Genomic DNA, 72,089 nt, shown 5'->3' on the forward strand with positions numbered 1-72,089 from the left:
TGAGTAGCTGAGATTACAGGCGTGAACCACCATGCCTGGCTAAGTTTTGTATTTTTAGTAGAGATGGGGTTTCATTATGTTGGCCAGGCTGGTCTTGAACTCCTGACTTCAAGTGATCTTCCTGCCTTGACCTCCCAAAGTGCTGGGATTACAGGTGTGAGCCACTGGACCCAGCCTATGAATTTATTTAAATGCACTATGGATCAAGTTTTAGCCTCTTTCTCTGCAAGAGTGTGATCAAGTTAGTGGTTGTGTGGTCTAGGATATTGGACTTGAGTACGGCTTGGACAAATCGGTTTGTTGAAAATCCATTTCCAAATTATTAAAATGAAGATGACATTTTTTCTGTTTTACCAAATGATGAATGCTTTACAGTTCATAGAAGTGTTTAAAAATATTTATATAATGCACAGTGGTATGGTAGATGGTCAAGAGATACTGTTAACATGAAAATGTAGTTTACGCTGCTGAGAAGTTTCATATTATTGAGGATCTTCATCCTAACAGAATTCTGAGGGAGATCTGAGGTGATTCTACCCACTTCCTAGCTGGGAAATCTGAGGTACTGAATGAGAAAGTGACTTACCGCCGAACCAGTAAGCAGCAAAATAAAATTAGAGCCTGGCTTCTTCTCATGACCCTCCAGGCACCATCCATTAGATGACACTGTCTTCAGCCATCCTAACATAGATTCACCCGTGAAATGATGGTACAGTACCTGTTTCTTGCACATGCCTGAGTCTAAAGTGAGAATTCAGTTATCCTTTGACTTTGAAGAAGTAGAGGTAACTTCCCCCTAACCACTCCATCAAGGATGTTTGTGAATTTTTTTTCAAAAACAAATTTTTCTGAGTCCTGGCTGAAGGACTGGAGGGGGAAAATACTTACTGAGCTTAACTATGTGCTGGTGACTGAGATAACTGGGTTATTTTACATGTATGATTCTGACTTTAATCCCAACAATAATTCTAGAAAGAAAATGTAATGAAAGAAACCAAGTTATATTACAATGAGAGAGATACAGAAGAATTTTCTGACTTAGATTGTCAAATATTGGAAGAAATATTGGACAAATAAAGCTCATGCAATTTCCTTCTCAACCATTTTAGATCTTTAAGGGGCAAATGAAACATGTTTATTGATTATTAGTGCCAAATACTGTATATATGTCTTTGAAACTTAGAGCAATTATCTAGTATAATTATAATTATTCTCATTTTATAGATGAGGCAACTGAGTCTCAGAGAGATTTAAAGAAAAAATGTTACTCTAATTCACACAGTGGTTGAGTGGTATGGGTACGAATTGCAGGCTGAATGGCCTGATTCTAATGTCCATTCTTTTTATGTTACACTACATTGATCTACTCTGTTACATTCACATGACATAATACAAACCCAGGCCTGTGCTGTCCAGTACAGTAGCCATTAGTCCTATGTGACTATTTAAATTAATTAAAATGAAATAAAGTTAAAAATTCAGTCCTTCAGTCACATAAGTCAGTATTTCAAATGTTTAATAGTCACAGGTGGCTAGGGGCTACTCTATACTGGAAAGAGCAGATATAAGACATTTTCATTAACGCAGAAAGTTCTTGACAGAACAAGATCCCCTGTAGATGAGAAGTGGTTCAGTGAAGTGGGTGAGGGCATAGGCTTTAGAGTTAACAGATTTGGGCTTGAAACCTACTTTTCCCACTGTTATTTGTATGATGTTGTGCTTGATTAATTGTACTTTTCTGATTTAGTCCTCAATTTTCTGGTTTGAAGCCTGAGGACAATAACAGATTTTCCCTTGAAGAGTTATTAGAGTCAGACAGAGAGCAGAATTCCAGAAAGTTGGTAAGGAGTTGGCAGAAGTTAGCTATTATCACAAACTATCTACAGTTTTTTAAAAAAGACTATGTTTTATAATCCTTTGGGTATATACCCAGTAATGGGATGGCTGGGTCATATGGTACTTCTAGTTCTGGATCCTTGAGGAATCGCCATACTGTTTTCCATAATGGTTGAACTAGTTTACAATCCCACCAACAGTGTAAAAGTGTTAACACCGCATGTTCTCACTCATAAGTGGGAACTGAACAATGAGATCACTTGGACTCGGGAAGGGGAACATCACACACCGGGGCCTATCATGGGGAGGGCGGAGGGGGAGGGATTGCATTGGGAGTTATACCTGATGTAAATGACGAGTTGATGGGTGCTGACGAGTTGATGGGTGCAGCACAGCAACATGGCACAAGTATACATATGTAACAAACCTGCACGTTATGCACATGTACCCTAGAACTTAAAGTATAATAAAAAAAAATTAAAAAAATAAAGACTATGTTTTGTTGGAAATAGGCACAAAAATGGTGCATACATATTTGATTTACTGTATTTATAAAATAAGCCAGGTTGATATGGGAATTTTCCTAAAGCATATTTAGTAAACATTTTGTCCAGGAATCATATCTGTGCAAAAATTTGCTACCCTACTCAGAGTAGAGATAATACTATATTTCATCCTTGAATTCCTGTGGCCTAACACAGTGTGTGTCTTGGTTAGTTTTGTGTTGCTGTAACAGAATACATTACAGTGTATTCTGGAGAAATTTATTAAGAACAGAAATTTATTTCTTACAGTTCTGGAGACTGGGATGTCCAAGATCAAGACACTGGCAGGTTTGGTGTCTGCTTCCAAGACAGTGCCTTGAATGCTGCATCCTCCAAAGGGAGGATCCAAAGTGTTCCTCACATGGCAGAAGAGCAGAAGGGGAACCCACTTCCAAAAGCCTCTTTATTGCAGCATTAATTCATTCATTAGGACTGAGCCCTCATGACCTAAACACCTCCCATTTCGTGCCACCTCCCAACACTGTTACATGGATGATTAAGTTTCCAACACATGAGTTTGGAGTCGACAAAAACATTCAAACCATAGCAGAGACTTACATTTAGTCCTATATATGTGGGCTGAAGTGAAGTGAGAGATGGCAAGAGATACAAAAAGGGATGGTCAGATGCATTTTGTTTTGTCTGGTCTATTATATTGTACATCCTCTCAAACCCCAGTTTCACATACATGAGCTAGGGTGACCAACCATCCTGGTTGCCCACCTCAGAACTTTCCCTATTTTAGAACTGAGAAACCTCTCAGGCCCAGGAAAACCAGAATACTTAGTTACCTGACTGGGTTCAGCTTTAATGAGAATCTGACTTTAAGGTCAAGTAAAAGGTTAATCTACTTCTATAGCCCAGTATTACTTAAACATGAGAGATATCTATTCCTTTTAACATCAAAGTAAACAAATGAAGTTCAGCCAAAATATGAATAAGTCTCTTGATATCAGAATATCTCCTATTTTATTGTGGGAAAGGGAAATGGGAAGATACTGAAAGGAGAGTGTTAGGTCAGGGAGAGCTGGAACTAGAAAAAGGTTTGGAGTGATGCAGGATTTTTCTCAGCCCCTTTGTCAGACTCATGATGGGGGTACCCTGTTTACATGGCCCACCACACTCAACCCTTTGTGAGAGAGAGCATGTGAGTAAGTGAGTGGGATCCAGGCAGCCGCTCTGGGCACCAGCAGGAGCAAGCTCAGTGCGGAGCCTGCAGTGGCACCCAGGTGGGAGTGCCTGCCACCCCAAAACCCCAGATGGCATGTTTACAGTGCTCTCATAGCTCTGCCATCTGCAGACAGCAGTGTGTTATCAGCTCAGTTGGCCCCTTGCCTCATTGCATGGGGTGGCTGCCCTTTGCTGGCAAGGGCAAAGGGCCAGTGTAGCAGCCTTTTTTGGGTACCTGCACTCATTGGGTTCTGAGCTCTTGTCCAGCGTCCAAGAAGAATGAGGTTGGCCTTGAAGGATGGTGAAGGTGGAGAATTTTATGAAGTGATGGAAATGGTTCTCAGCAGACAGGGGAGCTGGACAGGGATGGCACAAGCAGGTAGTCTTTCCCCCAAAGTCCGGCCGGCTCTGTTCACGAAGTCCAGCCAGCTATTCCCTGAAGTGAAACTACCTCAGTGAAGTCAAACTGCCTCTCTTCTCTATTGACTGAGTCTGGGGTCTTTATAGGCACAGGATGGGGGTGGGGCAGGCCGTAGGTAGTTTTGGAAAAGCCAGTGTTCGACTGGTAAAAAGACATTACTCAGAAAGAGCCAACTGGGAGAGAGTCGGCAAAGAGGAATAGAAGTTCTCACTTTGGGCTGCAGGTCTCAGGCCACTTTGGCATGAAGGTGGGTTTTCACCAGGAACCCGCCCCATCTCCGTCTGCCTAGAATTTCCCTGCCTCCTGCCTCTATCAGGAGTACCTAAGCAAAAATTTTGCTCACTGCTTAGTTTACATATTTTGTTATTCCACAGTATCATTTCTCTTAGAAATAACAGTCGATAGAGGATCCGGGATAGAGAAAGGCCACAATGAATGTTTATAATACTGTGAGGGGGTCTGCCCTGGAAACTAAAAGATAAGGTTCTAATCCTGGTTCTGTCATGAAGTATTTTTGACCTTTGATAAGTTGCCTAAATCTTCAGAAATTCAGTTTCCTCTTTGGACTCTGAAGGAAAGTGTGGGCTCAATTGATCCTGAAGTTCTTTCTAGATTGAATAGTTAGGACTTAATAGGAACATCGTCTCAGAAGCCCACCATGACTTTTTACCACCGACTAGGACAGGTAATGACGGTGCTATCATGGGGATGTGCTGCCACCTTGTGGTAGTTTGAGTTCTCTGCATGCACTAGTTTACTGGGAAAATTTCTAATTTATTTTCCTGCAATATGTTGTTATTTTCACCTAAAGGAACACAGTCACCTAACGTTTGGAATCCTTAAGATATCTTAGTTTACTTAGATTTTTTTCATCGCAATATTTTTTTAGTTTTAAATGTAGAAATATTAAACATCCTTGATAAAATTTATACCTAATTCTTTATTTTGATATTATAAAAGGTACTTTTAAAATTAAATTAAGTTTAATTTTACAATTGTTGTTAGTATGTAGTAACAAATTGATTTTTATATTTTAATTTTGTATCCCAAGGTTTTGTTAAATTTATCTTTCGGTTTTAGCAGCTTTTTGAGGGTGGTGAGGGGGCTAGATCCTTAGGATTTTCTATATGCAAAATTATGTAATTTTGAATAAGGAAATTTAAACTTCTTCTTGACCAATCTGTATGCCTTTATCTTCTTTTCACCATTGAATATGATGTCAAAAGGTTTTAGTAGACAGCACTGATAGAATGCTTACTGTTGTTACTGCAGTCTTATAAATGTATGAAATACATTAATCTATTTATTTATTGTTATTTATTTATTTTTGAGATGGAGTCTTGCTCTGTCGCCCAGACTGGAGTGCAGCGGCATGATCTCAGCTCACTGCAACCTCCGCTTCCTGGGTTCAAACAATTATCCGGTCTCAGCCTCCCGAGTAGCTAGAACTACAGGAGCACGTCACCACGCCTGGCTAATTTTGGTATTTTTAGTAGCGTCGGGGTTTCACTGTATTGGTGAGGCTGGTCTCGAACTCCTGACTTCAGGTAATCCACCCACCTTTGCCTCCCAAAGTGCTGGTATTACAGGTGTGAGCCACCGTGCCTGGCCACATTAATCTATTTAATCATCATAGTCCTCTGGGATATGGACTATCATTGTTCCTGCTTTAAAGATGAAGAAATTGAAGTTTAAAGAGGTTAAATATCTTACTTGAGGTCATCAATGACAGAGCTATCAAATTGAGGAGCTGATCTTAAACTTATTCATTATGTTATTCTATTGCTTTATGCTTCTTCCAAGAATTCTTGAAAGTTACATTTATTGTGGTAAAGTTTCTTAGGCTTTGTTTATCTGAGAATATCTTTGTGATATCCTTACATTTATATTACAAAATTTTAGGTTCTAAGTTCTTGACTCAATTCTTTCAGTGCAACCTTTAAGAAATCAAATGGCAACATCATTCTTACTTCTTTTAAGATCATCTGCTCTTTATTTCTGAAGGGTTTTCCAGATCTCTCTGTATCGTAGATATTTCTATTTTTTTCTGTAACGTGTCACAGTATTTTCTCCTTAAGTGTCATGTTTAGTCTTCTGTGTTCCCTTTTTGTTTGAAATTGTTCACATATATATATATTATGTATAATTCTCATAAATTTTCAATCAGCGTGGCTGTTCTTAAGCATGTTTCCATCCATGTTTGAGCTAGAGATAAAAATAATGAGATGGTGAGGGACTTCCTAAATTTAAAATAAAATAAAATTTAGGACTTCCTGAAATTTAAAATAAATTAAAAAATTTTAATTAATAATTTAAATTCATCTATTTACATTCATCTAAAGATCATGTGATTCTGGTTTTTTCCCAATTGCTTTGATAAAAAGAAAACAACATGAAAAAGTTGTTGGCAGGTTGAAAAGTCTAACAGAAAATATTTGCTTAAAACTGGTCTTCAGCTCTTGGTTTCCACTTTTGTGATGATTAGGAAGCACCTGGACTATGTCTACAAGGCACCATGCCAAATGGAGCAGAAACAAGTTTCTCAGAAATTCATTAAATTTACATCTTAATGAAAACTATTTTCTGCCTAGAAACGGTATGAATATAATAAATCCCAGTGGGGAGATTCTGGGTTTGTTGGATAGTACTGAAAATGAAGGAAGTTTTTGTGTTGTAGTTGCAATTGCTAAATGATGAAAGAGAAGTTCTAAGAGCACTAGTAATTGGGAGACTAGGAGACATGATTTTTCTATATGTAGAGTTCCAATTCAAACCCCCTAAATGATTTATAGACTAGTTGATATTGTCTATAAATCACTAACCAGTGACTTTTATTGGGTCTAACTCATCTTCTCCAACTTCTACAACTGAAGCAGCTCCTGGGCAATCTCAATGGACAAAATTGTTCAACCACCTCTCCTAGTATTACTTCTAAAGGATATATTTAACATGAATAGCAGACCTTAGGTTTAATTAATAAAATGATTTATTTTTCATAATTAAAAAAGAATAATTGATTTCTTTTTTTAATTTTTATTTTTATTTTAAGTTCCAGGGTACATGTGCAGGATATGCAGATTAGTTACATAGGTAAACATGTGCTATGGTGGTTTGCTGCAACTATCAACCCATCACCTAGATATTCAGGCCCGCATGCATTAGCTATTTCTCCTAATGCTCTCCCTCCCCCCACCCCATCCCCTGACAGGCCCCAGTATGTGTTGCTCCCCTCCCTGTTTCCATATGTTTTCATTGTTCAGCTCCCACTTATAAGTTAGAACATGTGGTATTTGGTTTTCTGTCCCAGCATTAGTTTGCTGAGGATAAGGGCTTCCAGCTCCATCCATGTCCCTGCAAAGGACATGATCTTATTCTTTTTTATGGCTGCATAATATTCCACAGTAAATATGTACCACATTTTCTTTATCCAGTCTATCATTGATGGGCATTTGGGTTGATTCCATGTCTTTGCTATTGTAAGTAGTGCTGCAATGAACACATGCATGCGTTTATCTTTGTAGTAGGATGATTTGTATTACTTTGGGTATGTACCCAGTAATGGGATTGCTGGTTCAAATGGCATTTTGGGTTCTAGATCTTTGAGAAATCTCCACACCATCTTCTCCAATGTTTGAACTAATTTACATTCCCACCAACAGTGTGAAAGCATTCTATTTCTCTGCAACCTTGCCAGCATCTGTTGTTTCTTGACATTTTATAATTGCCATTCTGACTGGAGTGAGATGGTGGCATCTCATTGTGGTTTTGATTTGCATTTCTCTAATGATCAGTGATGTTGAGTTTTTTGTCATGTTTATTGACCACATGAAAGTCTTCTTTTGAGAAGTGTCTGTTCATGTCCTTTGCCCACATTTCTTTCTTTCTTTTTTTTTTTTAATGTAAGTTTGTTTAAATTCCTTGTAGATTCTGGATATTGGACTTCCGTCAGATGGATAGATTACAAAAATTTTCTCCCACTCTATAGGTTGCCTCCTTGCTCTGATGATAGTTTCTTTTGCTGTACAGAAGCTCTTTAGTTTAATTAGATCCCATCTGTCAATTTTTGCTTTTGTTGTAATTGCTGTTGGCAATTTTGTCATGAAATCTTTGCCCATGCCTATGTCCTAAATGGTATTGCTTGGATTTTCTTCTAGGGTTTTTATACTTCTGGGTTTTACATTTAAGTCTTTAATCCATCTTGAATTAATTTTTGTATAAGGTGTAAGGAAGGGGTCCAGTTTCAATTTTCTGCATATGGTTAGCCAGTTTTCCCAGCACCATTTATTAAATAAGGAATCCTTTCCCCATTGTTTGCTTTTGTCAGGTTTGTTGAAGATCAGATGGTTGTGGACGTGTGTGCTTTTGTTTCTCTAGTTCTTTTAGTTGTGATGTTAGGGTGTCAATTGGAGATCTTTCTAGCTTTCCGATGTGGGCATTTGGTGTTATAAATTTCTCTTTTAACACTGCTTTTGTTGCGTCCCAGAGATTCTGGTACGTTATCTCTTTGTTCTCATTAGTTTCAAAGGACTTCTTGATTTATGCCTCAATTTCATTATTTATGTAAGAATCATCAATTTCTAAAATAGTTTCTGAAATTTGCTATAGTTCTTATTTTTAAAATGCAGATTAAATTGAGTTGAGACTCTTGATTTCATGTGTTACACACAGAGCATATAAATATTAGATGTAACTAGTGTTTCAGGATGTGGAAATGGATTTTTATTGTAATATTCTATTCTAAAGGCAGTCCTAGCATATGGTAGATATCAGTGGAGAGAAATTGGTGATACTGTAAGGTTTCTAAATGCTGAGGCAAAACTAAATAACTAATATAAATTCTGAGTAGTTATTCTCACCAAGGGAACCATTGAGGAGAGAGACTCAGGAATTGGGGAGAGTTTTTGAAGAACCTACAAAAACTCATTAATAAAATAGTCAATTTTCAAGCTTTTCCTAGCAAGAGACCCATGATGGTATACCATAATAACAGTATCTTTCAAATCCAAATTTCCCTATCCTCTTTCTTCCTTTCTCCACTTCAATTATGAAAGGCTAGAGAGATGGGAGAGAATTCCTATGCAAGGAATACTAAAGTAAATCTTGTACCCACTCTTCTATTGCAAAGCTCGCTGCATGTGATGTGTTATAAACTTTAAAATAGGTGTTTACCCACCATCTCTGTGGATTTTACATTATGATGTAGCATCGACCTTGGTATCTGGTCTGTATTATCTCTGTACTTGCAGCTTAAATATTTATTAAACTAGCTTCATATAGGAGTCCTATCTTTTAATCTACAGATCTATATTTATGTATAGAATACCATGAATGAATCTGCCTCAGAGGGATCAAGTCTATAACTTTCATCAGCTCTTTAAATAATTCATACTTTTAATTGCTATACTATCAAATAAGTAGTTTCTTGTGTAAAAACTGCTCCTATTCAAAATCTAAAATCTAAATTATATGTGTAAGCTTATTTTCCAGAGATATTTGCTGTTAATATTAAATATATCTGTATATATCTTATAATTATTTTTCTTAAAGCAAATGATACAGCATATTTAGATTTTAAATTTAATAGTCACCTATTAATTAGTTGATATATTAGTTACATTAATTTTATATTATTAATTTTCTATGTCTTTCAGTTTGGCTTTTTACTCTAGGCGTGGTTCAGATTACCTAATTTAAACATAATTTTTAAAGTACAATCAGAAACAACAAAGGTGACATTATAACTGATGCCCCAGAAATACAAAAGATCCTCAAAGACTATTAAGGACACCTCTATGCACGCAAACTAGAAAATATAGAGGAAATAGATAAATTCCTCAAATACAATCTCTCAAGATTGAATCAGGAAGAAACTGGAACCCTGAATGCACCAATATTGAGCTCCAAAATCGAATCAGTAATGAAAAACCTACCAACCAAAAAAAGCCCCAGACCAGATACAGTCATAGTCAAATTCTACCAGATGTACAAAGAAGAGCTGGTACCAATTCTACCAAAACCATTCCAAAAAAATCAAGGAGGAGAGACTCCTCTCTGACTCACTCTATGAAGCCAGCATCACCCTGATACCAAAATTGGGCAAAAACAGAGTGAAAAAGGAAACTTAGAGGTCAATATCCCTGATGAATATAGATGCAAAATTCCTCAACAAATTACAGAAAACTGAATTTAACAACATATTAAAAAGTTAATTCACCATGAACAAGTGGGCTTCATTGTTGGAATGCAAGTTTGGTTCAACATGTGCAAATCAATAAATGTGATTCACCACATAAACAGAATTAAAACTAAAAACCATATGATCATCACAGCTTTTGATGAAATCCAACATCCCTTCATGATGAGAACCCTCAAGATAACCCTCAAGAAACTAGTCATTAAAGGAACATAACTCAAAATAATAAGAGTCATCTATGACAAACCCACAGCCATCATCGTACTGAATGGGCAAAAACTGGAAGGATTCTCCTTGAGAACTGGAACAAGACAAGGATGTCCACTCTCATCACTCCTATTCATCATAGTACTGGAAGTGCTACCCAAAGCAGTCAGACAAAAAAAGAAATGCCAGGCATCCAAAAAGAAAAAGAAGTCAAACTATGTCTCTTCATAGATGATATAATCCTATACCTAGAAAAGCCCAGAGAATCTGCCAAAAGGCTCCTGGAACTGATAAACAACTTCAGTAAAGTTTCAGGATACAAAAACCAATGTGTAAAAATCAGTAGCTTTTCTATACACCAATAATATTCAAGCTGAGAGCCAAATCAAGAATGCAATCTTATTTTTAGTAGCCACACACAAAACTAAAATACCTGGGAATACATCTAACCAAGGAAGTGAAAGATCTCTGCAAAGAGAACTAAAAAATACTGCTTAAAGAAATCATAGATGACACAAACAAATAGAAAAACATTTCATGCTTATGAACAGAAAGAATCAATATTGGTAAAATAGCCATACTGCCCAAAGAAATCTACAGATTCAACACTATTCCCATCAGACTACTCATCTCATTTTTCACAGAACTAGAAAAAACCATTCTAAAATTCATATGGAACAAGAAAAGAGCCTGAATAGCCAAAGCAATCCCAAGAAAAAAGAACAAAGCTGGAAACATCACATTACTTGACTTCAAACTATGCTATAAGGCTACAGTAACCAAAACAGCATGGTATTATTACAAAAACTGACATGTAAACCAATGGAACAGAATACAGAATGCAGAAAAAAGGCTGCACACCTATAGCCGTGTGATCTTTGACAAAGTCAACAAAAACAAGCAATGGGGAAAAGACTCCTTATTCAATAAATGGTGCTGGGATAGCTAGCTAGCTGTATGTTGAGGAATGAAATTTTGCCCCTACCTTTCACCATAAGCAAAAATTAACTCAAGATGATTAAAGTTTTAAATGTAAGATCTCAAAGTATAAGAATCCTAGAAGAAAGCCTAGAAAACATCATTCTGGACGTCAGCATTGGGAAAGCATTTATGAATAAGTACACAAAAGCAATTGCAACAGAATAAAAAATGGACATGTGGGATATAATTAAACTAAAGACCTTCTGCACAACAAAAATGCCTATCAACAGAGTAAACAGACCACCTACAGAATGGGAGAAAATATTCACTAACTATGCATCAGACCAATATCTAATATCCAGAATCTATAAAGAACTTAAACAAATCAACAAGCAAAAGACAAATAACCCTATTAGAAAATGAGTAAAGGGAATGAACAGACATTTCTCAAAAGAAGAGATACATGAGGCCAACAAACATATGAAAAACTACTCCACATCACTAATCATCAGAGAAATGGAAATCACAACCACAATGAGATACTATCTCATGCCAGTCAGAATGGCAATTATTAAAAAGTCAGGAAACAATAGATGCTGGTGAGACTGTGGAGAAATAGGAACACTTTTACACTGTTGGTGGGAGTGTAAATTATTAGTTCAACCATTGTGGAAGACAGTGTGGTGATTCCTCAAGGATCTAGAACCAGAAATACCATTTGACCCCGCAATCACATTACTGGGTATATATCCAAAGGATTACAAATCATTCTACAATAAAGACACATGCACACATATGTTTGTTGCAGCACTATTTACAATAGCAAAGACTTGGAACTGACACAAATGCCCATCAATGATAAACTGGATAAAGAAATTGTGGCACATACACACCATGGAATACCATGCAGCCATAAAATAGTGTTTTAAAAAGACAAATCTAGAAACTAAAAATAACGAATGTTGAGAAGAACAAGAAAATTGGGTATGATTTAAAAAAAACACACATACATTAAGTGAAGTCGAGGTGGTGCTCAGTCTGGATTATTCCCGTAGCAGTGAAAATAAACAAAAATGGATGAACCTGAGGGTTCTTTTGAGGTACTAGTTAGTTATGTTGAGGTACTAGGCTAAAAATATTATCCTAGAAAATAGAAAATATCATATTATCACTTAAAGAAGTGTGATAACTAGTATAGACACCTATTAAAAGTCATCACATCAGCTATTGCTGTGTGTGTGTGTGTGTGTGTGTGTGTTGGATGAAATGGAGAAAACAGAGAGCTAGACCTCTGTGTTTGATGGTTAGAAAAGTAAGCATGTAAGAGTAACACATTGCCACTTTTTGTACTGGTTTATTTGTCTTACTTCTGATATTTCCTGTTTCAAAAAAAAGTAGTGTTTAATCTGTCTTTTAATATGTATGTTATACAATGTGATATTCTATTGTATTGAAAACAAAGATACAAAACAAAAGAAACATTAGGATCCTAATTCAATCTGAAGAGATAAAAATGTCCAGCTGACTTTCTTAATAACATAACACTAAAATGACCATACATTTCCTGGTTGGGAAATGATTTTCGTTTTCTTATACTACCTTTTTTATTCATAGTTGCAGTTTGCTTTCTTTTCTTTTTCTTCTGTTTGTTGTGTGTGTGTGTGTGTGTGTGTGTGTGTGTGTTAAGAACACTTAATACGAGATGTTATTTCAATCAAGTACTGAACAAATACTTTCTTGGTTTTACACTACACCACCTAAAGTTTTAAAAATTATTTTCTCGGGGCGGCGGAGCAAGATGGCCGAATAGGAACAGCTCCAGTCTCCAACTCCCAGCGCGAGCGACACAGAAGACCGGTAATTTCTGCATTTTCAACTGAGGTACTGGGTTCATCTCACTGGGGAGTGCCGGACGATCGGTGCTGGTCAGCTGCTGCAGCCCGACCAGCGAGAGCTGAAGCAGGGCGAGGCATTGCCTCACCTGGGAAGTGCAAGGGGGAAGGGAATCCCTTTTCCTAGCCAGGGGAACTGAGACACACAACACCTGGAAAATCGGGTAACTCCCACCCCAATACTGCGCTTTAAGCAAACAGGCACACCAGGAGATTATATCCCACACCTGGCCGGGAGGGTCCCACGCCCACGGAGCCTCCCTCATTGCTAGCACAGCAGTCTGTGATCTACCGGCAAGGCAGCAGCGAGGCTGGGGGAGGGGCGCCCGCCATTGCTGAGGCTTAAGTAGGTAAACAAAGCCGCTGGGAAGCTCGAACTGGGTGGAGCTCACAGCAGCTCAAAGAAACCTGCCTGTCTCTGTAGACTCCACCTCTGGGGACAGGGCACAGTAAACAATAACAAACACAGCAGAAGCCTCTGCAGACGCAAACGACTCTGTCTGACAGCTTTGAAGAGAGCAGTGGATCTCCCAACACGGAGGTTGAGATCTGAGAAGGGACAGACTCCCTGCTCAAGTGGGTCCCTGACCCCTGAGTAGCCTAACTGGGAGACATCCCCCACTAGGGGCAGTCTGACACCCCACACCTCACAGGGTGGAGTACACCCCTGAGAGGAAGCTTCCAAAGCAAGAATCAGACAGGTATACTCGCTGTTCAGCAATATTCTATCTTCTGCAGCCTCTGCTGCTGATACCCAGGCAAACAGGGTCTGGAGTGGACCTCAAGCAATCTCCAACAGACCTACAGCTGAGGGTCCTGACTGTTAGAAGGAAAACTATCAAACAGGAAGGACACCTACACCAAAACCCCATCAGTACATCACCATCATCAAAGACCAGAGGCAGATAAAACCACAAAGATGGGGGAAAAGCAGGGCAGAAAAGCTGGAAATTCAAAAAATAAGAGCGCATCTCCCCCAGCAAAGGAGCGCAGCTCATCGCCAGCAACGGATCAAAGCTGGACGGAGAATGACTTTGACGAGGTGAGAGAAGAAGGCTTCAGTCCATCAAATTTCTCAGAGCTAAAGGAGGAATTACGTACCCAGCGTAAAGAAACTAAAAATCTTGAAAAAAAAGTGGAAGAATTGATGGCTAGAGTAATTAATGCAGACAAGGTCATAAACGAAATGAAAGAGATGAAAACCATGACACGAGAAATACGTGACAAATGCACAAGCTTCAGTAACCGACTCGATCAACTGGAAGAAAGAGTATCAGCGATTGAGGATCAAATGAATGAAATGAAGCGAGAAGAGAAACCAAAAGAAAAAAGAAGAAAAAGAAATGAACAAAGCCTGCAAGAAGTATGGGATTATGTAAAAAGACCAAATCTACGTCTGATTGGGGTGCCTAAAAGTGAGGGGGAAAATGGAACCAAGTTGGAAAACACTCTTCAGGATATCATCCAGGAGAACTTCCCCAACCTAGTAGGGCAGGCCAACATTCAAATCCAGGAAATACAGAGAACGCCACAAAGATACTCCTCGAGAAGAGCAACTCCAAGACACATAATTGCCAGATTCACCAAAGTTGAAATGAAGGAAAAAATCTTAAGGGCAGCCAGAGAGAAAGGTCGGGTTACCCACAAAGGGAAGCCCATCAGACTAACAGCAGATCTCTCGGCAGAAACTCTACAAGCCAGAAGAGAATGGGGGCCAATATTCAACATTCTTAAAGAAAAGAATTTTAAACCCAGAATTTCATATCCAGCCAAACTAAGTTTCATAAGTGAAGGAGAAATAAAATCCTTTACAGATAAGCAAATACTTAGAGATTTTGTCACCACTAGGCCTGCCTTACAAGAGACCCTGAAGGAAGCACTCAACATGGAAAGGAACAACCGGTACCAGCCATTGCAAAAACATGCCAAAATGTAAAGACCATTGAGGCTAGGAAGAAACTGCATCAACTAACGAGCAAAATAACCAGTTAATATCATAATGGCAGGATCAAGTTCACACATAACAATCTTAACCTTAAATGTAAATGGACTAAATGCTCCAATTAAAAGACACAGACTGGCAAACTGGATAAAGAGTCAAGACCCATCAGTCTGCTGTATTCAGGAGACCCATCTCACACGCAGAGACATACATAGGCTCAAAATAAAGGGATGGAGGAAGATTTACCAAGCAAATGGAGAACAAAAAAAAGCGGGGGTTGCAATACTAGTCTCTGATAAAACAGACTTTAAACCATCAAAGATCAAAAGAGACAAAGAAGGCCATTACATAATGGTAAAGGGATCAATTCAACAGGAAGAGCTAACTATCCTAAATATATATGCACCCAATACAGGAGCACCCAGATTCATAAAGGAAGTCCTTAGAGACTTACAAAGAGACTTAGACTCCCATACAATAATAATGGGAGACTTCAACACTCCACTGTCAACATTAGACAGATCAACGAGACAGAAAGTTAACAAGGATATCCAGGAATTGAACTCATCTCTGCAGCAAGCAGACCTAATAGACATCTATAGAACCCTCCACCCCAAATCAACAGAATATACATTCTTCTCAGCACCACATCGTACTTACTCCAAAATTGACCACATAATTGGAAGTAAATCACTCCTCAGCAAATGTACAAGAACAGAAATTATAACAAACTGTCTCTCAGACCACAGTGCAATCAAACTAGAACTCAGGACTAAGAAACTCAATCAAAACCACTCAACTACATGGAAACTGAACAACCTGCTCCTGAATGACTACTGGGTACATAACGAAATGAAGGCAGAAATAAAGATGTTCTTTGAAACCAATGAGAACAAAGATACAACATACCAGAATCTCTGGGACACATTTAAAGCAGTGTGTAGAGGGAAATTTATAGCACTAAATGCCCACAAGAGAAAGCAGGAAAGATCTAAAATTGACACTCTAACATCGCAATTAAAAGAACTAGAGAAGCAAGAGCAAACACATTCAAAAGCTAGCAGAAGGCAAGAAATAACTAAGATCAGAGCAGAACTGAAGGAGATAGAGACACAAAAAACCCTCCAAAAAATCAATGAATCCAGGAGTTGGTTTTTTGAAAAGATCAACAAAATTGACAGACCACTAGCAAGACTAATAAAGAAGAAAAGAGAGAAGAATCAAATCGACGCAATTAAAAATGATAAAGGGGATATCACCACCGACCCCACAGAAATACAAACTACCATCAGAGAATACTATAAACACCTCTACGCAAATAAACTGGAAAATCTAGAAGAAATGGATAATTTCCTGGACACTTACACTCTTCCAAGACTAAACCAGGAAGAAGTTGAATCCCTGAATAGACCAATAGCAGGCTCTGAAATTGAGGCAATAATTAATAGCCTACCAACCAAAAAAAGTCCAGGACCAGATGAATTCACAGCTGAATTCTACCAGAGGTACAAGGAGGAGTTGGTACCATTCCTTCTGAAACTATTCCAATCAATAGAAAAAGAGGGAATCCTCCCTAACTCATTTTATGAGGCCAACATCATCCTGATACCAAAGCCTGGCAGAGACACAACTAAAAAAGAGAATTTTAGACCAATATCCCTGATGAACATCGATGCAAAAATCCTCAGTAAAATACTGGCAAACCAGATTCAGCAACACATCAAAAAGCTTATCCACCATGATCAAGTGGGCTTCATCCCTGGGATGCAAGGCTGGTTCAACATTCGCAAATCAATAAACATAATCCAGCATATAAACAGAACCAAAGACAAGAACCACATGATTATCTCAATAGATGCAGAAAAGGCTTTTGACAAAATTCAACAGCCCTTCATGCTAAAAACGCTCAATAAATTCAGTATTGATGGAATGTACCTCAAAATAATAAGAGCTATTTATGACAAACCCACAGCCAATATCATACTGAATGGGCAAAAACTGGAAAAATTCCCTTTGAAAACTGGCACAAGACAGGGATGCCCTCTCTCACCACTCCTATTCAACATAGTGTTGGAAGTTCTGGCTAGGGCAATCAGGCAAGAGAAAGAAATCAAGGGTATTCAGTTAGGAAAAGAAGAAGTCAAATTGTCCCTGTTTGCAGATGACATGATTGTATATTTAGAAAACCCCATTGTCTCAGCCCAAAATCTCCTTAAGCTGATAAGCAACTTCAGCAAAGTCTCAGGATACAAAATTAATGTGCAAAAATCACAAGCATTCTTATACACCAGTAACAGACAAACAGAGAGCCAAATCAGGAATGAACTTCCATTCACAATTGCTTCAAAGAGAATAAAATACCTAGGAATCCAACTTACAAGGGATGTAAAGGACCTCTTCAAGGAGAACTACAAACCACTGCTCAGTGAAATCAAAGAGGACACAAACAAATGGAAGAACATACCATGCTCATGGATAGGAAGAATCAATATCGTGAAAATGGCCATACTGCCCAAGGTAATTTATAGATTCAATGCCATCCCCATCAAGCTACCAATGAGTTTCTTCACAGAATTGGAAAAAACTGCTTTAAAGTTCATATGGAACCAAAAAAGAGCCCGCATCTCCAAGACAATCCTAAGTCAAAAGAACAAAGCTGGAGGCATCACGCTACCTGACTTCAAACTATACTACAAGGCTACAGTAACCAAAACAGCATGGTACTGGTACCAAAACAGAGATATAGACCAATGGAACAGAACAGAGTCCTCAGAAATAATACCACACATCTACAGCCATCTGATCTTTGATAAACGTGAGAGAAACAAGAAATGGGGAAAGGATTCCCTATTTAATAAATGGTGCTGGGAAAATTGGCTAGCCATAAGTAGAAAGCTGAAACTGGATCCTTTCCTTACTCCTTATACGAAAATTAATTCAAGATGGATTAGAGACTTAAATGTTAGACCTAATACCATAAAAATCCTAGAGGAAAACCTAGGTAGTACCATTCAGGACATAGGCATGGGCAAAGACTTCATGTCTAAAACACCAAAAGCAACGGCAGCAAAAGCCAAAATTGACAAATGGGATCTAATTAAACTAAAGAGCTTCTGCACAGCAAAAGAAACTACCATCAGAGTGAACAGGCAACCTACAGAATGGGAGAAAATGTTTGCAATCTACTCATCTGTCAAAGGGCTAATATCCAGAACCTACAAAGAACTCAAACAAATTTACAAGAAAAAAACAAACAACCCCATCAAAAAGTGGGCAAAGGATATGAACAGACATTTCTCAAAAGAAGACATTCATACAGCCAACAGACACATGAAAAAATGCTCATCATCACTGGCCATCAGAGAAATGCAAATCAAAACCACAATGAGATACCATCTCACACCAGTTAGAATGGCGATCATTAAAAAGTCAGGAAACAACAGGTGCTGGAGAGGATGTGGAGAAATAGGAACACTTTTACACTGTTGGTGGGATTGTAAACTAGTTCAACCATTATGGAAAACAGTATGGCGATTCCTCAAGGATCTAGAACTAGATGTACCATATGACCCAGCCATCCCATTACTGGGGATATACCCAAAAGATTATAAATTATGCTGCTATAAAGACACATGCACACGTATGTTTATTGCAGCACTATTCACAATAGCAAAAACTTGGAATCAACCCAAATGTCCATCAGTGACAGATTGGATTAAGAAAATGTGGCACATATACACCATGGAATACTATGCAGCCATAAAAAAGGATGAGTTTGTGTCCTTTGTAGGGACATGGATGCAGCTGGAAACCATCATTCTTAGCAAACTATCACAAGAACAGAAAACCAAACACCACATGTTCTCACTCATAGGTGGGAACTGAACAATGAGATCACTTGGACTCAGGAAGGGGAACATCACACACCGGGGCCTATCATGGGGAGGGGGGAGGGGGGAGGGATTGCATTGGGAGTTATACCTGATGTAAATGACGAGTTGATGGGTGCAGCACACCAACATGGCACAAGTATACGTATGTAACAAACCTGCACGTTATGCACATGTACCCTACAACTTAAAGTATAATAATAATAAATTAATTAAAAAAAAATGATTTTCTCAACAGCCATCATGTAAATAAGATGTCATAAACTGATGAAAATGTATTACTTTTGAGGAAGCAATGTTCTTTGTGTTCCCTCCTGTCTTTCATATTTGTAGCTATGCCACCAAGCCAGGACTGAGAGAAGGGTTGGCCTAAGTTGTCTGATATGCTAATAGGACTTCCAAATAGGCACCTAGTTTTAAACTATACATGCCAAATTCATATTAAAGGCAATATTTTACGTTGTAATGGTAAATGAATATACCAAGTGTTTAGAAATTGTGTTGATGCTATCAATAAGTTATTTTAGTATAGAAGTGAAAATAAAAGGGCAGGAAAGAAATTCAGGTTGATAAGTGAATGAATGAGTAACAACAGGGAGCCAGGAAACCCCTGTCTATTCTGGAAATGGGAGTAGTAAACTGAGGGTGATTATAAGCAGGAGAAGAAGCGGGGTGGGACTTAAAGCTGGGGATACATGTTGTGAAGTCAGATTGTAAAGAGCTTGCATTTGAAGCGGGTTTCTGGATCCTCGGTTTGTGAATTAGAATCATCATAGCTCACACATTTGAGCAGTTTCTGAGATGACAATTCAGTATATCCATAGACACAATGACGAAAGTTTATTTTATATATTAAGTTTGTAGTTATGTATACATTTCACAATGCTTGGAATATATCTAATAATTTGATACAATATCTTAGGTTTTACAGAATTATTAGGTTCCTGAAGAATCAGGAAAAGTGAATTGAAACCCTTTTCTGTTTAAGGAAATTGTCATTCAGAAGACTATCATGTAATGTATCTTTTTCTGATAAAATATTTTATAGTCTTTGTAAATAAAAGGCTAGACTTATAGTGGTCCAAAAAGTGTACACTTCTTAAGCTGATTAATTGATCTTCATTAACCTGGAAGCAGGCTTTATCAAATAACCTTGAATTATTTCTGTTTAAAAGTGATATCAAGGCCGGGCCAGTGGCTCACGGCCCATAATCCCAGCAGTTTGGGAGGTCGAGGCAGGTGGATCATGAGGTCAGGAGTTTGAGACCAGCCTGACCAACATGGCGAAACCCCATCTCTACTAAAAATCACAAAAATTAGCTGGGCATGGTGGTGTGCACCTGTAATCCCAGCTACTCAGGAGGCTGAGGCAGGAGAATTGCTTGAATTCCAGAGGTGGAGGTTGCAGTGAGCTGAGACTGTGCCATGGTACTCCAGCCTGGGCAACAGAGCAAGACTCTGCTTCAAAAAAAAAAAAAAGTTATATCAATAAAAACTTAAAAGCAATAAAATAAAACTTCCTTATGTCCAAAAACATGCAGCACTCACTAATAAGACATGAAGGGCACACAACTATATTACATTGGTTTTTATAACATGGAAATATAGTATGAAAGCAGCAACCTAAAAGGTAAAAGACGGTTAGATATAAAATATTGAAAAAGTGTAGTTAGAGAAAAGACAATATAAGAGAAGTCACAGAACAAGAATATGGAACACCAAAACTCAGTAGCAATTTACATAAGACCAAAATAAAACAAAAACAAGAATAAAACTAAAGGTTTCTTTTGGTGAAAGATCAGTGTGAAGCAATATTTGAAAAACAACGCTTTCTGTGTCATATGCCTTAAAGAGTTACATTGCAAGTAATTAGGCAGTCATATTTCAACTTGATAGACTATATACAGCTTGATGTCAAATTGTGACAATAGATTTTTTGAAAAGGATACTTAGAAATTATTCAATAGCAACTAAAAGATCCTAACAAATTAAGGATGCTGAATCCAGAAATGTAGACTAGGGGGCATTAATGTATTTGTCTTTTTCATGTCAGAAGATAAAATACAAATATTCAGTGGACCTTTAGAAAGCAGAGTAATGGGTTGAGACTCTGACATTCAGGTGGGTGGAATTCATAGAGAAGCAAACTTTCTCTTAATATAAAGAAAACACTTTATAATAAGGAGTCTTGTCCAAAATAACTTGGTGATTACCCCAAGAGTATTCAACAAGTACAGAAATCACACTTAGTGTTTGCTCCTCACATGTCCTCATGGGATGGCTCTAGAGTTTAACCTTGTTATGAAATTATAATTGACTTATTTTTCAGCCTTCTCTCAGAGGAACTTCTTCCTCCAAAATTCTGAAAAATGTTATGCTGCAATTCTCTGAAATAGTTTCATGAGACTGGAAAAAAACTAAGACGACTATGGATTCTAGCTGCTGCTATCTTCGTAGGCCATCAGGGAGCAGAGAGTTTTGTTCACTTTAAATTTCCATTTTGCTCCCATCTTCATTCTAAGGCCTGTGAAATATGACAGCAGGGAGGCAAGAGATTTTCATGTAGTTTGATTTCATAGATTCAATTAGCATTTATTCAGTTTTGGTAGGGAAATACCCATTATTCTCTGAGAAAACTACAGAGATTTCTAGTCCATCATCTTCATACTGTGTGCAGGAAGACAACTATAACAAGTTTTCAAACAAAATTATATTAAAGAAAGAACAAACTTTAATAACAGGTAATGGTAAATTAAGGAGCCAGGCAAAACTGCTAAGAACATGGTCATGCCATGCCTATGAGGATTGTTATTTTGCTGGGGATTAAACATTATTTGAGATGTTTAATTTTGATGTTGTCATTGATAGTTTTTATTTTTCAATATATCTTTATAGAAGGAAGTAAAAAGAATTTGGAACTTTATAGTTTCATGTGAAAAAGTTTACAAGACAAAAGAAACATAAATTCAGGTAAGAATAATTATAAAACAACATATCATATTTATTTTAATCATATAATAAGACAGCCGGAACATTTTCAATATACTTAAATATATTTTTTTCTTGAGTTTCAAAATGTGCTAAGCCATAAATTAAAAATTATCAACATGAGAATAAACTTCAATATTCCTATTTTATTGCTTGAAGAAAGATCATGACTAAACCAGACTGGGAACATGATAATTGATGTTTAAAATCTAGTCCTAGTGATATGTATTCTATAATTTTTCTTGTTTCACTTCTTAGAAAACCTCGCAATCATAAAAATTCTCTATTATCGCTATTCCAATTATTTCATACCAAAATTGGCTCTTTATTTAAAATTCTTTATTAATGGAGATAAATATTTTGATGGTCAATAGTCTATAAATTTGCATGCAAATTCTACAATTATGATCCTATAATTATTCTAAAGTCAGCTTGCTCTCAAAAGCCTGTCTATACTAAAGTTCCTGTGCTCCAAGAATGTCTTACCTAAAGGTTTTATCATCTTCAACATTTAAAAACATGTGTTCTTCAAAAGTTAGCAGTGAGCTTATTTATTTACTATTCGTCATTTAGTAATGAATTAAAGGTAGTTATTATATTGTAATAAACATCTCATATCAGGTATCATACCGTGTTTTAAGTTGGAATTACATTTAATTCTTTTTTGTCTTCATTTTTGTGCCAAACACAATACTTGACACAGCATAGATCCTTAAACATATTGACTCAACACGTTAGTTGATAATCAGAAAGCTGGAAATGGATTAATTCTTGAAAAACGAATATGTCACTTTCAAAAAGGGTCAAAAAGTAGCATTCCATTTGGTATAAGAATTTAAGAGTTTTTCCTTCTCTTTCAACTGCCCTTCTCCCTCTTCCTCCTCCTCTACTTCTTCCTTAAAAAAAATATATATATATATATGTATATATATATATATATGGTTAAACAACAAGGCCTGTTAAGCTTATGAGTTTTTAAAAGAGTTGACGTATTATTGATATGAAAATTATATATACTTAAGGTATTAGACTTGATGTTTTAATATCTATACATTGTGAAATGATCACCACAATCAAACTAATTGTCACAAGCTTGTGACTTATTATTACAGAAGGGAGAGATACGTGTGAAATGATTTTAGCATGTCTTAAAAGTCATTTCTATTCTCTGTAACGGACCTCCTTTTCCTATTCCAAACCAACAAATGATGGCTGATGTTTGAAACTGTTCTATTCAGCTTCATGCCTAAAAAGCTTTATTCTATTCCAGGAATAAAATTTAGTCATCCTCATGCATTTTAAGCTGTAAGTCTAATTTATTTCCCCAATAAAACTAAATGACTACACATTTATTCGAATAGGTTTCAAATGTGTGGTGGAACAGTTGGTGTGAGGACAGTGGAGACTGAGAATACTAATGTTATTATGTTCAATCATTTTTTTTCTGTTGATTTGAATGTATTTTAATTAATTTTAGTCTTTTTTGGATGAAGTTATTGAGAGAGGTAACAAATGAAAGATGTAAGGAAGGTCATGAAGGCTTTGGGATCTGAGAGACTTTTGTAGAACATAGGAAAATGAAAAAAGTAAACCTCTTAAACCTCTTAACACTTGAGGGAGGATAAAGAGTCAGAGGAATTCTGCATGCTCTGTAATTATGATTGCTAGCATAGCACTTATTTCAATTTTGGCAAAGATATTTTTCTGGATCATTTGCTCACTTTTATTATCCATACCACTCCTTGAAAGGATGAATGATACTTTGCTTAAATGCTACCAAAGAAGAAAAGATGTGGTAGGATCATCTTTAATTGCTAGACAACTTAATAGACAATGAGTCTGTTGTTTTACATAAAAATAAAAAACAGAAATATTTCAAATTAACCAAAGTTGTTTTGGTTGCTTAATAGGTCACCCAAATTCAAATAGGTTAATTTGGATGTGTTTAAGAAATTAATACTATTTATTTTTTTTATTATTATTATACTTTAAGTTCTAGGGTACATGTGCACAACATGCAGGTTTGTTACATATGTATACTTGTGCCATGTTGCTGTGCTGCACCCATCAACTCGTCAGCACCCATCAACTCGTCATTTACATCAGGTATAACTCCCAGTGCAATCCCTTCCCCCTCCCCCCTCCCCGTGATAGGCCCCGGTGTGTGATGTTCCCCTTCCCGAGTCCAAGTGATCTCATTGTTCAGTTCCCACCTATGAGTGAGAACATGCGGTGTCTGGTTTTCTGTTCTTGCGATAGTTTGCTGAGAATGATGGTTTCCAGCTGCATCCATGTCCCTACAAAGGACACAAACTCATCCTTTTTTAAACTACTAAGCTCTTATCATCAGCTTAAGAGTTCAAAAAATTTGCTATACAATCTATTCTTTTCCACAGTCCATAATTTTTATTGACTGTATAGATTGCATAGCAAATATAATTTTCTTAATTTACATCTATTTTTTCTCAAATTTGGAAAAGTCTGATGGCATGACTTTCTTGACAGATTTATGTAGAAAAAAGCAGGATCAATGAACTTCATAGAATAAAAAATATAAAGACATAGTTTCCATTTTACTTTTGTCCTTGAATAAAAGTAAACTAGTTCCAGGAGCTGAAGACTGATCACATTTTAAAAGATCCCTGTATACCTATGTAATAAACCTGCACATTCTGCACATGTATCCTGTTTTTATTTTTTCAAGAAAAAATTTAAAAAAAAATCTCTAAGTAAAACAGTTAACTGATAATTTCCTTGAGGTTATAAGAGCTCTTTTGGTATAAGGTTCATGTTACCTTGGAATGTACTTTCAGCTTTCTTTCCCCTCATTTATTTATTAGCATTTTGAAGCAATGTGTTTTTAAAGGAAAAGTGAATATTACATGATAGATTCAAACTTAAGGAAGAGTCTTTTTCTTAGCATTAGGAATTTGCTGGTAATATTTTGAAATCATCACCTCAATCACAAATGACATCTCATAAACCATCTTATGTAACAAGGTAGAGAGATATAAAAAAGTATCAAACTACATTGTGTTGAAATTATTACTAGTATGGATACAAAATACTGTACCTTGGGTCCAAACTCCATTGTTATCCAGTTGTGTTACCTTAGGCAAGTCAAAATATCTCTCATCTTTCATTTGCTTGTGTGTGTAAACTTAATGGGATAATGAAGGCATATGCCAACTATGAAGTCTTCTTTAATGTTAAGTGTTTTTGTTATAGTAGAGGAAGTGTAGAACATTTATTTGCTGACTTCCTCTTATATCTTGAAGCAGATATTTGCCATGGGTGACAAGGGAGGAAACAACCATTCAGCAGTGACTGACTTCATTCTTGTAGGCATCAGAGTTCGTCCAGAGCTCCAGAGTCTCCTTTTCCTACTATTCCTGATTATTTATGGGATGGTTCTTCTGGGAAACCTTAGTATGATTGGCATCATTGTGACTGATCCCCGGCTGAACGCACCAATGTATTTCTTCCTAGGCAATCTCTCCGTCATCGATCTCTCCTACTCTACTGTTATTGTACCCAAAGCCATGGTCAACATCCTATCTCATAAAAAGACCATATCCTTTGCAGGTTGTGTGGCACAGCTGTTCCTTTATGCACTTTTCATGGTAACAGAGGCCTTTGTTCTGGCAGCCATGGCTTATGACCGCTTCGTTGCCATCTGCAATCCACTCCTCTACTCTGTTCGCATGTCAAGAAGTGTCTGTATCCAATTGGTGGCTGGTTCCTACCTCTGTGGCTGGGTCAGTTCCATCCTTCAAATCAGTGTCACATTCTCCATGTCTTTCTGTGCCTCCCGAGTCATTGATCACTTCTACTGTGATTCAAACCCGATTGAAAAGATATCCTGTTCCAATATCTTCATGAATAAGATGGTGTCATTTAGTTTGGCTGTCCTCATTATTTTGCCCACAATAGTTGTCATTGTCGTATCTTATATGTACATTGTGTCCACAGTTGTAAAGATCCGCTCCAGTGAAGGAAGGAAGAAAGCCTTCTCCACTTGCAGCTCCCACCTGGGGGTTGTAAGTTTGCTCTATGGGACTGTCTCGTTTGTGTATCTCACACCTCCAAATAACCCTGAACTTCGTAAAGTGGCTTCAGTATGTTACATTTTGTTCACACCTATGTTAAATCCTTTAATCTACTCTTTAAGAAATCAGGATGTTAAAGATGCCATGAAAAAAGTCTTACGGAAGAAAAAAGTTTTACTCTAAATCTGCTTTTGTTTGTTTTTCTGTTTCTTGCATCAATTATTTTTTACTGCCTGATTTTCTAGATGTAGGCATTTAAAGTTCAAATTTATTTATTTATTTATTTATTTATTTAGATGGAGTCTTGCTCTGTCACCCAAGTTGCAGTGCAGTGGCATGATCTCGGCTCACTGCAACCTCTGCCTCCCAGGTTCAAGCGATTCTCCTGTCTCAGCCTCCTGAGTATCTGGGATTACAGGTGTTAGCCACCACGCCCTCCTAATTTTTATATTTTTAGTAGAGACGGAATTTCACCATGTTGGCCAGGCTGGTCTCAAACTCCTGACCTCACATGATCCTCCCACCTCTGCCTCCCAAAGTGCTGGGATTACAGGCGTGAGCCACTGTGCCTGGCCAAGTTTATTATTTTTTTTTAAATAAAACTCCTTAACTCTTCTATTCCACAGCATGAATAATTTCCCATAAGGAATGTTACGCATAAAGTACTTACTTTTTCCCAAGGCAATGTTAAATTGGAAAGTTCTGGATATTTATGAAAACCTGTTATGTTTCTACAAATAGTAATGTATTTGTCACTTTCTTTCTGTCTTTTCACGTAATAATATGTTAGGTGAAATGGGGAGGTATTTTATTATTTCTCTTTGCATGCCTAGGTGAAATTTAGATACAGAACATACTTTATATGATGACTAACTTGGAGACTGTGTGTCCCAACTGGTTTATATGCAAATATTTGGTATAAAGGCTAGGATTGTGTTTTGGTGTTGATGACATGCCAAAGACATGAGAGCACATGTATCTGATGAAAAGGAAATAGAATGGAAAAATAACCTTCTCCATGAAAAGCATTAGGTAAAATAAAGCTCTTCGTTGAATTACAGGGGCCAAAGAAGACATGGGCAAATTGCTTTGATTTGGTTGAAATCAAGACATTTTATTTAATGCTCTGTGAATGACAGTCATCCCTGTTTTGCTCTAATATAATGAAAATGTCTTCTTATGATTTTATGATGTTTTCAGCTCATGCTCTCTATCTTCTGAATATCAATTATTGGTTATGAATGTGCAATTAGTGAAAGCTCTGTATTGAAATGAAGTCAGCTTGAAAATCTCAGTTACAGATATCACAAGATTTTATAGCAGCCTTTATAAATAGTTGAATTACATGTATGTGTATATATAAATATATATGTATGCATGCATACCTTACAATAGCCTTTATGAATGGTTGGATTGTATATGTGCATGCATGCATACACATGTATATGTGTTTGTTGGTGTATATCTGTGTGTATTAGTTTGGGCATGAGATATTTAAAAACATGATTAGTCCTAAACTTAAATGTCAGTTGAGAAAAGGGTAGTTAAGACACTGCCCCACAGCTTTGATAGGTTTCAAGGGAAGCCAGGTTCCAGAAAAAGTCAGGTCAGAGTTAGTATTTTGCACGTGAATTTTTTTTTTTTTTTTTTTTTTTTTTTTTAGACAGAGTCTTGCTCTTATTGCCCAGGCTGAAGTGCAGTGGTGCGCGCTTGGCTCACTGCAACCTCCACCTCCTGGGTTCAAGTGATTCTCCTGCCTTAGCCTCCTGAGTAGCTGAGATTATAGGCATATACCATCATGCCCAGCTAATTTTTGTATTTTTAGTAGAGTTGGGGTTTCACCGTGTTGGTCAGGCTGGTCTCAAACTCCTGACCTCGTGATCTGCCTGCCTTGGCCTTCCAAAGTGCTCGGATTACAGGCGTTAGCCACTGCGCCTGGCCGTGCAAGTGATTTAAGAAACACCTTAGACAAACCATTACAATCCCTAAATCTAGAAAACATCATCAAAGACAAAAATTAAACCTAATAAATAAAACACATCTTCCAGTTTTGTTCATATACTTGATATCTTGAAAATCTAGAATATGGATCTTTAGGTCTGTTTTTTTCTGTTTTTATTTAGCTAACTAAGTCTCCTTTGATAAATGTGCAATGGAATGCATATTTGTAGATGAAATTTTATTAAGGGAAGGAATTTGAGGATAATTGTTCTTACCTAAGAGATAAAGAAGGAAGCTAAGACACTTACCAAATCAAGGTTATATTTATCTGCCCCTCCCTATGCCTGTCAATATGCCATTTCTCTTAATGCTTAATTTCATAAAAATGATATTTGAGAGCAAAATAGAAATTCAACTCACTTGGGAAATGGATGTTTGGTATAAATTATTATTAGTCTGGAGATTCCTTTCTTAGGTTTAGGTTTTACTATTTATACTGAATGCCCATTAGCCTTAGACTGTCATTCTTTGATGCACCTACCCGGTGTGAGTACTTAAGGACTATTGGGGAAAGGCAGTAGAATATTGAATAAGAATGCAGCCTAGATCCATTTACTTTAGTCTTAAATATGCTGGATTACATATTCTGCTTTGTAGCCATAACAATTGCAGTATTCCGAGGAATAACCTCATATGTGGCATTGTTTAAATCACCTCAAATATTCAAAGAAATCCAGAAAAAAAATGGAAAACCTAAGGCAGACTGATGTCCAAGGTGTTAAACTCAGATATTTCTTATTTTCTTTTAAATTGCCATAAATATTTTCCTTGGTAAATTTTTTTTCTGGGTTCATATGCCTTATATAAAAAGTAGTGCCCAATTTATAACTTTCTTGTTACTTGTGCCATCAAGATTCCATCAGAACAACCCAATGTCATACCAACATTTTGTTGACTCTCATTGATGAAGTGTTTTATTTTTAAATTATGAGTAGATTGCTTTTGAAACATTGCTACATCCAAGAGAGTTTGAAATTCACATTCTGCATCCTATACATCAAAAGTTTTTATTTAGAGGGTACTTTAAAACTTTATACAAAAATCCACATTGAAAAAGCTTTTAATATAATGATATGATCTTGAGAGGCTGAAGATTATATTAGGCTTCTTAAATGCTCAGCGTACTTGTATTGCATTATTTTATTTTCCCTGGTTATAACTTTTTGGACATACACATATATTAATTGATCTGTAGCATCATGTACTTCACTTTGTCTTTAAATTTTATGTGATGTTGGTGTTTACCTAACATTTAGTTCTGTTAACATTTGGCATACCGATGTGGAACTTTGGTGAGGGTACTTAGAATACAATTTTCTATTACTAGGACGCTAAGATTCTCTGACTCAGACAGTTGCAAATGATAAGTACTGATTTAAACTTCACAAATTATGTTAAAATCACTAAATTAAACATTGTTTGCTAGCACCCAGAGCTTACTCCATTTGCTTTCAGATAGTTTCAAGTCCTTATTATGGGATTTAAATTGTTATGTTGATTGAAGCAGCTGAACTAATAAAGTATAAAAATATTTCAGTGGTGGATTGATACTGAACTATGTTATTCTTACTCTTGTGAGTTGAGAATGAGATATCACTTTGCCCAATTTCATGATACCAGAATAGGTGATAAAATCAATAAAAATTCTGAATGTAAACTATTAGCCTAGTGATCAGAGTGAGGACAAAACTACTAGTTGAGGCGGGGAGAGGAAGAGGAAGAAAAGGGAAGAGGTGGGTTAAAAAAAGCAGGATATGTCAGAACTGAAAATAACATGAATGAAAAGAAGAATTCATTTCAAAGTCATTTCCTAATTATTCCAATTTTGTATAAAAAGACAAAACAACAAAACCCCAAAACTTTACAAACACTAATTTCCATATTTCTTAGGTTCATAAAATATGGCTTGTAGATTTTTGAAATAGCTGCTTCTTTCTCTTTTCTTTTCTTTCTTTCTTTTTGTCTTGTTCGTTTCTTTGTTGTTTTTTGAGACGGAGTCTGGCTCTTGTCGCCCAGGCTGGAGTGCAGTGGCGTGATCTCAGCTCACTGCAACCTCCGTCTCCTGGGTTCAAGCGATTCTCCTGCCTCAGCCTCCGGAGTAGCTGGGACTACAGGCACGTGCCACCACGCCTGGCTAATTTTTTTTGTGCGTATTTTTAGTAAAGATGGGGTTTCACTGTGTCAGCCAGGATGGTCTCAATTGCCTGACCTCGTGATCCCTCCACCTCGGCCTCCCAAAGTTCTGGGATTACAGAATAAAGCCATGGCACCTGGCCTCTTCTTTCTTTATCAACATTTTTAAAGCACCCACTTGTTTACATTTTTTGACACTCTGATGATTGACATCAGCTTCCTCAGTTGAATGTCTTGTAGTTAGGTTTCTTTTGTGACAACCTCCACAAACTAGCTTTGGATTTAAGCAAAAGATAAACATTTAGTCATACAAATTTTCTTTTGCTCTGTCTGCACATACACAATAGTAAGGCTGGAGAAGATGAGTTTCTCCTGAACATTCCAGGGAACTAGAAAAGAGAAAACAGAAAAAATTTCTAATGTAAACCAAACTTGTCAAATGCTACTCTTGGAAATATTTACTTTGATAAATTTAAGGCTCTTTTTCCTTCTGCTGGAAAATTAAATTACAGTGAATAAGACCCTTATGTTCCCACTTTGAGCATGTGCTCACTCATTATTCTAACAATCCATCTCAGATATTCTACTGTCCAAATTCTTTTCTTTCAGTTCGTACAGTTATCAAACTTGAACATGTAACATAATGCAAAAAGTTCATGTCTTTACAAAATTATTGTCATTCTATCCCTTAAGAGACATGATTCAAAATATTTTGTGTTGCTCTATTTAGCTACTAGTCTAACGTTCCTGGTCGATTTCCATTCTTATATTAGCTAATTGAGAATCCTGTTTTAATAGTTTGTAATCTATACACTGATGGTAAGCTATCATCATCCCTACTATAATTAATAATAAATAAAATATGTAAACAAATATACATTTCAATATGAATGAGAAAACATAAACAATTTAATTAAATATTAAAGTTGTCTTAAAACATTTATCAAGGAAGTAAATTTGAAGCAAACTATAGTCCTTATTTGTGAAACAGGCCATGAGGTTACATTTCTTACTATACATTTCTTACTTCTCTTTGTATTTGGTGTTCTCTTGCCTTCGATCTCAGCTTTTCAGATTCCAATGTCTAGTGAATTTGTTCTAATCTGCATCCTGGATAGTTTTAGTTTTGTGGGGTACACGTACTGTAGTGGATACTCTCAGTTGCCTACATAGGGAGGCACTGTCTTCTTTCTTCTTGACAAACCTCGTGTCAGAAAAGTTTCTATCACCAGTGGTAGATCTTTAGTTTACTCTCATTATAGTGTTTTTATTCCTCTTTAGTGGTAAATAGTTCAGGAATGGAAACATATTCTATTAAAATATACTTAAATAAGTTGAAGTAAATAGTCTGCTGGAGAGTTTGGGAGATACATGCATTTATTTTTCCTTATTTAAAAAAGAGGCAGAATTAATGAAAGAGTACAGCTCCTCAATTTCTTTTTGAACCATGTGGGAATAGAGAATTTACAGGATGCCAAATACTTATTGTTTTGTTATCAAGTAAAAACAAAGTGATCTTGTTCCATCTTCAGCAGAAAGGAGAAACATTTTCAAATAAATATATGCATAATATATTCTCATGCGCTGAATGTTTTTGTTCTTGTAAGGATTATATCTGTTTTAATAATTACCACTATGCTCATCATTTGATAAAATTATGGTAAGCTAAACTGACTCTCAAGAGCCCTATTCTTTCACTGGCTAAACTGTCAGATAAATGCAAAGAAAGCATCACATTTATTTGTCATCTTTGCTGGTAGCACTAATTCTCTGCCATTCCTCTTGTGATCTGTATAAATTTTAATATATTTTAGCAAGAAGCTCCATGAAATTCCATTTGTCCCTTACTACTTTATTAGTCCTTACTCTATGTCATGGATCAGTTGTGCATGTTTACCAATTTCTTCAGCCTTATACCATAATTACATATACACTTAGGAAGTGGGAAATACATTATGGATTTTTAGGTTCCGTGGTATCTATTAGGAGATGAAGACAAATCAAAACTCATTCTCTGTCTTACCCTCTGGAGTCCTTCATTCTGATGAGCAGCCTGGGTAACATTCTGGGTTCTTAAGATCTGGTGATAGTTCTAAAACAGGATCCAAATATCTCTAAAGGTCCACAAAATGTGTGGGTGTATACTTTTCTTTAGTGTTTAGTGAGCCATAAATCAACCACCAAAATATTCAGAGAAGGATTGTTGGAAGGATTTCAGTTCATATCTTTGGTATTAGAATGAGAACCTTACTCAGGGCTACTCTTCATTTTGGTGACTCTGTCAGAATTGGAAGATGAACAGGTTGTGACTCATAGTGGCTAAAGTTAGGTCTCTGTTGAATAGATTGTTTCTCTCTCTCTCTCTCTCTGTCTCTGGAGTACCCACTTATTTCATTTCCCATGATTAACTAAATATAGGTGGAGATCACTGTGCCACATCCATCTTTTTGACTAATAAGCCAAAGCTGCTATTATCATCTACATGAAATTTTCCTTGGCTCTCTCAGTCAAGTGTTACAATTTGAAGTCTGTCACTACACCATTACCACTAATATCAGGGAGATTGTTTTCACATTATCATTGCCCCATGAACATTCTTAGGGAGAAACATCACAGCTGATTTGAAAGTCGCTGGTGGTTTCCTTGGTCACTGGTAAATGAAAAATTGGGTGTACCTATCCAGGATATATTAAATAATTTTGAAAGTAGGTCATCCTAATTGATTAGGAATTTGATAGAAATACCTTTAGGAGTTTATTAATATGATGTTGGAGATAATTTTGGAGATATGTTTAAAAATATTTAAAATAAAATAGTTTACTTAAGATTTTAAAATATTATAAAAAAATTCTGTATTATTGAGTTAACTCTGAGGAGGGTGGGGATATACAGCATTTTCATAATACTTCTCTATTAGGCTGGTCCGGGACAGAGATCCATCTGTAAGAATTTGATTTAGATCATGTTAAAAAAAAATGAGAAGGTTGGATTTATTATGAGATTTGCATGGCCATGGGCAGAAATTCTAAGTCAACAGCACTTATGTTTAACAGAACCTTAATTAAACTTGAGACTTAAAATAGATGGCTCAAAGTCTACTTTAAAATAGACCATTGAAAGAAAAGTAAGCTAGGCATGATTCTAAAGGTGCTTTGGCAGTGTGAGCTAGCAATTGCAGAGAGATTATAAGGGGAGATAAAGAGGGCTCAAAACTATAGCAGATAGGAGAGCCACTGGCAAAAATATAGCAGTGACAAGCTCCATGGTGAGTTTATTGGAGCAAAATCGGTGTGTGCTAGTGTTGCTGTGGGAGGCTAACAGATTGTAAAGGGTCATGGAATCTTTAGGGGATCATCTCTACTTTTGAGTTCAGGGTGGTAATTCATGAACTGGGTGGACGGTAGTTTTAGTAGTTTCATTTGTAGCAGCAAAATGAGTACAGGACCAGAGTCTGCCTGAGAGTCACAGGCAGGAGCCAGCTGACACATGAGAATAAGTAGCAATGTGGATGGGCTTGAGAATAGACATTACAGAAGCTTAGGGAAAACAATGATGTTAAAGTACAGAATTTGGCTTATACACTATTGAAAAACTATGTGTCTCTAACAGAGAATGTTATGTTTCCCTTGCTATACATGTCGCTATTATTTCACTTAAAAATTCATCAAATTCATCAGAGCATTTGTCTATCAGTAGGAAAGATTTCATTTTTCCTGAGCTCCCTTTGCAGCTCTATGTTGCCTTGTAGTAAATTGGTTCAGGTAAAAATATTCTTGAAATTGACAGTGAAATGTAAGGACAATACACAGCCAGCTTTTTGGAGGGAGACTGGGCATTTTCCAGAATACTTGATTTTGAAACCTGAGCAAGGAAGGGGTTCTAAAAAATATAGAGTAAACTCAGACAATATTCTTCTTCTCTTAATTGGAGCAGAGTGTCTCTTCCAGTCACATGAAGGATATTTTTAACCTATTTCCAAAAACACTCGAGTGGTCACTAAACACGTACTATAGTGCTATAGGGTAGTGCTATATAAGTGGATCATCAGATAAATATGATGTTTTGAGAGTTAACACACAGAAACATTAAATTGAGAAATAATCTCAAACTTATAGAGAATTGCTGGTACAAAATAAAGATCTTTTAAAAGAAACCATTTGAGAGTAAGTTGCCAATGTAGTAGTCCATCTTCCCCAGATACTTTCGTGTGTAATTCCTACCAACAAAGACATTCTCCTCATAATCATATTTCAGTACACAGAATCAGGATTTCTTTACCGTCATCTAAACCTCCTAACTGACCAGTTGTTCCAAAAGCATCATCGATAGTAAAAGGAATGGTGATATGTAAAGTTTAGAGTCGCATTTTTGCATCCAGTTGTATATGTAAGTCTCCTTAAATATGGAACAATTCCTCAGTCTTTCTTTGATACTCTTTGATTTTTTTGTCTTGATAGTCTTGATGATTTCAGGCCAGTTATTGGGTAGAATGCCCCTCAAGTTGTGTTTTTCTGGTTTTCTTAATGATTAAATTCAGGTATGTATCCTTGGCAGGATTATCAAACAAGTGGAGTGAGCCATGTTTACAATACGTTCTCTCAGTGGCACAAAAAGTCAATCTGTCCCAAACCCATTTGATTAAAATCGTATCTGCTATCTTTCTCCTCTGTAAATTTACTTTCTCTTTTTGTAATTAGTAAGGATTTTTATTAAATATTGTGAGACCATGTAGATATTCTAGTTCTCTAAGTTTTGAAAAGTTTATTTATTTATATCAGCATGAACTCATGGTTTTCTACTTTATTTAATGTGTTATAATACTTTATTGACATTATTTATTTTGATGCTCAAATTATCCCAAATTTAGCCAGTGGGAGTTTCTTTGAGCTAGCTTCCGTGTTTTTTTGACTTATCTCCAATATTCTTTTAACACTTTATACTTTTTGACACAAAACAACATAACAGATTTTTGTGTTCTTTGCCTATCTGATATGAAATTAGGCATTTCTCCAAGAATCCCTGGTTCCTTTTAGTGGAGAAGTGTATTTGGAAATCAAGATACGGGTGATGTGTGTTCAATGTTATTGCTGTTTAGGTGCTGGTAGGTATCTTAGTTGGCAGACATACATATGTATATATGTATATGTACACATCCACATATATTCATACGTGCACTCATACATGTTTGCATACATACCATCCTTTGCCTTTACATTTCTATGAATGAGTGATATGGTTTGGATTTGTGTCCCCACCCAAAGCTCATGTTGACTTGTAATCCCCCATGGTAGAGGTGGTGCCTAATGGGTGCTGATTGTACCATGGGGGCAAACTTACTCCTTGCTGTTCTTGTGATAGTGGGTGAGTTCTCATGAGATCTGGTTGTTTAAAAACCTGTAGCGCCTCCCCGTTCTCTCTCTCTCTTCTGCTCCACCATGTGAAGATGTGCCTGCTCCCCCTCTGCCTTTTGCCATGATTGAAAGTTTCCTGAAGCTTCCCCCGTCATGCTACCTGTACAGCCAGTAGAACCATGAGCCAATTAAAACTCTTTTCTTTATAAATTACCCAGTCTCAAGTAGTTCTTTATAGCAGCGTGAGAACGAACAATTACAGTGAATCTATTCTTATACTATGAATTCCAATCTTCAGTACAGAGTTTATTCTGGTTTCTCAATTTCCATATTGCAAACTCCCTCTCCAATACTCATTATGTTTAATATATTTACTTTTTGACTAATTCCACTTTATACGTTCTCTATTCGCTCATTACAGCTGTCTCTCTTTTCCCTACATGATTGTTCTTTTTATCTTAATCTGGCTTCCGCACCTGTTGCTGGGCTGCTGCTAGTATAAACCTGTGTAAGTACCCTTTGCATCCTGCCCATTATCCAACACTCTGCCTGGGGCCTTTCTGCTGTGTGGAAACCATCTACAACCCACCATGCTCTGATGTCCTATGCCAGGTCCCACCAATTGACTACTATGAATGCTTTCCTGATCCCACATTTACTCTGATACAATGATAAATATGGAGAATCTCATGGATTTCTTCTGTTATAATGTTACAGCAAAGATCTTTGTAAATGCTCTCTGGGAAAGTTTTTGTGGATGCTGTTTGGGAAAGAGACACCAAAAGAATTTCATTATTCTGAATTTGTGGCTTGAATTTGGGAAGAGTTGATAGAAGAGACAAGATATAAACACAAGCCATTAAAAATGGTTACAGTTTCAGGCTACAGTGAAAATAAACAGAGAAGCAAAAACTGATAATTAGAAATTCTAGCTTATTCAGAATAGACAAAATGAAAAACTGTTGTAAATGCATAGAAAAGCACACAATGTTAGTAGTTCTCAAGTGAGATGATTTTGACACTATAAAGAAGGTCTACACTCTGCGAGCCAATTAACTTGTTTTAGGGTAGCCTATGTACTCAAAAATCAGTTTGTCATGTTCCCATCTGTGTAACACATTGCATGAAAGGATTCAAAAGATTTCCCCCTGTATATAAATAAAACAAGAGGCACCCAACATGGCCAAAATTGTAAACGTTTTGTTGTTTTATCTTATACTCATTTTTTGAAAGTCTACCTCCAAACTTTCTACAACATACTATATCAAAAAAGTTGTCTTTTATATTTTATAATGTGTTGACACAACCAGATAATTTTAAATTGGCATTATTCCCTTTCTTTTCTTTCCTACACATGCTGCCATAGTCAGGCATGACTTTTCAGATATGCCTTAAAGTGTTAAATATGAAAATGATACTAATGCATCCCTAATCCTACATATTCTTTTCCACATATTAAATGATGGCCAGTTTATATTCTATGTAATAAAAGAGATCCACGTATAAATTAAACCTATACTTGATGACTGAGCATTTTGTCATGCTTAGATATAGTATTTAAACGTTTTTCCAAATAGTGTAAGTAGAATTATTAAATTTTCATTATAATCAGCATTATAAGAAGTAAATATGTTTATGAGAGGAAATGCTTGTTAAAAGTAACCAGATATTATACTTTGCTTTAGTTGAGCTTTTAACTGATATAATTATAAATTCCCACTTACTATATCATTTTTGTGAAAGTGAGAACTTATTATAAAATCTAGTAAAGGTAATTTAGGAAATTTAAATTGATTAGGCTTTGCATGAGAAAATGAATCTAAATCTTGTATAAATGAAATCGTTATTTTCACATTATTTTTTAAAACTGATAAGAGCAGGCAGAAGAAATATCATTGTTTCAAAGCCAAATTATTGTCAGCTTACACAAGGCTTTTTTTTTTACCACATTAATATATCAAATATGAATCTCATTTTTTTGAGAATACTGAAGTTTACTTCATTTTCTTCTCTTCCTAACAACTTGCACTACACTGCTATCTACCATGAAGACTAATAACCAAAACCCTTACAAATTTAGCGAAATTATTTTTCTCCTTAAGTTTTACCAAGTGTCCGAAGCTTATTTTAAGCAAGCCAACCAATGTAGAACATTTTGCATGAAGTATTTCTAGAAATGAGAAAATTTCAGTTTTCTCATATTGAAAATGCTTTTCTAGTCTTTATAAGCTAATGAAGAACAGCTTCATTTGATAAACAGACTACTGTGTAGTTCTATAAGTGAAGATATATCAATGTGTTTGCTGAGAAAGTATTTCTGACTCAAAACGCACTTTATTCTTATCAAACTCGTAGGCAGATTAGCACATTCAGAAATAGGTTTTAGCTGACTAACTCTTAACATATTGTGTATTGCTTTTTCTATAGCACCTGTTGAGTGAGATTGAGGGTTCAGCTAGGGCTATAACTTTAAGCACCATTAAGTTCTTGAAGTCAGTACGTGAAGCACAATTTTACATCTGAATTTTCCATCATTTATATATTTCTATGGGCCTTTCTTATTGTATGAAAGAGGAGAAGGAGAAATCATGTACTCAGAATTATTAGATTTTTCATAGTCATGAAACTGTTCTTTGCAAATCAAAAGTAATTTTCCCCATTCTTCATTCTTTCATTCATTTGTTCTATTTTGTACAGTTTATCAAATCATAAACACTTTTCTTAAAAGCCAGAGGCTTTGCCATACAAAACCAGTTTCAAAAGTTTTTGGGAAACATTTATGCATTTTCTCCCCATAGATGTGAATGTGCCTGTTTGAAATAGATGTTATTACAGTGTGTGAAAATGACTTTATAACCAATTTATTTCCAAATATTTCCTGACATAAGAGAGAATTCGCCACAGATTCAGAAAAAGTACAAAAGATCTTTGTAAGAAATGAATTACTTCAGGATAGAAGAGGCATTTTTTAAATTTGCATGATTATAATGAGAACTAGAAGTCTCATTTTCCAGTGGCAGCTGTAAGTCAAAGTAAATGTAGCACAAAAGCTCCATAATAGTCACAGTTACTCCAGATCTCTAAGATCTTCCCTTTATTCCAGAGAGAAATGTATTGTTTTCTTTCTGATGATTTAGGCTCACAAGGGCATACAGATAAAATGCAGAGCTTAAAGGATGTTAAAATAAAGTGAAGACTCAAGATGAACAATAAAAAAGTCAGCTCTGTAGAACATCTGTCTTGTTGACTGTCATCTAATAGATACTGTCCCACAATATCAGACGTCCATGGGGAAACATGAGGCTGGGGACAAATCAGGATCAGAGTTAGATTTGCTGAAAAACCAGAATTAGGGAAGAAATACAAAATTAGAGCAAGAGTTCTATAGCTACATGACGTTCACCCCAGGAACTGAGAAAAGAGAGATCTTGGTGAAAACACTTCAGAAGGCTCAAATCTCTGCACATGAGGTTAAGTTAGGTTTGGCCTTCAGTTTACCCAGCAAAACCTTCAAAAGAAGTTTCAAAGGAAAAAGGAAAAAAAGGTAGTTTTTTTCCTACCTTGAAAAAAAAGGGTAGTTTACTTGCAATGAAAGTTTGCAATAAAGTCCAGGCTTTAGGACTAGCTCACCAGATTGAAGAAAAAAGAAGAGCAACAGCCATTTAAAGGAAAAACAAAATCCCCAAAACTCTCACGAGATTATCAAGGTTACAGGTATTATAGTTAATCTGATCTTGGTGATAAATATGCCAGTTATGTCACACCCATAAATGCCATGGCATATCTTCAGATATAAGCATTGTGAAATTCAGAAAAGAGTTTCTTTTTATTAGGGAGTCAGCAATTTATGGGGAATATCAAGGTTTATCTTAGGGAGGGATCAAAATTAGAAAGACTCCGTTTTTATTTTCATTTTTTTTTAAAATTTGATGTAAAGAAGCAAAACTCATATGATATGATAATTAGTTACCACAAGGGCAGCCAAACAAACTGACATTTTTACATCAGGTAATTAACCACTAACATAGTGTGATGGTTAATATTAAGTGTCAACTTGATTGTTTTGAAAGATGCCAAGTATTGTTTCTGGGTGTATCTGGGTGTTGCTGGGTGCTGCCAGAAGAGATTAACATTTGAGTCAGTGGACTGGGGGAAGACTCACCTTCAGGAAGACCCACCCACAATGTGAGTGGGCACCACCCAATCGGCTGCCAGTGTGGCTAGAAAAAGAAGGCAGAAGAAGGTAGAAGGACTAGACTGGCCGAGTCTTCTGGCCTTCATCTTTCTCCCATGCTGGATGCTTCCTGCCCGGGAACATCAGACTCCAAGTTGTTAGCTTTTGGACTCTTGGACTTACAGCAGTGGTTTGCCAGGGGCTCTTGAGCTTTTAGACACAAACTGAAGACTGCACTGTTGGCTTCCAAGGTTCTGGGGCTTGGACTGGCTTCCTTGCTCCTCAGCTTGCAGATGGCCTATCGTGGGATTTCACTTTCTGATCATGTGAGTCAATTCTCCTTAATGAACTCTCCTTCATATATACATTTATCCTATTAGTTCTGTCCCTCTAGAGAACGCTGACTAATACACACAGTGAAGTCAGTAAGGATCCTGCAGCATTTTAACTCACATTGTCTGTCTAAACTGTAAAACACACTAGAAAGAAGTTAGAGAAATCTTTAAGCAAGAATAGGAGGCAAGAATAATACTGGTAGAATATAAAGGAAAGATTACTTTTGCACAATGAGTTTAGAACTTGAGTTTTTTTCATAAGATTGTGTATCAATTCTACAACAAAACAAAACTACAAGAAATCTCAAGTGAATCCATATATGTAAATAAGTATAAATTAGTTTGACTTTGTAACCTCAAATGTACTCTAAGCTGCACAAGGTTTATTGCCTATAATTCTATTTCCTTGTTAGTGAGTTCAATGGCATGGTTATGCAATGAATAATATTTATATAATATTCTCTTAAATGTTTGTTGAAATGTTTTTGAATAAACTTAGAGCTAAAGCAAAAACACGTTATTTGTCTCACTTTGACAGTAATTATATTACTGTCATAATTACTCTTGTGCTTTTGTTTGTAAGGCATTTTTTGAAGTACGAAATGACATTTTGTTACTTTTTGCTTTATCTGTGGATTTTATAAACAGCAGATAAAATTATGTTTACCTTTATAAACTACAGATAAGTTATTTTAATTATGTGACTTTAGCAAGGTGTATTTAACCAATTTTCCAACTATTTTTATTTAGCAATGTTATAGAATGTAATATGCTAAATCTAACATGCAAAAAAGAGAAAATATTATCCTTAATTTATCACAGAGAGAGTCGCTTTCAGTTTGTTATCTATATACATTATAATGTATTTTTGAATTGTATGCTATGATTCTTCAATATTAAGAATATTTGACACATAATAAAAATTCTATAACAGTTCAAATTACTGTTTTCTTATTGTAAAGGAAAATGTTTTATAGAAACTATAGAAAAATGATAATGAGAAGTAAATACGTATGAGTTTACCTTATGTCTTTCAAGTTTATTTGCTAGTAAGTGTAAAATATTAATAAGTAGTACCAGAGAGTGTACTAATTTAACCAAACTTTAAAACGTACTGATATGGTTTGGCTGTGTCCCTACCCAAATCTCATCTTAAATTGTAGTTCCCACAATTCCCGTGTTGTGAGAAGGACCTGGTGGGAGGTAATTGAATCATGGGGTGGGTCTTTCTGGTGTTGTTTTCATGGTAGTGAACAAGTCTCATGAGATCTCATGGTTTCATACGGGGGAATTTCCCTGCACAAGCTCTCTGTTTTCCTGCTGCCAACCATGTAAGATGCAACTTGCTCCTCCTTGCCTTCCACCACGATTGTGAGGCCTCCCCAGCCATGTGAAACTGTTCGTCCGTTAAACCTCTTTTCTGCATAAATTATCGAGTCTTGGGTATGTCTTTATTAGCAGCATGCAAATGGACTAATACAGGTACTATTCTAGCCTGAACATTCTAACATAATTAAGCAATTAAGCAATTTATGTTGTTTGTTTCTGACTAGAATTATATTTTATGTGACACTTAATTTTTAGCACAATTTTTTAACCTTGCTTTGTCATTCAGGTATAACTTATTGTGGGACCTTTTCTTAGTTCAGCTAAAGATGGGGTCCTTGTCACATGGCCACGAAAGATTAGGCTCACAGAAAATTTGAAGGGTGAGTAAGGCAGAGTTTTATTAGGTGAAAAAGAAGAAAAAGTGAAACAGAGACTCTTAGCAAAGTGAGAGAATGTGCTTTCCTGCCAGCGGGCTTCCCCTGTCAAGGACTGAATCCCAGGTTCCACCCAGGAAGTGGAGGGCCAGGCTCCTCCCTGCTGCAAATGGTGTGAAGTTCCCAAGCTCCACCCAAGCATGCACTCCTTCCAGCATGCAGGCTGACTGGAGTTTCTCTGGGAACCCCTTCCCACCTGGCTGTCTCATTCTTCCCTCTAAAGAAGCACATCTAACTCCTGTTAGAATAAGGATACGGATAAGGATGAAGACCGATCTTAACTGCTTCCTGCTGACAGAGGATGCTGTTTTGGGAAAATGGCAGTCAGAGCTCCCTCAGAGGCCTATCTAAGGGTCCCTGGCAGAAGCGGCCATCGTCTGAGGTCCCAGTTGCATGGCCGTTTGGAATGTGATGGCCTGAAGTCAAGAAGAGACAAACTGAGTTATTAGAAAACATGTAACAAAAAGGAACAAGGGGAGAGGTAAGAACAGCTCAAAAATCCTGAGGCCTTTTACCAGTTTGCACAGGGAGAGTGGGGCCAAAAGCCTGACTGGTAAAAAAACTTTACCCTTTTGCCAGCATGTTGGGCTTCTGGGTTCCCTTCCTTGAGCCCAATCCTAAACCAACAAGTTTAAGGTTTGGGAAATTAACTCCTTCCAGTTTGGAGGATGCATCTGAGGGGAGTGTCCTGAAGTACAGAGACATGATTACCTATCTGTGGAGAACAGAGGAGGAGAAAGGAAAAATAAAGGCATTTTTTTTTCCCAAAGGAGTCCCAGTGGTTCAGGATGCATTCGAAAGGGGTACAGACTGAAGATGAATGGATACTCGTCTCAAACGAAAGGAGCAGTCATCCCCGGTTTCCTTCTCTTCCTAGTAGATACCTAGGGCAAGTGAGAGAGAGAGTAGAAGAGAGTGGGGGCCAATATTCAACATTTTTAAAGAAAAGAATTTTCAACACAGAATTTCATATCCAGCTAAACTAAGCTTCAAAAGCAAAAAAGAAATAAAATCCTTAACAGACAAGAAAATGCTGAAAGATTTTGTCACCGCCAGGTGTGCCTTACAAGAGCTCCTGAAGGAAGCACTAAATATGTAAAGGAAAAACAGGTACCAGCCACTGCAAAAACATACCAAATTGTAAAGACCACCGACACTATGAAGAAACTGCATCAACTAAAGAGCAAAATAACCAGCTAGCATCATAATGACAGGATCAAATTCACCAATGACAATATTAACCTTAAATGTAAATGGGCTAAATGCCCCAATTAAAAGACACAGACTGGCAAATTGGATACAGAGTCAAGACCCATTGGTGTGCTGTATTCAGAAGACCTATATGTGCAAAGACACACATAGGCTCAAAATAAAGGGATGGAGGAAGATTTACCAAGCAAATGGAAAGGAAAAAAAAAAAGCAGGGATTGCAATCCTAGTTTCTGATAAAACAGACTTTAAGTCGACAAAGATGAAAAAAAAGACAAGGGTATTACATAATGGTAAAGGGATCAATGCAACAAGAAGAGCTAATTATACTGCATATATATGAAACCAGTACAGGAGCACTCAGATTCATAAAGCAAGTTCTTAGAGACCTACAAAAAGACTTAGACTCTCACACAATAATAGTGGGAGAATTTAACACCCCACTGTCAATATTAGACAGATCAACAAGACAGAAAATTAACAAGGATATTCAGGAATTGAAGTCAGCTCTGGACCAAGCCAACTCAATAGACATCTACAGAACTCTCCAACCAAAATCAACAGAATATACATTCTTCTCAGTATCACATTGCACTTATTCTAAAATTGACCACACAATTGCAAGTAAAACACTACTCAATAAATGCAAAAGAGTAGAAATTATAACAAACTGTCTCTCAGACTACAGTGCAATCAAATTAAAACTCAGGGTTAAGAAACTCACTCAAAACCACAAAACTACATGGAAACTGAACAACCTGTTCCTGAGTGACTACTGGGTAAATAATGAAATTAAGGCAGAAATAAATAAGTTATTTAAAACCAAGAGAACAAAGATACAATGTACCAGAATCTCTGGGACACATTTAAAGCAGTGTTCAGAGGGAAATTTATAGCACTAAATGCCAGCAGGAGAAAGCAGGAAAGATCTAAAATTGAAGCCCTAACATAACAATCAAAAGAACTAGAGAAGCAAGAGCAAACAAATTCAAAAGCTAACAGAAGACAAAAAATAACTAAGATCAGGGCAGAACTGAAAGAGACAGAGACACGAAAAACCCTTAAAAAAATCAATGAATCCAGGAGATGGGGTTTTGAAAAGATTAACAAAATACATAGGCCACTAGCCAGACTAATAAAGAAGAAAAGAGAGAAGAATCAAATAGACACAATGAAAAATGATAAAGGGAATATAATCACCGATCCCACAGAAATACAAACTACCATCAGAGAATACTATAAACACCTGTATGAAAATAAACGAGAAAATCTAGAAGAAATTGATAAACTCCTGAACAAATACACCCTGCCAAGACTAAATCAGGAAGAAGTCAAATCCCTGAATAGAACAATAACAAGTTCTGAAATTAAGGCAGTAATTAGTAGCCTACCAACTAAAATAAGCCCAGGACCAGATGAACTCACAGCTAAATTCTTCCAGAGGTACAAAGAAGAGCTGGTACCATTCCTTCTGAAAATATTCCAAACAATAGAAAAAGAGGGACTCCTCTCTAACTGATTTTATGAGGCCAGCATCACCCTGATACCAAAACCTGGCAGAGACACAACAAAAAAAGAAAATTTCAGGCCAACATCTCTGATGAACATCGATGTGAAAATCCTCAATAAAATACTGGCAAACTGAATCCAGCAGTACTTCAAAAAGCTTATCTGCCACGATCAAGTTGGCTTCATCCCTGGGATGCAAGGCTGGTTCAACATTCGCAAATCAATAAATGGAATCCATCACATCAACAGAACCAATGACAAAAACCACATGATTATCTCAACTGATGCAGAAAAGGCCTTCAACAAAATTCAACAGCACTTAATGCTAAAAACTCTCAATAAACTAGGTATTGATGGAATGTACATCAAAATAATAAGAGCTATTTATGACAAATGCACAGCCAATATCATACTGAATGGGCAAAAGTTGGAAGAATTCCCTTTGAAAATCAGCATGACACAAGGATGTCCTTTCTCACCACTCCTGTTCAACATAGTATTGGAAATTCTGACCAGGGCAATCGGGCAACAGAAAGAAATAAAGGGTATTCATATAGGAAGAGAGGAAGTCAAATTGTCTGTTTGCAGATGACATGATTGTATATTAGAAAACCCCATTGTCTCAACCCAGTATCTCCTTAATCTGATAAGAAACTTCAGCAAAGTCTCAGGATACAGAATCAGTGTGTAAAAATCACAAGCATTCCTCTACACCAATAATAGACACACAGAGAGCCAAATCATGAGTGAACTCCCATTCGCAATTGCTACAAAGAGAATAAAATACCTAGGCATACAACTTACAAGGGATGTGAAAGACCTCTTCAAGGAGAACTACAAACTACTGCTCAAGTAAATAAGAGAAGACACAAACAAATGGAAAAACATTCCATGCTCATGGATAGGAAGAATCAGTATCGTGAAAATGACCATACTGCCTAAAGTAATTTACAGATTGAATGCTATCCCCATCAAGGTACCATTGACTTTCTTCACAGAATCAGAAAAAACTACTTTAAATTTCATATGGAACCAAAAAAGGCCCGTACAGCCAAGATAATCCTAAGCAAAAGGAACAAAGCTCAAGGCATCATACTTCCTGACTTCAAACCATACTACAAGGCTACAGTAACTGAAACAGCATGGTACTGGTACCAAAACAGATATATAGACCAATAGAATAGAACAGAGACCTCAGAAATAATGCCACACATGTCCTGCCATCTAATGTTTGACAAACCTGGCAAAAACAAGCAGTGGGGAAGGATTCCCTATTTAATAAATGGTGTTGGGAAAACTGGCTAGCCACATGCAGAAAACTGAAACCAGACCCCTTCCTTACATCTTGTACAAATATCAACTCAAGATGGATTAAAGACTTAAATGTCAGACCTAGAACAACAAAAAACCTAAAAGAAAACCTAGGCAACACCATTTAGGACATAGGCATGGGCAAAGACTTCATGACTAAAACAACAAAAGCAATGGCAACAAAAGCCAAAATTGACAAATGGGATCGAATTAAACTAAAGAGCTTCTGCACAGCAAAAGAATCTATCATCAGAGTGAACAGACAACCTACAGAATGGGAGAAAATTTCGGTAATCTATCCATCTGACAAAGGGCATTTTTAAGTTTTAACAAAGGGCTAATATCCAGAATCTACAAATAACTTAAACAAATATACAAGAAAAAAACAAACAACACCATCAAAAAGTGGGTGAAGGATATGAACAGACACTTCTCAAAAGAAGACATTTATGTGGCCAACAAACATATGAAAAAAAGCTCATCATCACGTGTCATTAGAGAAATGCAAATCAAAACCACAATGAGATACCATCTCATGCCAGTTAGAATGGCAATCATTAAAAAGTCTAGAATCAACAGATGCTGGAGAGGATGTGTTGAAATAGGAATGCATTTACACTGTTGGTGGGAGTGTAAATTAATTCAGCCATTGTGGAAGACAGTATGGCGATTCCTCAAGGATCTAGAACAAGAAATACCATCTGACCCAGCAATCCAATTACTGGGTATATACTCAAAGGATTATAAATCATTCTACTATAAGGACTCATGCACATGTATGTTTATTGCCGCACTATTCACAATAGCAAAGACTTGGAACCAACCCAAATGTCCATTAATGATAGACCGGATGAAGAAAATATGGCACATATACACCATGGAATGCTATGCAGTCATAAAAAAGGATGAGATCATGTCCTTTGCAGGGACATGGATGAAGCTGGAAACCATCATTGTCAGCAAACTAACACAGGTACAGAAAACCAAACACAGCATGTTCTCACTCATAAGTGTGAGTTGAAAAATGAGAACACAGGGAGGGGAGCATCACACACCAGGGCCTGTCGGGGGTGAAGGGCTATGGGAGAGATAGCATTAGGAGAAATACTTAATATAGATGAGGGATTGATGGGTGCAGCAAACCACCATGGCATGTGTATACCTACGTAACAAACCTGCATGTTCTGCATGTGTATCCCGGAACTTAAAGTATAATAAAAAAGGTTATTGGTATTTATATACTTATAAAAGGTTTCATTAGTATATAAAATTGTTTTAATGATTAAATTATGAAATTCATGTAAAGTGCTTAGAAAAATGCTTGGCCCAAATTAAGTTTTGAATACATTTAATAAATTAGTTTGTTACTGCAGTTGTTGCAAGTTACTTCAAAACTTTTTAAAATAAGATGTATTAGTCATAGTTCTCTAGAGAGACAGGGCTAATAGGATAGATGCATATATGAAAGGGAGTTTATTAAGAAGTATTTACTCACATGATCACGAGGTGAAGTCCCACAATAGGCTGTTTGTAAACTGAGGAGTAAGGAAACCAGTCTGAGTTCTAAAATCTCAAAAGTAGGGAAGCTGACAGTGCAGCCTTCAGTCTGTGGCCAAAGGCCTGAGAGTGCTTGGCAAACTACTGGTATAGGTTCAGGAGCCAACAAGCTAAAGAACTTGGAATCCAATGTTTGAGGACAGGAAGCATCCAGCACAGGAGAAAGATGGAGGCCAGAAGACTTAGCCAGTCTAGTCCTTCCATGTTCCTCTGCCTGCTTTTATCCTAGCTTCACTTCACTGGCAGCTGAATAGATGGTGTCCACCAGATTGAGGATGGGTCTGCCTCTCCTAGTCCACTGACTCAACTGTTAATCTCCTTTGGCAACACCCTCACAGACACACCCAGGAACAATACTTTGCATCCTTCAATCCAATAATGTTGACACTCAATATTAACCGTCACAAATGAACTATAAATGAATTCAATAAATTAAAAATGAATGAGCACTTATGCTGCATTCCAAATTATGATAAGTGTTATTGGATCTTGCAAATAATGCATTTCATTGTGAGGAACTGAAAATTCAATTGTTAATGTAAAATGACATGCATTAAATAACCAAAGCATAAATAGATGCTATCATATGTAGGGATAACTATAATAATATTTAAAAAGAGTATGGAGAAGTGATGCCAAGTTTGGCTACCGTAGCAAGACAATGGTAACTCTGGGGAGATATGAATGGAATCTTAAATATTGGTAGGATTTAGAACTAGATTCAAAGAGAATGTATCGGGTACAATTAAAATCAACGTGTTAAGCCTACACTGTGCAAGATGAATGGATGCAGTGAGACATCTCATCTGGTTTCATAGAGGTTACAATTTGGAGAGTAATAGAAAGCCCAATTTGCTAAATAGGAAATTGGGAAGTAACAAAATCTCTTAAGAAAGAAATGACATAATTAAAATAGTGTTTGAGAAAGATAAATCTGGAATCTTAAAAAGTAAATGCTGAGGAGAAAAAGGAAATCAGATAGGATTTTTAAAAAATAATGTTCAAGTTGAGTTGAGTAGGTACCAAATCTGGATTATCACTGTAGTAGTGGAAGTATAGAAAAAAGGGAAAACCCGGGGTTAATTATGAAGCACTATATTAAAAATGTTATCTGAGAAAGTAGAAAACATAGTGGTACCACTTACAGAAGTTTGATAACTAGCCTATTAATAAAAAAGCCTGTTAATAAATGTCACCAGTAGGCAATTGTATTAGTCTATTCTCACACTGCTATAAAGACATATCTGAGACTGGGTAATTTATAAAGAAAGAGGTTTAATTGACTCACAGTTCTGTATGGTTGGAGAGGCATCAGGAAACTACAATCATGGTGGAAGGTAAAGGGGAAGCAAGTACCTTCTTCACAAGGCGGCAGGAGAGAGAGAGAGAGAGTGAGGGGGAAACTGCCACAGACTTTTAAACCATCAGATCTTGTGAGAAGTCACTCACTATCACAGGAACAGCATGGGGGAAACCACCCCATGATCCAATCACTCCCACCACTTCCCTCCCTTGACACACAAAGATTACAATTTGAGATGACATTTGAGTGGGGACACAGAGCTAAACCATATCAGCAACACACATGTATGTGTGTGTGTGTGTGTGTGTGTGCACGCGTGCATGTAGGCTTGTCGTGTATGGCCTTTATTGTGTTGAGGTATAGGTATATTTCTTCTCCACATATTTTTTGAGAGTTTTTTATTATATTATTAAAAGATGTTTGATTTTGTCAAATGTTTTTTTTTCTGCATCTATCGAGATGATCATATGGTTTATGTTCTTCATTATGTTAATATAGTATACCATATTTATAGATTTTTGTTTGCGTGTTTGCACTGTAGGATAAATTTCACTTGATCAACTTCTATGGATTTATCTACAGAGGACATAACTTCTGGTGATGCTGTTGTACTCACCTGTTCAACAGAAGAAGCAGGGGTCCCATCGAGGAATGCAAGAAGTGGAAAGGCAGTGTACTGGATAAGCTGCTCATCTGGCTTGGATTTAGATTTTCTTCCCTCTTCCCAACTGGCTGAACTACATTGTTCTTGTAGTTTCTAATCCTTTTTTCTCAGAGTCAACCAGGAGACCTGGGTCTATGCTAAATTGTCTTCCTGATAGCACGACTTGGAAGTCCTCTAAACTGCAATCAATACTGTTAAGATAATCCAACAACTCAACCTTTCCCAAAAGACTGATGTTATCATTCAAAATGGAATCCATCATGGTCACTGGGTCTTCTGAGGTCAGACTGGATGAGCCATTTAGTAGACAGCACTAGACATGCGAGGGTTGCTCTCATCACTGCCTGATCTTAGGGATTCGCTGGCTGGTTCACTCTGCTCTCCACTCTGAATGGCAGGTGCATACTCATCTTCATTGTTATCTTCAACGGTGACAATATCAGGGTACTGGGTACAATTGGAGGGACCATATATAACATCCTGGATATATATATATATATATATATGATATAATATATGGATATGATATAATATCCCAGTTTCTGGAATAACTGGGATATCTTCTTCATTTGCATTATCATCAGTAACATTGTAAATAATGATGTCATCTGAAATCATCTCCCTTGGCTTTAAAACTTCAGTCCTACTGTGTGGAACTTTATGATGGTAATTATCAGTTGGTTCTTTGACTATGTGCTGAAACAGATTCTTCTTTTGGGCTCCATTAGTGTTTAAAGTAGAGGCCTTTTATGTTTTAAACTCACAAGTTGGTTATTTTGAACCTGTGTAACAATAAACTGGACAATCTTTCGAATAACTTGTTGCTGTTGTGCATGCTTTGCTTGTGATTCTGACACCTCCTTTCAAAGGGACTCATTCTCACTTTTTAATTCAGAAAGCCTGTACTCAACAGTTTCCTGTTTTATTTGAACCTTCTGAGCACTACTTATAATTTTTTAAAAAAATTTTCCTGACGAATTTTTATTTTCTTCTGGTTTTGAAGATGAAACCTTCCTTTTAATGTTCTCCAACAAGTCATCCTGTCCTTGTTTGAAATAAGGATGCTGAAATTCTACAGGACCATCTCTTTCCTGCTTTACAATTCCAGAGTAGATATGTACTGCTTTACGGAAACCATACACATTCAGTTGCCTCACAAAGTTTGCCATGTTATTGTGCTTGAAATATTTGGGAAGAATTTCCTTTGCAAATCATTGCTCATCCAAGACCAGAAAACTTTGGCCATTCTGCTTCCAGGTGATGATCTCGTTAGTGTGGGTTTCCTCCACAAGCGTCCACATCTTGCTGAGGAAAGCCGGCACGTTCGAACTCTGCTTCATTGTTAACGCAGCACAGGGATTCCAAACTCTACACCCAAACGCTGTGGTAGCGTCGGCGGCAGCGACCGGAATCATTTATTAAAGATTCAGTTGTTGGACCAACTGGATGTCATTGCTTTAGAAAGGTGAGTAACTGTCATCCAGGATATAATCTGTGCTCTTCGTTAGCAACAAATATATCAAGCAATTACAGGTCGAAGTACAAGGGTTCAAAATGGGAATGTCAGCCACCACGGTAAAACCTATCAACTCACTCTCAACTTTTTTTTGCTGGATGCCTGCATGACATTTGTCCCTGCTGAATGAATATTCTTACTGCTTAACAGAGGGATAATTTTACTAGGGGAACACAACAATTGATAAAATGAGCTCTAAATTCAGTCTCTTTACTGAACACACTCATTTTGCTGAACCAACAGGTTAAAAAAAAAAGCTTTGTATTCTCTTGGGTAAATTATTCTTATTAGCAACAGATATTAATAGAAGGAGTATAGCAGTAACCTAGAACATTTTCCAGAAACCCTTCTAATACTTCCATGACTCATTGTAAATATTAATGAACAACCACAGCAATTAATCACAGGCAGGACCACAGGGTCTCGGATCCTTCAACGGTGAAGTTTGTGTCACCCTACCAGCAAACAACTTCAAGATATTGAGGCTGATGTTCAGACAAAAGGTAATATGGAGTAAATAAATATCAATATTGCCTTTAACTAGCTGCATATATGACGACTTTATGAGCCATCATTATTTTCTCCTCTTTCCATCCATTCCCCTTTTCTTCCTATTTTACATATATGCATTTATAGCAGTTAAAGAGTTATCAAAGACAAATTATGATTTTTTTGCTGATATAGAACAGTTCTTTAAATTCTTTTGAACTATATACAGTGACTGATGAGAAGTTACCAACTTAATACATAACACCTGAGTAAACAACTTTAAAGCGATTAAAATTACAATATAAACCCAACTTTAGATCCAGTTAATCATTTGGCCTTTACTTGATGGATTAGAAGGAATTTGTTGGATTTTGCCCATATCATGGTCATGCTATTCTATCTTTTCTTATCAATTACTATTGAGAAAATATAGTTAAAAAGTCACCAAGGAGAGATTTGGGTGAATGGAATTCTGAAAGTAAATATGAAATTAACTTTATGACTAGGACCCAAAATTTTCCTACAAATTGCATGATGAACCACAACATTTCCTTTCATATCTATTTCTACTTGCTTATCAAAAACTGTGCTATAATGATAAATTGAAAATGCTTCTTTTTCAATGAAGAAATTAAAATTAAAAGATCCTTGTAGTTTTTCCTAAAGAATGTCTCATATGTACTTTAAGTCCTCTTAGGCTTTTAAAAAAAATCTAGAGTCTCTGAGGTCTTCACGGATCTTGCTTCTAGATCCTAGAGGTCTTATTAATTAATCAACTTGTTTTCTTCTCTCCCAGAGGTACTGTCTCCCAGAAGACAAAGGAAATCTCAATACTGCAATTATATGAAAAAGTTATAGCAAAACCAAAGCCCTCATGGATAACTGCTGTTGATATTTTGGCAGTATTCAGAAATGCCAAAGAGCTCAAGACCTCTACTTGCATATCCATGGCAATCTGTCCTCTTGCCTTGAAAGAGTCCAAGCTTCTGAGAATGCAGGATAGATAATATCCTATGGATTGATTTCTCAGGTTCACTTTGCATAACTATAGACTATAGTTCCTGGAATTACTTCAGTTTTGGCAGAACATGATTTGAAAAATTCACCTTGACTCTCTTATAAAAAGGACTATAAAATTTTTTAGGAAATCAACTACCAAAAAAAGGACTGTTTTTAAAATAGAGCAATGAGGCACATAAGCCACATTTATCTATAGGAAGAATCTAAAACTGTAATAATAAATGTGCATTTGTGGGGAATGATTCATTTTATTTCAAAGTAATGATTTTTCAGTACTTATAATTATGACAGTCATTAATTAACTGTGTTTATCCTTTCTAGAATTAAAACAATAAACAGAGGAAAACATTGGAACTCTGCTGCTTCATTATTAACAGAGTCTGACAAGTTACTAAACAATACAAGGTAAAAGTAACTTTTAAAACATGTAAGTTTTTGAAAAATAAGTCACAAACTGACTACTTGTTCTTGGCTTCTCCGGGAAGAACTCTCTTTTCCAGTAAAAAAGGTAATCAGCAATGCATTTATTAACATTTATAATGTTATAATGTTTATAACAGTTAATGATATAAATTTATTTTAATAAATTTGTTTTTTATTCTTCTCTGATTCTACATGCTCATCATCATTCAGCTTTTTTCTATGTAATAAATATGTACTGAATTATTGTAATTCACTAGATTCAGAACATTATGTTGACAATACACAGCAAACAAGCTGAGTTTGATGTTAAGGATATTATTTTCAAGAGAGGAAAATTAACATTTAATAATAATATTAAATTATAATGTTGGAATGAGTTTGATAGGAATAAATCTTAGAAATTAAAATAATCTGTTTTGCCTCTAGATGAGAATAAAACAAAGATAAATGATATATATTATTTTTCAAAAAATGATTTTTCATGCTTACTTCAGTCAGCTTTCTTTCACTTCTTAAATATCTTACACCTTTCCAGACCGTAAGTGCAATCTAATGTAAGCTCTTACTACTTTTTAATTATTTACATATCTAATTTTTGATAAAATAGGTGAATATTTTATTTTCAACATTTAATACAGTCTTAAATAATGATAACATCTTATGCAACTTTTCTCTTAATAATCTTTTTTCTCAGGCAAAATATTCCATTTCTCCAAGATTTCTTTATCTCTCTAAACTTTCAACAGATTGATTCTTCCCCTCAACTGAGAATGTTTTGTCCAAAAACGAATGTATGTATTATTAATTTTCAACCTAATAAGCATTATTTGGTATGAATAGTGGGACTGAGCACTGAAGATTATAATGAAAATAATGGCTAACATTTACTGAATACTTACTTTACCATAAATGGTGCTAAGTGATTTATGTACATATGTCATTTTCTATTCCCAAGAAAACTTTGAGGACTCTTATTTCCGCTTCATATATGAGAATACAGTAGCACAGAGAGAGAGCATAAGTAACTTGTCCAAGGTCCCATTTAGAAAGTAAGTGAAGCAGAACTGGAGCCTAGATTTATTTAAACCTAAAACCTGTACTAACCACTGCAGTATTAAATAGATAGTTTTTATGTTTTTCTCTCTTTCTGCATGATCATTATCATTCAACTTTTATCTATAATAAATATGTATTGATTAATTACCATTTACCAGACACATAATGTTATGCTAACAATATATGGAGAACAAATTGAATTTTGTCTTAAGTAGGCTATTGTCAAGTGAAAAATAATTAATATGTAATCTCAATATTAAAATATGGTGATAGTTGGTCTCTTCAATTGTCTTTGGATGAGACGTTTTGACCCAGGTTGAAGAATTAGAGATTTTATTTGGAAATATGAAATTTTAACTAAACTCTAAAGTGCAAGCAGAATTAAGGTAGGGGAACAGGAAGGGTCCTTTATTAAAAGCTGATATAGTACAGTGATTAATCACTAATGATGATTAAAAGCATGGATTCTGAAGCCAGTTTTCTTGGCTTCAAATCTTGATTCTCACTCTAGTAAGTGAATTTCAGCAGACTTCATTTCTCTATACCTCAATTTCCTCATCTGTAAACTTGGGAATATAATAATACCCACCTCATGTTATTATTGTATGGATTAAATGAGCTACTATGAAAGCATTTAGAAAAGTGTCTGGCACATGAAAAGTGCCATGTACATATTTGTTATTATTGTTGCCTAGACAGAATCATGCACAGAAGGCCCTTAGGACAAAGAAAGAGTGCTTGTATTGTTAACATATGAAGTTAAAAAATCTATTTGAGCAGTAATGAGTTAATAATGGCTACAAAAGTTGTATTCGGGGCAAACAAAAGTGTAATCAACAATGCCCCCATATGTATCCTTTGCAGTACTAATTTCTAAAGTAACTCCTTTATCTGGAGAGGAGTTCTACTGTAGATCTCTATTTAAAGAACTGCAAGTCACATGGACACATAGAGGGGAAAAACACACTGGAACCTTTTGGAGAGTGGAGGGTGGGAGGAGGGAGAGGATCAGGAAAAATAACTAATGGGTGCTGGGCTTAATACTTCAGTGATTAAATGATCTGTACAGCAAAACCCCATGACACAAATGTACCTATGTGACAAACCTGCACTTGCACCCCTGAACTTAAAATAGAAGTTAAAACAAAGATCTCCAAGTCTTGGGATCAAGAAATGAAAGGAAGTTTTCTTTATGAAAGTGCTTTGATGGCCCATCTGGGACAGAAATTTTTGAATGTGAGTACTAATAATTTGTGCTTGGTTGTGCACACCTTTTATCTTAGCGGGTACATAACTTCCATCAGAATCCAGTTTCCATGACTTGTGAAAGGTAATTGCACTTCACAAGTAGTTTTTTTCTTTCTTTTTTTTTTTTTTTTAACTCAGTCACTTCCTTTATATTCGTTGGTACTCCAAATTAAGTCCCTGTTTTCCTAAACTTGACTACTAAAACCCCAAATATCTCCCAACCCAAACTACCTAATGTGCTTCCCAAAGTCATTTATTAAATTGGTTGTGCTCTCTTCCAGTCAGTGCTTCATGATGTTGAAGTTATTATGTGACTCATGAGTGGGAAATGTATAGAGAAGTGACACTTGGAAATGTGAAAGGCATTTGGGTAGAAAGGCATTGTATTAGATGCAGAGGCAAAAAACCTAACTCTACCACTTAAAGAATTAAGAAATACAACTAATCTTTGGTTTCAACAGCAATTGGTTGGCTTTAAGTCACCGTATACTTATGAGGCTAAAATTAAAATAGCTTTGTAAATCTTAATATCATAAGAGATTATTTGTAATGCTAGGATCCAAACCAAGAGTTCATTTGTATATTTTGCCCTGTGCCTCTCAACAGGTTTCTACCATGGGTGACAGGGGAGCAAGCAATCACTCAGAAATGACTGACTTCATTCTTGCAGGCTTCAGGGTCCGCCCAGAGCTCCACATTCTCCTCTTCCTGCTATTTCTGTTTGTTTATGCCATGATCCTTCTAGGGAATGTTGGGATGATGGCCATTATTATGACTGATCCTCGGCTGAACACACCAATGTATTTCTTCCTAGGCAATCTCTCCTTCATTGATCTTTTCTATTCATCTGTTATTGCACCCAAGGCTATAATCAACTTCTGGTCTGAAAGCAAGTCTATCTCCTTTGCAGGCTGTGTGGCCCAGCTCTTTCTCTTTGCCCTCTTCATTGTGACTGAGGGATTTCTCCTGGCGGCCATGGCTTATGACCGCTTTATTGCCATCTGCAACCCTCTGCTTTACTCTGTTCAAATGTCAACACGTCTCTGTACTCAGTTGGTGGCTGGTTCCTATTTTTGTGGCTGCATTAGCTCAGTCATTCAGACCAGCATGACATTTACTTTATCTTTTTGTGCTTCTCGGGCTGTTGACCACTTTTACTGTGATTCTCGCCCGCTTCAGAGACTATCTTGTTCTGATCTCTTTATCCATAGAATGATATCTTTTTCCCTGTCATGTATTATTATCTTGCCTACTATCATAGTCATTACTGTATCTTATATGTATATTGTGTCCACAGTTCTAAAGATACACTCTACTGAGGGACGTAAGAAGGCCTTCTCCACCTGCAGCTCTCACCTGGGAGTTGTGAGTGTGCTGTATGGTGCTGTCTTTTTTATGTATCTCACTCCTGACAGATTTCCTGAGCTGAGTAAAGTGGCATCCTTATGTTACTCCCTAGTCACTCCCATGTTGAATCCTTTGATTTATTCTCTGAGGAACAAAGATGTCCAAGAGGCTCTAAAAAAACTTCTAGAGAAGAAAAATATTAGTCTTTGATTATTTCTCTTGCACTAATTGTATTGTGTCTATTTATTTAATATACCTGTGGTCATTAATAAAAATTACTCTCCTGAATGTCATAAAAATACTTTTAGTAGATTTTTTCATGTGATGTACTCTTTCCATATTTTACTTTTTACCCCCCAAGACATCATTAATTCTGAAAATCTTGGATATTGGAGCTATCCTGCACATGAGGGAAGTATTTTTTTTTTTTTTTTTTTTTTTTTTTTGAGACAGAGTCTCGCTCTGTCGCCCAGGCTGGAGTGCAGTGGCCGGATCTCAGCTCACTGCAAGCTCCGCCTCCCGGGTTCACGCCATTCTCCTGCCTCAGCCTCCTGAGTAGCTGGGACTACAGGCGCCCGCCACCTCACCCGGCTAGTTTTTTGTATTTTTTTAGTAGAGACGGGGTTTCACCGTGTTAGCCAGGATGGTCTCGATCTCCCGACCTCGTGATCCGCCCGTCTCGGCCTCCCAAAGTGCTGGGATTACAGGCTTGAGCCACCGCGCCCGGCCAAGGGAAGTATTTTTATGATAAACCCTCTTACTGGTCTTCAACATTTTATTTCACAGAATTTATATCTATTGATTCTTGTGGCATAATGTAGAACAATATTTTTTATTTTGTTATAGTGCTTCAGCAAAATTTTGTCTGGTGTTTGTCTTTGGGATTGCCCATCCTTCCTACACACAATCATGGGTAGTTGACAAAGATGCCCAGATTATTTTTAAATAAAATATGTCTTTAATTTTGTAGCTAGTTTCATTAGCATGCTAAATGTGTATTAAGTTTTCACTTTGATCAAATATTTTATGTGAGCTACATAGAAAGGAAGTGCTAATAATAAGACACAAACTCTAAGTAATCTTTATACATTAATTTGGAAAACTTTATGCTTCATTATTGTGGAGTGCTCTAAGGTACTGCTAGGTGCTGGGTCCCAGTGCAAAGAACTAAAATAGGAAATAGAGATCTTCAAACATTTTGAGCAATCATTCCCTCGATTTTGATTTTCATGATTTTTTCTTGTGTTAATAATTGCTAAGGAATAATTAATAAAGGTATAGAATCAGGGAAGTCATCAAAACAGATTATGATCCAAAATTTACTTATTGATGCCTTTTCATATAGGTGTATATTTGATTAACTTTATTGAATATCTGTATAATATGTTCTGACCTTATGGTGGGCTCGGGGATAAATAACCTCATTCTTTTGGAAGTTTAAAAGTTAGTGCAATATTCAAATCCTTAGGCATAAAACCAAAATCCAGACATTTTGCCAAAGGTACTCAAAGAGATCACAAAGTGGGGTGCCCTAAAGAAGGTGGTTGGTAATCAGAGAAACCCTTCTTGGGCTACATGAAACGTTGATCAAAGGGGGATTAGATTGAAGTCAGGAAACCTGCTACAGTGGTTTATAATATTGATGTGGGTTTAAAGGTATGCTGATATTAGTGAACAAAAGCAGATTTTTAAAACTGCAGGTAAATGAAGAGAATGTACAAAAGAAGGTATGTCACCCCATTTTTGAAATTGAGTGTGTGTGTGGTCATGGTACAAACAGATAAAAAGTATAGGAGCTCTCAGAAAACCTGAAATAAAGGGGGAAGTTTCTTGCCTTGATGAACATGTATAAAAAACCTACAGTGAACATTATATTAAATGACAGGAAACTAGAAGGTTTCTTGCTATTATCAGGAAAAATGCAAAGATGCCTTCTGTCACCACGTCTTTTCAATATTTTAATGAACGTGCTAGCTAATGCAACAAGAAAAGAAAAGGAAATGAAAGTGTTATGAACTGAATGGTATTCCCTCAAAATTCATGCAGTGAAGCCCTAAACCCTAGTACTTCAGAGTATGACTTTAATTAGTGATAGGGTCTTCAAAGATTTAATTGAGTTAAAATAAGGCTTTAGGATAAGTCCTAATTCAATATCATTTGTGTCCCTATAGAAAGAGGAGATTAGGGCACACAGAGGGACATGAGGGATGCATGTGCACAGAACATCAACCATGTGAAGAATCAACAAGAGGGCAGCCATCTGCAAGCTGAGGAAAGAGGGCTCAGAGAAAACCAACTCTGCTAAAACCTTGATCTTGGACTTCTAGCCTCCATCACTAAGAAAATTAATTTATGTTGTTTAAGAAGCCAGTCTGTGGTGTTTTATTATATGCTCTCCAGCAAATTCATACGAATAGATCTATAAATTAGAAAAGAAGAGAAAACATTCCTTGTTTGTAGATAATATGATTATCTATGTAGAAAATTAAAAATAATAAAAAACCACCCTTCTGAAACTAATAAGTGGTTATACCAAAGTTGCTGAATATAAGGTTAATATACAAATGCCAATTTATTTTCTACATACCAGCAATGAATATTTGGATTTTAAAATTAAGAACAGAATTCTGTAGGCGACATAAGCAAGAAGGCAGTATAGGAATTTCTAGCCCTGGTTCCCTCACAGAAACACTGATTTAACAATGAACCAAAATACCTTTATGAGAATTCCAGAATGCACTTAAGAAGTTGCAGTACCCCCAGGCAACCGCAAAGCCAAGGAAAGCTACAATGACATGGGTAAGAAGAGAAATTTCACTTTGTCCACATCAGCTACTCTACCAAGCTGGCACAGCTCTGCACTAGGACAGCACCCTGCATCATGACTTCTCCCTTGGGAACAAAGATAACAGTGGAGAATCCAAGCCAGAATCCAATATTCTAGCTTTTCAGAGGGCTGCAGGAAGGACTAATTTCTGTCATTGTCCACTAAGAGCATTGATGGAACTAGCATAGTTTTAATGCCTGGGGGCTTCTGAGAACAAAGGAGAGTGTGTATATGGGGTGGGAGTGGAGGTGGTTTGCTGTAGCTAGCATGGTTAGGCAGAATCAGAAAAAGCCACATAACTTGAGCCTTCTACCTCAGAGGCAAGGAGAGTGGCAGAGTGTACATCTGGTTGTAGGCTTTTTGGAAGGCTGCTTTAAGGAATGGAATCAGTTTTGCCTGACTAAGGATGCTGATGAGGAGCAGCATACTTTGGATACCTGGTGACCACTGAAATCAAGGCAAGACAGTACTAGAGAAAAAGAAACTAGTAATTGGTTCTGAGAAACTGCATGAACAGGTTCAGAGAAGTCACATTTTCCCCCAAAAGTTTTCACATATCCCTGGAATTTCTAGCAGGGCTGATTGGGGAGGGTCTCTTATACAAAGCCAGTTTGTAAAGGCTGGTAGCGGTGGCTGTTTTTTCAAATGTGTGGGTTCCAGCATAAAGTTATGAGACACATGACACATATGAGACATATAAGACACATGAAGAAAGCGATAAGCAAAGAAACAAGGCTCAAAATAGGAACAAAATAAATCTTCAGTGACAATTCTAAAGATTTAGAGATATATAAAGAATTGGAGATATATAAATTATCTGAAAAGAGTTCAAAATAGCTATCATAAAAATGCTCCATGACTAAAGAAAACTATGCATGAACAAAATGAGAATATTAACAAAAGATATAAAATATAAAAAGGACCAAAAAAAATTTTTAGAGCTGAAGAATATAATACTTGAACTAAAATTTACTACAGTTTTACAGGTGACTTTACAGAGTAGAAGAAAATCAACAACTTGAAGAAAGGCCATGTGAAATTATTCAGTAAGAGTAACAGCAACAAACAATAATAAACAGTAAAGAAAACCTAAAACACATCATCAAGTGAAAGAATATATAAATTATTAAGATTCTAGAAGGAAAAAAGAGAAGAAGCAAAAAGCTTATTTAAAGAAATAGTGGTGGAAAACTGCCCAATTCTGGGGAGGGAAATAAACATCTAGGCACAAGAATCCCAATGGACTCCAAGTAGGATGCTCCCAAAGAAATCCACACAGATAAATATTATAATTAAATTTTCAAAAGTTGAGGTCAAAGAGGATCTTGAGAGCAGCAAAAGAAAAGCAACTAATCACTTAACAGGAAATCTTCATAAAACCGTCAGTGTATTTCTCAGCCAAAACCTTGCAGACTAGAAGAAAATAAGATGATACAATTCAAAGTATTGGAAGAAAAAAGCACCAATTAAGAATACCATACCTGGCAAAATATTTTTGAAAAATGAAGAATTAAAAACTTTATCAGACTAACAAAAGTGAGAGAGTTCATCATCAACACATCTGCCTTTAAAAATACTGAAGTTCTTCAAATTGAAATGAAAGTACATTAAACCGCAGCATGAAAGCATATGAAAGTATAAAGCTTGCTAGTAAAGGTAAATATGTAGAAAACACATAACACTTTGATATTGTAATGGCGATGCACAAATAATTTTTATTCTGGTATAAAAGTTAAAAGACAAGAGTATAAAAATATGTTAATGGATACACAATATTAAAAAATGTAAGTCATGATGTCCGTAACATAAGGTGTGTGTGTGGGAGGGAAGAGTGAAAAGTGTGGAGTACAATAAACATAATCCAGCATATAAACAGAACCAAAGACAAGAACCACATGATTATCTCAATAGATGCAGAAAAGGCTTTTGACAAAATTCAACAGCCCTTCATGCTAAAAACGCTCAATAAATTCGGTATTGATGGAACGTACCTCAAAATAATAAGAGCTATTTATGACAAACCCACAGCCAATATCATACTGAATGGGCAAAAACTGGAAAAATTCCCTTTGAAAACTGGCACAAGACAGGGATGCCCTCTCTCACCACTCCTATTCAACATAGTGTTGGAAGTTCTGGCTAGGGCAATCAGGCAAGAGAAAGAAATCAAGGGTATTCAGTTAGGAAAAGAAGTCAAATTGTCCCTCTTTGCAGATGACATGATTGTATATTTAGAAAACCCCATTGTCTCCGCCCAAAATCTCCTTAAGCTGATAAGCAACTTCAGCAAAGTCTCAGGATACAAAATTAATGTGCAAAAATCACAAGCATTCTTATACACCAGTAACAGACAGAGAGCCAAATCATGAATGAACTTCCATTCACCATTGCTTCAAAGAGAATAAAATACCTAGGAATCCAACTTACAAGGGATGTAAAGGACCTCTTCAAGGAGAACTACAAACCACTGCTCAGTGAAATCAAAGAGGACACAAACAAATGGAAGAACATACCATGCTCATGGATAGGAAGAATCAATATCGTGAAAATGGCCATACTGCCCAAGGTTATTTATAGATTCAATGCCATCCCCATCAAGCTACCAATGAGTTTCTTCACAGAATTGGAAAAAACTGCTTTAAAGTTCATATGGAACCAAAAAAGAGCCCGCATCTCCAAGACAATCCTAAGTCAAAAGAACAAAGCTAGAGGCATCACGCTACCTGACTTCAAACTATACTACAAGGCTACAGTAACCAAAACAGCATGGTACTGGTACCAAAACAGAGATATAGACCAATGGAACAGAACAGAATCCTCAGAAATAATACCACACATCTACAGCCATCTGATCTTTGATAAACCTGAGAGAAACAAGAAATGGGGAAAGGATTCCCTATTTAATAAATGGTGTTGGGAAAATTGGCTAGCCATAAGTAGAAAGCTGAAACTCAATCCTTTCCTTACTCCTTATACGAAAATTAATTCAAGATGGATTAGAGACTTAAATGTTAGACCTAATACCATAAAAACCCTAGAGGAAAACCTAGGTAGTACCATTCAGGACATAGGCATGGGCAAAGACTTCATGTCTAAAACACCAAAAGCAACGGCAGCAAAAGCCAAAATTGACAAATGGGATCTAATTAAACTAAAGAGCTTCTGCACAGCAAAAGATACTACCATCAGAGTGAACAGGCAACCTACAGAATGGGAGAAAATGTTTGCAATCTACTCATCTGACAAAGGGCTAATATCCAGAACCTACAAAGAACTCAAACAAATTTACAAGAAAAAAACAACCCCATCAAAAAGTGGGCAAAGGATATGAACAGACATTTCTCAAAAGAAGACATTCATACAGCCAACAGACACATGAAAAAATGCTCATCATCACTGGCCATCAGAGAAATGCAAATCAAAACCACAATGAGATACCATCTCACACCGGTTAGAATGGTGATCATTAAAAAGTCGGGAAACAACAGGTGCTGGAGAGGATGTGGAGAAATAGGAACACTTTTACACTGTTGGTGGGATTGTAAACTAGTTCAACCATTATGGAAAACAGTATGGCGATTCCTCAAGGATCTAGAACTAGATGTACCATATGACCCAGCCATCCCATTACTGGGTATATACCCAAAGGATTATAAATCATGCTGCTATAAAGACACATGCACACGTATGTTTATTGCGGTACTATTCACAATAGCAAAGACTTGGAATCAACCCAAAAGTCCATCAGTGACAGATTGGATTAAGAAAATGTGGCACATATACACCATGGAATACTATGCAGCCATAAAAAAGGATGAGTTTGTGTCCTTTGTAGGGACATGGATGCAGCTGGAAACCATCATTCTTAGCAAACTATCACAAGAACACAAAACCAAACACCGCATGTTCTCACTCATAGGTGGGAACTGAACAATGAGATCACTTGGACTCGGGAAGGGGGACATCACACACTGGGGCCTATCATGGGGAGGGGGGAGGGGGGAAGGATTGCATTGGGAGTTATACCTGATGTAAATGACGAGTTGATGGGTGCTGACGAGTTGATGGGTGCAGCACAGCAACATGGCACAAGTATACATATGTAACAAACCTGCACGTTAGGCACATGTACCCTGGAACTTAAAGTATAATAATAATAATAATTAATTAATTAATTAAAAAAATAGAAAAGTGTGGAGTATTTGTATATGATTGAAATTAAGTGGTTATCAGCTAAAAATAGATTGTTGTAATTGTAAGATATCTTATGTACACCCATCCCCCCCACGCCTGCCACTGGTAGCTATGCCTGCAGGCAAAGGCTGCTAGAACTTTAAGCCTAGCGATCCCACTTCTGTGTGAACACAGGTGGTGGGTACAGCTTCCCGCTGTCCTGTGAAGCACCTGGATGGCATCGTGGGTGACTCACTCACTCCTGCCACTGGTAGCCAGGCGGGCAACACGTGCTAGAGTTTCCAGCCCAGTGATCCCTCTTCTACCTGAACTCAGCCAGCAAGTTCAGCCTCCCACTGTCCTGGGAAACACCCAGACAGCCAGACACATGACCCCACCCACCTTTTCTGCTGGTAGCCAGACAGGCAATACAAGCTAAATCTTCCAGCCCAGCATTCCTGCTTCTATGTGAACTCAGCCAGAGGGTGCAGCCCCCTGTTGTCTTGGGAAGCACTCAGATGGCAGGGCGGGTGACACCTGCTGCTGGCAATGCCTTCTAGACTCCACACACCCCTGCCTCTTGTAGCCAGGCAAGACATGTCTGCTATAGCTTTTAGCCCAGCAGTTACACTTCTGCTTGAATTTACCAAGGGGTGCAGCCTCCTATTGCCTTGGAAACACCTGGATGGCAGGGCAGGCAATTCCACCTACTCCTTTTTCTCATAATCAGATGCACCATGCTTGCTAGAGCTTCCAGCCCAGTGGTCTTGCTTCTGCCTAAACTCTGTGGGCAGGCACAACCCTGTGTTCCCCTGGAAAGCACTTGGACAGTGAATTAGGGCTGACCTGGCAAGGATGTGGCCTGCCTGCTAACTGAAGTCCCTCCATGAAGAAACCCAATGGACTAGATCACCCAACAGAAAAAAACATGGACATGGAGACAATAACTGGAGGGGGCTCTTTCAAGACCCAGGAGCAGACTAGAATCAAAGCCAGTCAACTGAACCCAGCTTATACTACAATCAAACTCCCAAGGGCATCAAATAAGATAAAAGGAAAAAAAAAAACCTAAGCACATCCTAAGGAAAGCAGCTTCAAATACTGAAGGAATATCTGCCCACACAGATGAGGAAAAAAAGAAAAACAGCACAAGAACTCTGGAAGCTTAAAATGCCAGAGTAGATTTCTTACCTCCAAATGACTGCAGTAGTTCCCTAGGAATGGTTCTTAATCAGTCTGAAATGGCTGAAATGGCAGAAATAGAATTCAGAATATAGATAGGAATGAAGACCATCAACATTGAGGAGAAAGTCAAAACCCAATCCAAGGAAGCTAAGGAATACAATAAAAAGATATGGGACATAAAAGATGAAATGGCCGTTTTAAGAAAGAACCAAACTGATCTAATAGAGCTCAAAAACCCACTCAAGAATTTCATAATACAGTCACAAGTGTTATCAGCAGAATAGACCAAACCGAGGAAAGAATCTCCGAGCTTGAAGACTGGTTCTCCAAAGTAACTCAGTCAGGCAAGAATAAATAAAAAAAAAAAATAAAGAAGAATGAAGAAAATCTTGGAGAAATATGGGATTATGTAAAGGGACCAAATCTGTGACTCACTGGCATCCTTGAAAGAGACAGAGAGATAAATCAAGCAACTTGGAAAACATATTGAGGACATCAGCCATAAACATTTTTTCAATCTCACCAAAGAAGTGAACATTCAAATCCAGGAAATGCAGAGAACTCTTGTGAGATGCTAAACAAGAAGACCATTCCCACAATACATAGTCATCAGATTCTTCAAGGTAGAAATGACAGAAAAATGTTAAAGGCAAGTAGAGAAAAGGTGCAGGTCACCTACAAAGGGAACATCATCAGGCTAACAGCAGACCCTTCATGAGAAACCCTACAAAACAGAAAAAATTGAGGGCATATATTAAACTTTTTAAAATAATTGTTTAACTTTTATTTTAAGTTCAGCGGTACATGTGCAAGTTTTGTAGGTAAACTTGTATCATGGGGGTTTGTTGTACAGATTATTTCATCACCCAGGTATTAAGCCCAGTACCTATAAATTATTTTTCCTAATCCTCTCTCTTCTCCCATCCTTTACCCTACAATAACCACCAGGGTGTGTTGTTCCCCTCTATGTGTCCGTGTGTTCTCATCATTTAGTTCTCACTTATAAGTGAGAACATGCAGTATTTGATTTTCTGTTCCTGGATTAGTTTGTTAAGAATAATGGCCTCCAGCTCCATCCATGTTCCTGAAAAAGATATTATTTTATTCCTTTTTATGGCTGCATAGTATTCCATGGTGTATATGTACCACATTTTCTTTATCCAGTCTACCACTGATGAGCATTTAGGTTGATTCCTGTCTTTGCCGTTGTGAATAGTGTGGCAATGAACATACATGTGCATGTGTCTTTATAATAGAATGATTTATATTCCTTTGGGATTATACCCAGTAATGGGATTGCTGGATAAAATTACATTTCTGCCTCTAGGGCTTCGAGGAGTCACCACACTGTCTTTCACACTGGTTGAACTAACTTATACTCCCACCAACAGTGTATAAGTGTTCTTTTTCTCCACACCCTCATCAGCATCTGTTAGTTTTTTACTTTTTAAAAATAACCATTCTGTCTGGTGTGAGATGATATCTCATTGTGGTTTTGATTTGCATTTCTCTAATGATTAGTGATGTTGAGTTTTTTTTTAATATTATTGTTGGCAGCATGTATGTTTTCTTTTGCAAAGTGTCAGTTCATGTCCTATGTCCACTTTTTAATGAGGTTGTCTTTTTCTTGTAAATTGTTTAAGTTCCTGTAGATGCTGCTTATTAGACCTTTGTCAGATGCTATTTTGCAAAAATGTTCTCCCATTTTGTATGTTGTATTTTCACTCTGTTGACAGTTTCTTTTTCTGTGCAGAAGCGTTTTAGTTTAACTAGATTCCATTTGTCAATTTTTGTCTTTGTTGCAATTGCTTTTGGTGTCTTTACCATAAAATCTTTGCCTATTTCTACATCCAGAATAGTATTGCCTAGATTATCTTCCATGGTTTTTATAGTTTTGGGTTTTACATTCAAGACTTTACTCCATCTTGAGTTAATTTTTTATTAAAGAAAGAAATTACAACTAAGAATTTAACATCCAGCCAAACTAAGCTTCCTAAATGAAGGAGAAATAAGATCCTTTTCAGACAAATCCTAAGGGAATTTGTTACCACCAGACCTTCCTTACAAGAGATTTAAGAGAGTGCTAAATTGTAAATGAAATACCATTACTGGGCACCATAGAAGCACACCTGTGTTTGTAGACCACTGACACTACAAAGTAACCACACAACCAAGCCTGCGTAATAACCAGCTAAAAACATGATGACAGGATGAAACCATGCAATCAATCCTAACCTTGAATGTAAATGGGCTAAATGCCCCACTTAAAAGGTACAGAGTGGCATGTTGGAGGAAGAAGCAAGGCTCAACTGTATGCTGTCTTCAGGAGACCCATTTCACATGCAATGACACATATAGGTCCAAAGTAAAGGGATGGAGAAAAAATCTACCAAGCAAGTGGAAAACAGAAACAACAACAACAACAACAGCAACAACAACAACAAACAGGAGTTGCTATTCTATTCTAATTTCAGACAAAAGAGATTTTAAACCAACAGCAATCAAAAAAGAAAAAAGAAGGGCATGACATAATAGTAAAGAATTCAATTCAGCAAGAAGACCTAACTATCTCACACACACACACACATATATATATACAAAATACAGGAGCACCCAGATTTATAAAGCTAAGTTCTTAGAGACCTATGAAGAGACTTAGATAACAACACAATAAAAGTGGGAGACTTCAAAACCCCACTGACAATATTACACTGATCATTGAGGCAGAAAAATAACAAAGATATCCAGGACCTAAAATCAACAATTGACCAAATGGGTCTAAGAGGCATCTACAGAACTCTCCACCCCAAAATAACACAATATACATTCTTCTCATCTGCACAGGGCACATACTTTAAAATAGACCAGACCAAACTAGAAAACCTAGAAGAAATGGATAAATCCAAAAGAATTGAAATCATACCAACCACTTTCAGACTGCAGCATAATAAAAATAGAAATCAGTACTTAAAAATTGCTCAAAACCATACAACTACATGGAAATTAAACAACCTGCTTTTGAATGATTTGAGTAAACAATGAAATTAAGGCAGAAATCAAGAAATTATTTGAAATGAATGAAAACAAAGTTACAATGTACCAGAATCTCTGGAATACAGCTAAAGCAGTGTTAAGGGAAATTTATAGTGCTAAATGCTTACATTAAGAAGTAAGAAAGATCTCAAATTAACGACCTAACATCACACTTGGAGAAATTAGAAAAAACAGGAGCAAACCAATCCCAAAGCTAACAAGAAGCAACAAATAACCAAAATCAGAGCTGAACTGAAGGAAATTGAGATGTGAAAACCCTACAAAAGATCAACAAATCCAATAATTTCTTTCTTGAAAGGACAATTAAGATCGATAGATCACTAGCTAGACTAACAAAGGAAAAAAGAGATGATCCGAATGAACACAATTAGAAATGACAAAGGGGACATTACCACTACCCCCTCAAAAATATAAAAAACCCTCAGAGACTACTATGAACACTTCTATGCATACAAACTAGAAAACCTAGAAGAAATGGATAAATTTTTGGAAACAGATGACCTCCTAAGATTGAACCAGGAAGAAATTGAATCACTGACAGTCCAATAATGAGTTCTGAAATTGAACCAGCAATAAAAAATCCTACCAACCAGAAAAGCCCAGGACCAGACAGATTCACAGCTGAATTCTACTAGATGTATAAAGAAGTGCTGGTACCATTTCTCCTGAAACTATTTCAAAAATGGAGGAAGAGGGACTCCTCCCTAACTCATTCTGTGAGGCCAGCATTATTCTGATACCCAAACCTGCAGAGGAACAACAACAACAACAACAACAAACTTAGGCTAGTATCCTTGATGAATATACATGCAAAAATCCTCAGTAAAATACTAGCAAACTGAATCCAGCAGCACATCAAAAAGCTAATTCCTGCAATCTTGTAGGCTCTATCCCTGGGATGCAAGGTTGGTTCAACATATGCAAGTCAATAAATGTGATTCACCACATAAACAGAACTTAAAATAAAAACCACATGAACATCTAAATAGATGCAGAAAGGACTTTCAATAAAATTCAACAATCTTTCATGTTAAAAACCCTCAACAAACTAGGCAGTGAAGGAACTTATCTCGAAACAATAAGAGCCATCTATGGCAAACCCATCATAGCCAACATCGTACTGAATGCACAAAAGCTGGAAGCCTTCCCCTTGAGAACCAAAACAAGACAAGGATGCCCATGCTCACCATTCCTATTCAACATAGCACTGGAAGAAATAATAGGCATCCAAATAGGAAGAGAGGAAATCAAACTGTTTGTGTTGGCAGATGACATGTTTCTAAACCTAGAAAATCTCAGTTTGCCCAAAAGCTCCTTAAGCTGAAAAACAACTTCAGAAAAGTTTCAGAATGAAAAAAATCAATGTACAAAAATCGGTATCATTTTAATACACTAACAGTATTCAAGTTGAGAGCCAAATCATGAATGCAATCCCATTCACAATAGCCACAAAAGGAATAAAATACCTAGGAATACAGCTAACCAGGGAGGCGAATAATCTCTATCACAAGGATTACAAACACTGCTGAAAGAAATCAGAGATGACACAAACAAATGGAAAAAAATTCCATGTGCATGGATAGGAAGAATCAATATTGTTAAAATGCCCATACTTACCAAAGCAATTTACAGATTCAATGCTATCTATATCAAACTACCAATGATATTCTTCTCAGAATCAGAAAAAACTAATTTAAAATTCATATGGAACCAAAAAAGAGTTCAAATAGCCAAGGCAATATTAAGCAAAAGTAACAAAGTTGGAAACATCAGGTTATTCAATTTCAAACTATATTACAAGGCTACAGTAACCAAAGCAGCATGGTTCTAGTACAAAGACAGACACACAGACCAATGTAACAGAATAGAGAGCCCAGGAATAAAGCCATATGCCCACAACCATCTGATCTTTGGCAAAATAAGCAATATCAAGCAATGGGAAAAGGGCTCCCTATTCAGTAAATGATGCTGGGATAACTGGCTAGCCATATGCACAAGACTGAAGCTGGACTCCTTTCTTACACCATCTACAAAAATAAATTCAAGATGGATTAAAGACTTAATCATAAAACCTAAAATTACAAAAATCCTGGAAAATGAAAATAACCTAGAGAATATCATTCTGGACATAGGCCCTGGCAATGATTTCATTACAAAAATGTCAAAAGCAATTGCAACAAAATAAAAAATTGACAAGTAGGACCTAATCAAAGTAGAGAGCTTCTGTACAGCAAAAGAAACTGTCAACAGAGTACACAGACAACCTGCAGAATAGGAGAAAATATTTGCAAACTATGTGTCTGACAGAGTTCTAATATCCAGCATCTATAAGGAACTTAAACAAATTAACAAGCAAAAACCAAATAACTCCATTAAAAAGTGAGTAAAAGACATGAAGAGACACTTTTCAAAAGAAGACATACACATAGCCAATAAGCTTATGAAAAAATGCTCAACACTACTAAACATTAGAGAAATACAAATCAAAACCACGATGAGATCCCATCTTATACCAGTCCAAATGTCTACTACTAAAAAGTCAAAAAATAGATGCTGGAGAGGTTGTGGGGAAAAGGGAAGGCTTATACATTGCTGATGAGAATGTAAATTAGTTCAGCCATCATGGAAAACAGTGTGGCAATTTCCCAAAGACCTTAGAAGCATCATTTGACCAAATAAATAAATAGAAATATATAAAAAATAAAAACCATAAAAATTCCTTTCCTTTACATATTAATATTGGTAAGAAAAAAGAAACTAATATATATGACCAGATTAAAAAATAAATAGAACTTTTAGAAACAAAAATAGTTAAAAGCTTAATATTAAAACAAAGTTTAATTTAAAATTGAAAACTTAAATACAGATGAAGGAAAATTGGAAGAAAGAATTAGGATACTGGAAAAAAAAAAAAACAGCAAAAAGAGACAGAGATAGACCGATAGTGTTAGAGAGTCTGCAATATGTCAAGTGGAAATGAGGGAATTAAAAAAAGAGAGTATGGGTTGGTAAAATGATGCTGAACGGAATGTATACTACAAAAAGTGTACCATAGTGAAAACGCACAATACCAAAGACAAAGAGAAGCAACCAGAAGGAAAAACAAAATAAAGATAAGTTTAGTAAAGGAAAACTTAGACTGATGGCTGATTTCCCAAAGGCAACGTGTGAGTCAGAAAACAGTAGTGTGATAACCTCAATGCTCTGAGACAAATAGCTTCACATCTAATATTGTATATCTGGTGTAGGGGAAAGCATTTAATATTGGTTAAAAAAAAAAAAAAGGCTTTCAAATAAATCCTGGGAAACCTTATGAGCAAGCATCATTTGCCAATGCAGCTTTAAACATACGTGTAGCAGGAGGGATGATTATCCTCAAAAGAATATATGAGCTCAAGAATAAATATTCTGTTAAAATGTTAAGCATTTGATGAATATGTAATATAATTCATACATATGTATACACACATATATATGCATAAACTTTGCAGAACCATAGGGCGTTTCTCAATTTTAGAAGATAATAACAAATCATTTTGTTCCTATCTTCATCATATTATATGCCACATTGATTCATATCCTTGCCAATAGCTGGTAGCAATCATACTTTAGAATTTTTTATACAATTGTGGTCACGATATTGCATCATCTCATTATGGACTTATTTTTGCATTTCTCTGATTAAATCAAGTACCCTTTCGGCATCTATTGAGATAATACAATCAGCTTTATCTCTTTTTCTGTTAATGTGGTGAATTATATTAATTGGTTTTCTAATATTAAACCAACTTTACATTTCTGAGCTATAATAAACTTTTTCATAATGCACTATGCTTTTTATGTTTTAAATCCTGCTTTAACATAATAGAAAAGGTTCGAAAATATATTTTTTTTTCCTTAAAAGTGAGGATCTTGTTGTTGTGAAGTAAATGGTGTGATCCAGGATGTGCAGAACTGCTCAGGATTTCTGGGTATTTATGGCTCCAGAAGGAAACCCTGTACTCAACTGTAGTTTGCTGCCATCTGGTGGCTGTTGTCTACGGCCATGAAATCTAAAGATTCTGGGTACTGTGAAGAATGGAACTTCCAGGACAATGGTAAGAAATCAAACCATTTCCAAGAAACCTGATTTTCATCCCCACCATATTACCCTGAACAAAGGAGATTGGTTGAAAATAAGTGGAATTATGCGAGCCACCCTCTAACTCCTTGTTTCCCAAGATAAAGTTGTCTGGCACTGTGGCCTTGTTTTCCCTCCCCTCCTTTTGTTCTTTTCCCTCACTGAAAATAGTTCTGTAAGATTTCATCCCAGCTCCAGAAAAGGGATGCAGAGAAAATGGAAAATATTTGCCAGTAACATTATATCTGAACTTGTCTTATTCTGAGG

The 72,089-nt window shown here is 36.5% G+C and overlaps 2 protein-coding genes and 1 pseudogene across 2 annotated transcripts; 2 read left to right on the forward strand and 1 right to left on the reverse strand.

Moving 5' to 3' along the window:
• The first annotated feature begins 25,295 nt into the window (after positions 1-25,295).
• Positions 25,296-26,237, forward strand: LOC705133 (olfactory receptor 9K1). The gene has a single exon (XM_001093514.5). It carries the CDS (start codon positions 25,296-25,298, stop codon positions 26,235-26,237), a length of 942 nt encoding a protein of 313 aa, XP_001093514.2.
• Positions 26,238-49,208: 22,971 nt separating this feature from the next.
• LOC705261 (heat shock factor protein 2 pseudogene) lies at positions 49,209-50,704 on the reverse strand (annotated as a pseudogene).
• A 4,961-nt stretch (positions 50,705-55,665) lies between these two features.
• On the forward strand, positions 55,666-56,673 carry OR9K2 (olfactory receptor, family 9, subfamily K, member 2). The gene is given in 1 exon segment (NM_001194483.2): positions 55,666-56,673. A coding segment is annotated over 1 exon segment (1,008 nt).
• The last annotated feature ends 15,416 nt before the right edge of the window (positions 56,674-72,089 follow it).

This window comes from Macaca mulatta, chromosome 11, assembly GCF_049350105.2.
Source record: "Macaca mulatta isolate MMU2019108-1 chromosome 11, T2T-MMU8v2.0, whole genome shotgun sequence".
NCBI classification, from domain to species: Eukaryota; Metazoa; Chordata; class Mammalia; order Primates; family Cercopithecidae; genus Macaca; species Macaca mulatta.

Excerpts from the sequence above, each read along its gene's own strand:
- LOC705133 (XM_001093514.5), top strand. The coding sequence starts at position 25,296 with ATGGGTGACAAGGGAGGAAACAACCATTCAGCAGTGACTGACTTCATT.